At 37.8% G+C, this 63,111-nt stretch overlaps 5 protein-coding genes across 6 annotated transcripts; 2 read left to right on the top strand and 3 right to left on the bottom strand.

Annotated features, from left to right (window-relative positions):
* The first annotated feature begins 5,203 nt into the window (after positions 1-5,203).
* Positions 5,204-8,909, top strand: LOC126803595 (uncharacterized). Its single transcript, XM_050531378.1, has 5 exons — positions 5,204-5,372; positions 5,691-6,192; positions 6,333-7,131; positions 7,265-7,637; positions 7,756-8,909. The coding sequence occupies exons 1-5, from the start codon at positions 5,204-5,206 to the stop codon at positions 8,907-8,909; spliced, it is 2,997 nt and encodes a 998-aa protein (XP_050387335.1).
* Positions 8,910-16,848: 7,939 nt separating this feature from the next.
* LOC126801542 (methylsterol monooxygenase 1-1-like) lies at positions 16,849-18,485 on the top strand. The gene is made up of 5 exons (XM_050528925.1): positions 16,849-17,178; positions 17,293-17,615; positions 18,012-18,159; positions 18,268-18,300; positions 18,402-18,485. Exons 1-5 carry the CDS (start codon positions 16,849-16,851, stop codon positions 18,483-18,485), a joined length of 918 nt encoding a protein of 305 aa, XP_050384882.1.
* A 364-nt stretch (positions 18,486-18,849) lies between these two features.
* On the bottom strand, positions 18,850-24,098 carry LOC126801540 (uncharacterized). Its single transcript, XM_050528924.1, has 10 exons — positions 23,824-24,098; positions 23,546-23,651; positions 23,163-23,223; positions 22,774-23,072; positions 22,468-22,607; positions 21,785-21,859; positions 21,156-21,246; positions 20,377-20,571; positions 19,850-19,894; positions 18,850-19,384 (listed from the first exon to the last, which is right to left on the bottom strand). Exons 1-10 carry the CDS (start codon positions 24,013-24,015, stop codon positions 19,299-19,301), a joined length of 1,290 nt encoding a protein of 429 aa, XP_050384881.1. The 5' UTR covers positions 24,016-24,098; the 3' UTR covers positions 18,850-19,298.
* Positions 24,099-25,745: 1,647 nt separating this feature from the next.
* Positions 25,746-31,868, bottom strand: LOC126802187 (protein transport Sec1a-like). 2 transcript variants are annotated; one of them, XM_050529767.1, is made up of 21 exons: positions 31,790-31,868; positions 31,291-31,346; positions 31,047-31,128; positions 30,426-30,504; positions 30,284-30,334; positions 30,081-30,177; positions 29,961-29,993; positions 29,728-29,853; positions 29,309-29,500; positions 29,137-29,220; positions 28,936-29,034; positions 28,777-28,853; positions 28,503-28,599; positions 27,948-28,073; positions 27,758-27,853; positions 27,428-27,544; positions 27,236-27,316; positions 26,672-26,880; positions 26,278-26,368; positions 26,092-26,181; positions 25,746-25,799 (listed from the first exon to the last, which is right to left on the bottom strand). In XM_050529767.1, exons 1-21 carry the CDS (start codon positions 31,866-31,868, stop codon positions 25,746-25,748), a joined length of 2,016 nt encoding a protein of 671 aa, XP_050385724.1. The 2 variants fall into 2 exon arrangements, with proteins under 2 accessions (XP_050385724.1, XP_050385725.1); XM_050529768.1 differs by having other exon boundaries at positions 26,278-26,363; positions 26,706-26,880.
* Positions 31,869-37,974: 6,106 nt separating this feature from the next.
* Positions 37,975-60,624, bottom strand: LOC126802706 (vestitone reductase-like). The gene is given in 8 exon segments (XM_050530377.1): positions 37,975-38,116; positions 38,219-38,297; positions 39,441-39,566; positions 39,805-39,879; positions 39,882-40,092; positions 55,428-55,596; positions 55,598-55,661; positions 60,372-60,624. Coding segments are annotated over 8 exon segments (993 nt in total). The 5' UTR covers positions 60,499-60,624.
* Between the last annotated feature and the right edge of the window lie 2,487 nt (positions 60,625-63,111).

Here is a 63,111-nt window from a genome sequence, read left to right as displayed (position 1 = left end):
CAGTCCTTTGATGTATAATCTCATTCTGAGCACAAGTCTCAGCAAATGGCGATTTATACTCACCCTCTCGGTCACTTCTTAGTGCCTTAATTTTCTTGTTGAGTTGGTTCTCAACCTTATTTTTATAGAGAATGAACTTCTCTACGGCCTCACTTTTGCATTTTAGCAAATACACATAGCAATATTTCGTGCTATCATCTATGAAGGTAATAAAGTATTTATTATTCCCTCTAGATACCGTTGATTTTAAATCACACACATCTGTATGAATCAGATCAAGGGGTTCATTGTTTCTTTCAACACTTTGGAAGATGATCTACTCAGTTTTGTCTCTACACAAGTTCACACTTGTGCATGTTAATTGACATATATTATATTCTTCACTACCATAAATTAGGAAGACTCATATAGGTGTAATAACTAGTTTTTGACAATAAACAATCCACCATCCATGGCTCTATGTCAATTTCAGACAAAACACATTTGTCAACACTGAGTTTTATACTCATAAAACCCTTAAGAACATACATCAATTTATTCGATAATTTCAGTTCTGTTCTACAGATCAATCCAAAAACTTGGCTTGGTCATACCATAGCTCTAAGTCATTTAGTCCCCAGTCATAATCACTGACTTTTTCCATGCTATCATCTGATATCATACAACAGAGGTTCATGTCTGCAACCTCCTGAGTGACGGCTTCAATCAGGTTTGCCTCTCTCTTTTTGTTCCTCTTTGGTTTGTTGCAGTCCACAGACTTGTGACCAGTCTTGTCACAGTTGTAGCACTTGCCTTCAAACCTTGGCTTCTTGGAGATGCCTCCTTTCGGCCCCAGTTTGGACCCATGATACTTGCCTTTCTTGTTTTTGGAACCTTGACCATGTTCCATCATGTTTGTCTTGGAAGAGACATCATTGATCCATGCTTTCTTTTCGGATCCTCGGTTGTCTTCCTCAATGCGAAGTCTAACCTCTAGATCCTCCATGGTCATTTCCTTTCGCTTGTGCTTCAAATAATTCTTGAAGTCTTTCCAAGCAGGTGGTAACTTTTCAATAGCACATGCCACTTGAAAACTTTCACCTAGTTGCATTCCTTCAGCGTGAATCTCATGCAGGATTAGCTGAATCTCAGAGAATTGACTCATTACAGTTTTGGAATCCACCATTTTATAATCAAGGAAGTGGCCCACGATAAACTTCTTGGCGCCGGCATCCTCAGTTTTATATTTTTTCTCCAAGGATTCCCATAGCTCCTTTGCCGTTCCCATGCTAATGTACACATTGTACAATGAGTCGGCTAGGCCATTCATGATATAATTCCTACATAAGTAGTCAGAATTATTCCATGCATTCACAGCAGCAATCTCTGCTTGATCGCCATGGTCATCTTCCTTTAACTCATGAGCATTCTCCGTCAAAAATCTTGCAAGATTCAGAGTGGTCAGATAAAACATCATCTTTTGTTGCCACCTCTTGAAATGCAAACCGTTGAACTTCTCAGGTTTTTCCCCATGGGATACTGAGACAGGTACAACGGGAGCAGTAGGCACAGTTGGCACCAAAGGTCCCTTGCCATTTCCAGAATTTTCTCCGTTAGTCATTTTTAGAAACTGAAACACACACACAAGGTGTAAGTTTGCTTGAAAAAATTCAGATAAATATCGAATACAAATTATATAAGCAATATCAAAAGATAAACGTCTTAAGATTGTTGTAATAATCAATGATATATTGCATATATAATTTAATAAGCTGAATTATAAATAAATATAAATCAGAAATGAAGAGCACGAAAATAAATTCAACAAAAATACCGAACGATTTGTGATGGAAGAACAAGTCGAGACGTGTGTGATATCACACTATCCTTAAGACGTTTACGCCTCCTCTACCGGTGTAAGGATGCTTGGCGCTTGTCTCCCAGGATATAACGACTAAACAATTCTAGAAAGTTGCACTACTAACTAGAACCCTCAACGAACTCGAAAGGTACCTCTATCTATCACCAGAGAAGAACTAAGAACTTTGAGAGTGGGAGAGAAATGTGTTTTCGAATGGGATGGATCTACAATGAAAGGATGGTGGCTATTTATACTGTGAGGATTTGCAATCAGCAATAAATAAGATGGCGGTTATAGAAATCAAAAGATCATAACATATATGAGTTACATATGTTACAAACATTGATTTCAATTCTGTTATAATTCTCCATAACACACAATAACTCAGTTGTTACAAAAGAAGAATTTGAACAGTCATGAGAATTTGAAAAGTCAAAACCGAATTTTCGGAAATGCAAAAAGAATCTGCGTTCCGACCCTCAATTCGGTGTTGCATTCGTGTCCGCAGGTCGCACGGGCATACACGAATTTCCCTTGCGACCTAGGATTTGCACCCCCCCTGCGCGTGCGCGAGAGGGTATAATGGGGATTACACACTTTACAATCCATACACAATGGATTCTATATAAAGGCTTTTCAACACTTCTCTTTTCCAATGTGGGACAATTACATTTCCCTCATTCTAAGTAGCCATCTTTGAGTGACAATTTCTTATTCACCCACAAACCAAATTACACAAACAAACATATGATCTTGTAGCCCTCATTATGGAGAACTCAAATCTATGTTCATCTTTGATTAATTATAAGTTTAACTTAATTTAATTAATCAATTAAAATTTGGTTTTAAATGGTTTTTCCAACAATTTTCCAACATTTTTATCTCTAGTTGTTATAATGATTCTACTCCCACCACCAAATGAAGGATTCTCACCGATCAAGGTATCAATTTGGTCTATTTTGTCCACATGATCAAGAACAAGAAGAATTTTTTTGTCTCACCTAGTCTTTCCCGCATCATATTCAGGCCCCCATCCAATGTGCGTCAATCGGTTATTCGGTTACCTTCAGAATTCCACATAGAAGGTCTTCAAGCATTTGTACTCCCACCACTTTTTGCAAGGAAGCCCTCCTTTACATTATCAAGAAAGCACTTGTGTTCAAATTGTGGACTGATTTTGCTGTAAACAGCTATAGCGATGGTTGACTTGCCAATGCCGCCCGCCCGCCCATACCCCATATTGGATGCAATGCGAAAATCATCCACTCTCAGTTGCAATAGCGAATCCATTTCATTCTGAAAGTACATATATTGGCTTCCATATAGTTGATGAAGATCCAAAGGTGTGGAGAACAAGTTATGAAGAGTAGATATGCAAAAGGAAAATTGAAGTTGTTTCCTAATTGGACTAGGAAAAGATTATGGTTTGTTTTTCCTACCATAGAAATCTGTTCCGATTGTTTCTTCAAGGGTAGTTCAATATATATTTGGCAATATGTCTTCAAATATATTTAGTTAAATGGTGATTATAAATTGTTATAGACAAGGGATTTATATTAAAAGGTGCATTCCATATTCATATGGATTTTTTCTTACCTAGCTAGGGTTGTATTAGGAAGGGAATTTGGGTTTAATTCATATTGGTACTAGGGTTAAGGAGAGGTTTTTCCGTGAGGTATAAGAGCATATATAGGCAGTAGATTGGCTATGGAAGGAGACACGGATAGAGAGTGCATATGTGAAACAAAAGAGAAGAATTTCACGAAAAAGAAGAGTTTAGTGCTAGGAGATCTTAGTGACTCCAGTGAAGACCTTAGTGGCAGTATCGACAAGCTTAGTGAAGTCGACGTACATGTGATTACAACGATCTTAGTGAGCTTGTATCAACATTTAAAGCAACGATCTTAGTGAGATTGTTTCATACTTGATTGTGACTATCAAGTAAGAAATATTTTACTTTTAAAAATAGTATTATTATTTATTAATGTGTAATTATTGTAATATCGTTTATTCAATAAAAAAATAAAAATTATCTACATATTCCGCTGCTATTACTCGATATTGTTCTATTTTGTATTTTCACATCTCAGACTCCATTCCAATCAAGCCATTCGTTTTACTTGGTGTGATGCGGATCAACTTCTTTAAGATGTCTTCTACAATGCTTTTTATAAGCTTTTAACGGTAGGAAATTGGGGTGTATGATCGGTTCAGTTCTTGAAGTGGAAGACCCAGAGGTTATTAGGAACAAAGGGTATCTCCGACTGAGAGTGGATTTTGATTCCTCCAGACCACTTTCCATGTTTATACAATGGCCATGTGGTGATAATATCAAAAAGAAAGTTCATCTTCGTTACGAGAAATTGAAGCGTTTTTGTTTTCAGTGTGGAAGGTTGGGACACCAAGTGACTGGATGCCAATTCCGGGTGAATCCTATTCTCACACAACTTAGAATTACCTATACTAAGGAACTGATTGCTGAGCTTCCACATAAAGTATTTCATACTCAACAACATCACAAATCTTTTCCATTGGTGTTTCCTTATTATCCTACTTCCGGCATTTTCGCCGGAAAGTAGATAATCAGAGGGAGCCAATTTCAAATCGCAAGATTTGGAGAAGTGTGTCGGGCAATGAATCCGAGAGGGCACACGTCTCAACATTTAATGTGGACATGTCTTTTGGACCTAGCCAATGTAAGATGACAACCGTTGTGGTGCCTAGACCAAAGCCCCATATTGGTGGTCCGGACCGTTTCAACCCTGAGGCTCATGGGGCCATCTACAAAAATGGTAGTCTAAGGCAGACTTTTGGGGGTATGAAGATACAAGAATTGAATTGGGCTGACCCGGAAGTCATACCTCCATGGGCTTTTGACTACATAACCGAATATTTCCGAAAAAAAACCCATTTTCCCCAAATCCCACCTAACTTGAAGATAGCTCTCCTTCTCCTCCTCATAAAGTATATATTGAGGAAATTAGACATTCCTCCCCTCTCAGCCCTCCATGTGAAGATGTTATGGAGGATACACTGGTGCCTAGGGACTCATGCTCCGACGACAATAAAGAGGAAGAGAAAGCAAAAGGTTGTCTTTGAGGGTGAATATCACAACAAGAAACAAAAGAACTTGGGTACTAGTCTACCTCTCTCTTCCTCTCGGGGCAGATGACGTGGAAGAGGCCGTGGTGGTAGAGGTAGGAAGATTATTATGAATGCAATATCTAGAGTACAAGAGGTAGTGGGTGACAAATCTTGCGAGTTTGCAAGAGAGGGGGATCTATCCCACCCCCATGGCGGTGGCGGCTGGCCTATTACAACCGCAAGGAAGATATGAGTTTTCTCTCATGGAACTACCAAGGTATGGGGAAGGACTTGGCAGTTCGCACTCTGCGAGAGATCACCATTTCACTTAATCCTGATGTTATCTTCCTATCTGAAATCCATCAGCAAAGAGATTATATAGAGGATCTTAGAACTAACATGGGCTATCACCATTCTTTCTATGTGGATCCGATTTATACTGCTGGAGGTTTTTACTTATGGTGGAAATCTGATTTTCATATTGATTTTATTACTCATTCTAAGTTTCATATTGATTATATTCTATATGGTCCTAATTTTGAGCAGGGAGTTAGTATTTCTTGGATTTATGATCCTCCATATTTTGAGGATAAGTTGGAGTTCTGGGAGAAATAGGCGGATTATGCTACACATAAAACTGGTTGTTGGCTACTCATTAGGGATCTTAACGAGGTTCAGTTTCTTCACGAACGAGAGGGTTGTAATTACTGGTCTTCCTCTCATCATAATCACCTTTAAACACTTGTTGAGGCTGGTCAACTGATAGATGTGGGTTTCAAGGGCCAAGCGTACACTTGGGCTCGAAAGGAAAATGGAGTTATCATGCTACACGGGAGACTTAATCGATCTCTGGTTAATGAAGATTGGCTGGTTCTATGGCCAAACTCATCTCTCACCCATTTGACTCGTATTGGGTCAGATCATAACCCTTTACTTTTCAGCACAAAGCCTACTATTCGGAAGGGGAAGCCCACTTTCCGTTTTGAGTCCACATGGGCTGAGGAGATGGATGCTGAGCTCATTGTTAAAGATTGCTGGACTGATAATCCAGCCCTTTCAAACATGGAAAATTTGGTATCTAATCTGAAGAAGTGTAAATCTTATTTCTCTAGTTTGAGAAAAAAGAAATATCCCAAGTGTAATAGGGAACTCATCAAAGAATGCCTATTGGAATTGGATGCGATCCAAACTTGCAATCATATTATTAGCTCTGATCGACAACTGGAGCTTGAGTCATCTATTAATACTCTATGGATTAGGGAGGAGAAGTATTGGCAACAAAGATCTAGAATTCTATAGTTGCAATCTAGAGACTCCAACTCTAGATTTTTTTTCATCTTTCTACTATTCAGAGACGTCAGAGAAATAAGATTCTGAATATTCAAACTGATCTGGGTATTTGGATCAGTGGTGAGGATGGAATTCGGTGTGAGTTTGAGAGCCAGTTCCAGAATATTTTTACTACTGCTTGTTCTAGATCATGGGGTCATGCCCTAACTGGGATTTCTAGTTTTGTCACTCCGAGAATGAATTCTGATCTATTAGCTAGTATTTCTCTTGATGAAATTAGTGCTGCTACTCATCAACTTGGTGCTCTAAAGGCCCCTGGCCCAGACGGTTTTCTAGGACTTTTCTATCATAAGTACTGGAATATTGTACAAAAGGTGGTTTGGCAGACATCTCATGATTTCATCAATGGCAATGCTTGCTTAAAGGAGTTAAATAGAACACATATTGTTCTCATCCCCAAGGTTCCCTCCCCGAAAATGACTGGTCATTTTCGACCAATTAGTCTATGTAATAACTCCTACAAGATCGTATCCAAGGTGTTGGCTAACCGCTTGAAGTTGATTCTCCCCTCTCTCATCTATGAAAACCGTAATGCCTTTGTGCCTGGCCGGCTTATTCAAGATAACATCCTACTTGCACATGAGGCTTATTATTATCTAAAGCTAAAAAGGGAAGGTCGTAACCACGAGTTCGGTCTTAAACTTGATATGAACAAGGCCTACGACAAAATTGAGCGAGATTTTTTGGAGGCTACACTTTTTCATTTTGGCTTTGATGTTCGATGGATTATGTTGGTTATGTCTTGTGTAAGGACTGTCTCTTTTTCTATTGTATTGAATGGCAAGCCGAGATCTTTCTTTAAGTCTACAAGGGGATTGAGGCAGGGGGATCCTCTCTCCCCTTACATTTTTCTATTAGTAAGTGAAGTCCTTTCTTGTAAAATCTCAAAAAGTGGTCAGTGAGAAATCTATGTTGGGAGTCAACTTATGTAGAGGGTGTCCTATCCTATCTCATTTGTTCTTTGAAGATGATGCTCTTTTTTTCATGAAGGGTACTCTTAAAAATTGTAAAAGTCTAGCACAGATTCTCAATGAATATTGTACAACCTCTGGACAGATGATTAATAGGGAGAAGTCTAGCATCTATTTTTCCCCAAACACCCCAAGACAGATGGCTTTCCTAATGGGTGAACTTCTTAGCTTTAAGAAGGTTTACAATCCGGGAATTTATTTGGGAATGCCTTCCTTATGGGGTAGATCAAAACGTGTGGCTCTTTCTTTTATTAAAGAGAGAATACACGAGAAAATAGATGGATGGAAGCAAACAAATCTTACTTTGGCTGGGAAAGAGATACTTATCAAATCAGTGGCATTTTTCGTTCCTTCATTCCCCATGAGTTGCTTTAAACTTCCAGTAGGGACCTGTAATGAGATTAATTCCATCATTAGAAATTTTTGGTGGAGGGAGAGTGCTACTGGAAACAAGATACACTGGAAAAATTGGGAATTTATGTGTCTTCCTAAAGGTAATGATGGAATGAGTTTCAGAGATGGGACAATTTAATCTTGCTCTTATTGCTAAACAATGTTGGCGGATCATACAAGAGCCAGATTCTATGTGGGTTCGTGTTTTGAAGGGCCGTTATTTTGCTCTTTTTTGGAGGCTAAGAAGGGCTACAGAGCTTCATGGGGCTGGTCCAGCCTTTTGGAAGCAAGGGATGTGTGTTATGAAGGAAGGGTTTTCGCAAGTCAACATTGGCAAATCTATTAACATTTGGAAGGATCCATGGCTCCCTCCTCCCAATATATCCATGATCAGTACTACTGTCCCTATTCTTGATCACTCCCCTACATCTGTTAGCTCACTGATTGATTGGAATACTAGATCATGGGATCTAAGGAAAATTGAGCATTTTGTCCACCCACTTGATCTTGCTCGTATCTCATCTATGCCTATTGGTGTCCAGGGAGGTGATGGCAGGTTTCTTTGGTCAAAAAACAAGAATGGTCACTTCTCAGTTGCTTCTGCCTACCATTGGCTTCATGAACTTAACTCTTCCTATTCATTGACTCGTACTAGCACTTCTCATGTTATTGACAGTAAGATATGGAAAGCAGTATGGAAAATTAATACCTTGCCTAAGATTTGCATGTTCATGTGGAGAATTTTTGTGGGCACTGCCCCATCAATGCAACACCTACACTCCAGAATGATTTTATCTAGCCATGTGTGTCCTTTGTGTGTTACTGCTGACGAATCTCTTGAACATATCCTTCTACTGTGCCCATGGGTGGACGGAGTATGGTTTGCATCTCTACTAGGTTTCATCATTGACAAGCAAAGAGTAACTACTTTTGATCGGTGGTTATTCGCCATCATACAATCTAGCAACATGAAGGATATTCCTTACCTTCTCACCATGATCAGCTCTTTGTGTTGGATGATTTGGAAGGACCGTTGTCTTTTTGTGTACCAAAAGAAAACACCTGACCCTATTTTCACAATGAGATCTGTTATCTCGTTGATTAGTGAGTTTACTGCTGCTTCTCTGTACTCTGGGAAGAGATTGAGCATCCCTCCCATTTGGACACCTCCATGTCCTGGAAGTTTTAAAATCAATGTCAATGCGTCATCGGTGTTATTATCAGTGATTCAACTTGTGCTGTTGTTGAGGAGATTAGCTTTAAGATGTTAGCGGATCAATCACGGAAGCTGAAGCAATGACTATTCTTGCCGGTGTGGACCTGGCCGAATCTCTTCATCTTCAGAATTTTGTGGTGGAATCTGAATCGAGTGAGGTGGTTGATGAATTGATTCATAATCGACAGAAAGTGGATTGGCGAACTCATCTGGTCATACTATAGATCAGATCAAAGTACTCTAATAATGACAATATTAAATGGGAATGGATTCCGTGAGAATCTAATCAGGTTGCTCATCTAGCAGCTGCGAATGGGAATGGATATGTGGATCCTTTGCGATGGGCTTCACAGCCACCACCGTCCCTGGTTATGGTTCTTCAAAGTGACGGCCTCCCCTTGCCCTCGAGTTGTTGTAATTTGATTATGGCGATTTGGTCGGAATCTATTTTTTTTGCTGCATGTAGCAGAACTGTGCCTATCCTGGATGTAGCTTAGCTGTTCTGCTCGTGCTAGTCTTTTTCTTTTTGGGCTTTTCTCGGGCTGGTCTCCTTAATGAAGTATTCATTACCAAAAAAAAAAAACTTGTTATCATCCCTGTGAGTTTACTATTCGATCTTAAGATTAGGGAGGATAGGCGATCGACCTGAGCTCAACTAATGCCGCAGTGATCGAGAAAATCACACAAGTTCCATAAATTATGAACACATCATTAGGACTTAATTCATAATGGAAAAATATTTTTTTTTATAAACATATAAAGTACGTAGACACTAGAGTAATGAAGTTCTATGCGTATATGAGCAGGAATCAAATAGCTAGAGACTAATTAAGTAAAAGTGTGAAAAACATTACTGATAATTTCTGGTCGTAGCCGGATAAATTAATGGCTTTGGTTACACTAGACTTCCAGCTCTCCAACTCTCCAACTCTTCGTTGTTGATATTGGAAATTTGGAATCGCTTTTATGTTTTGCAAAAGCTTATGCAAAACTTTCCTTGCGCTTGCGAACATGGGAAGGATCCACTTCATAGAAGGTAGACTTTCATTCATGAAACTCAAACCATACAACAACACCACATAAACCCACAGAAGGGCTGAAGTACATAGAAAGTAAAGACAGAACAATGTAGAAGAGGCGTAGTCTTTAGAGAAAACCACAATCGAAAGCCTCGAGTGTTGAATGGCTTTGAGAAGCTCGGAGAGGTCGTTACCTTTCTGAAGCTCTTGGGAATCTATGAAGGTGTCGAGTGCTTTCTGTTTCAAAGCATCTTAAAGACGGCAAACGAAACACCTACGGGTGTCTTCGCCTCAACTTTTCCTTTTTTATCTCTTGTAATTTTTATCTTTCCTTCTTTTTTTTACTTTTTTTACCCTCCCGTATATTATTACTTCAGGTTATATTTTCTCTTACATGAGTATTTCTAACAAATTCATATTTTGGTGAAGTTATCACCAAAGGAGGGCTTCGAGTTATAATAGTGGAGATTAGCAAGTTTTGCATTTGGTCCAAAAAGAAGCAAACATGCAGTGAAGATCCAAAAAAAAAAAGCAACATATCTACATATGTGCATCCAACGATGAGATTCCTTTTGATAAAAAAAAAACAATGAGATTCCTAATTTTTTCGATTAAGAACAAAGCAATCAATTACAGTTGGGAGACTGCAGTTGGTTTCCATATTTTTCCATGATAGCGCTTCGAACTCTTACTTAGGTTTGACTCACCCAGCAGGGCCGGCCACGGGGAGTGTAGCTGGTGCAGTCACACAAGGCCCCCTCACATGAAGAAGGTTCCGAAGTCAGATTTTACTAAAATCTAAAACTCCAATAAATATTGATTAAAACGATCTTATGCATATTATGCATTTATGTCATGTTGGCAAGAGAGCTTACATTTTTTAGCTTAGTTTACAAACGTCTAGGGTTGAAGACTCAACACTCACACTTTTTTTTTTAATTTTTTTTCTAAATAAGCATATATTATAATTTTTAATCGATAATTTAATACCTTAATTTAACATTTGCGTAAAAACACCAGAAACCCCCCACAATCATATTTTTGTTAATTATCTCTAGAATTCTCAATGTCTCGCTCCCACTAGAAAATATCTACTAAACTCATAAAAAAATAGAAGAAATAGTGAACCAATTCATATCTTAAATGTGCTCTTGATAATTTTTTATTTAAGAACCACAAATTTTAGCCAATAAAAATGCTAATTTAGAGCCAAATTTCAATGAAAAATCAAATACTAATTTCTGTTAATAATTAATTTTATGTAAGTCTCATTTTAAATTTTGCACTAGGCCTTCAAATGCTGGCCTGTCACACAGTCACTGAATCCCTCTGAATGATGTTATTGCAATTCGGGTTGATTTGGATCTTAATTGTGTTTGGTTTTTCTTGTTAATTTCGAATTGTCATGGCCTTCGTACGAGTACAAGCCTGTGACCTTGTGAAGGGAGAGCAGTTTAGTCCAGGTGAATTTAAGGATGTGTTGTGCTTTAAATCAAAGTCCAACAAAATAATGTCTTTCGTTTAATTTAGCATATTATGCTACTATTTGGTGAAGCCTCTAACAAAGCTGCTTATTAATTGTTTCATGAATTGCTAAGTGCATCATTATTTTTATCCTTGGGTTGCAGACTTTGAGGGTCTGAATCCGCTGCGTTATGTACCTGAGTTGATGACACGGTGATATCAGACTCTAACATTGTGTTAGTTGGTATTGATGGGTGAAAAGCTGAATTGTATCATTTGTATGTGAGAAATATTAACAAATTAACATTCCATATTTTATACGAAATTGTCAAGGTATTGATGTGTAAATAGGGAGATTTCAGGATGTTAACTAGTAACAAAATAACAATTTTCTCAAACGCTTCTCTCAAAAAAAAAAAGTAACAAAATAGATGAGCAAAATCAACCTCTAACCACAAATATTTCCGTGAACCAAACCCACATCAATGACTTTATTAATTTAGGGTTTCTTGCCTTGCATCAAGCACCCAACTCTGCTTAACACCTTCGATCGATCAGTCAGTTTCAGAAAAGAGCCTTCTACTAGTCAACTTGTCATGCAAAAAGGCCAACTACAGTAACTTGCTATTTTAGCTAGAATGATCGTCCCAGCTGTTCCTGTGGCGATGTCGGTAATGTGTCATATACAGTTGATAGATTATCTTCGATCCATTGAATGTCCAAACTCAAATGTGTGGCTGGGAATGGCTATACATCGTCTTGTTGAATGGGAATACAAGATCAGATCCCCTCTCTGAGGCTCTGAGCATGTAGGCTATCAAAGATAGAAGATAATGATGTGTAGATACCTAATGCATGTAGGCTCTTCAGCTAATTAAAACGTACGGTATATATGTAAATAAACCATGATGGGTCAGGGACCATTGATATTACTCGGCACTCGGAGCCGGGACACCGGAACACTTACTGTCCGACGGTAGGTCCTATCAGATGCGGCTAACAACCAGCCACCACCACCATCCCTGACACAAGTATTGACAAATGGCAGTTTCCACTGCCCACACTGTTGGAACTTTGTTTGATTTTTTTTATTGAGGTTAGCCGTTAATTAAGTTACGCAACACACACCCATGTAGGATATCCCACCAAAGTCAGATTAATTCTTGCAAGCCGCGGAGAACACACCACAATTCAGGCACATACCTGGCATGGGCCTCCACTAGCTGGTCACCCAGGCCTTTAGGGAGTTTCGAACTCCATACCTTGTGGCTTGCAAAGATAGAGTTTTCCACCCCACCATATCCCAGGTGGTTGGAACTTTGTTTGATTTGGTGGCGGCAATTTTTTGTTTTTGCTATATGGTTTAATTTTCTTTGTCTATTTCCTATTATTTTTATTTATCTAAGTGACGTTTTGGTGGGTATCAATAGAAACTATGAGCAGAATATCTTTATTAATTGAGACAATTTACATGCCTAATTAGAAAATATAAGAATTACCTTTTTTTGTTACAAAACGTTTAGACGAGAGCTTGATTACGCTAACCACCATCGCTAGGGCAAACTCACGTACAAAGGCGGACGCACGTAGGCGCCTACTACCTCCCGTGCACCAATAGATTATTTATATATTCTTTTACATTCAGTACAAATGATGGTTTAGTATGATGGGTTGGTGCCTTTATCCATTCTTCTAGACTAGTAGGTCATTATCTCGAATCTTATATAATCAAGTTTGTAACATTTTATATCCAAATTGTTTCAAAGAAAAAAAACTTTTGTTTAAAGGGCTTCTTATAAAATAGTCGCATTTGAAGTCTTTTTGTAAATTGTTAGCTTTCAAGTCTTTTCATATTCATCTTCATTATTTTTTAAAGAGGTTGAGATTAAGAAGACCTCAAAATTTGAGTATTATTAAGCATAATATTGAAACCAAACAAAGGGCAAAGCACCTAAACCTTGCTGGCCCAAAGCGTTACATGAATCTTAATCTTGAAAAATAATGTCCTGTAAGAACACATGAGCACTAAACAAAGGAGGGTCAACAACATGACCACTACTAGCGAAGTGCGCTAATCTATTAGGCATTCTCAAACCCAAAGGGTATTTGTAGTCTTTTGGATACATTGTGGTACATTAAATCAACATTATTCATTAATTTGACATAAACCGTCTCTAACCCAAGTGTGTTACAATATACCCTTTAATATTTTTTAAATGTTTTTTGTATCTTTTAATTTTTATACTATCATTTAATTACAATTTTACTCTAATAAAGTATAAATTTAATAAATGTATTATGAAAATTTAAAATTTAGAAACTTTATTTCATTAAAATTAAAATTAAAATTACATGACAACTTATCTACTTACAAATTCATAAATTATATTTAATGGTTAAACATACTAATATCATGATTATTTAGTGATTCAGTTGATAAATCTGAATAATAGTCATTTGCATGTATTTTAATTATACATAAGAAAACTTGGAAATTATTCATTCTATTTTAAATTATTATTATTTGTCGCTTTTATTTGTAATTTAGTTATTAGTTTTAATAAGTGCCTTTTGTTAGTTCATTAAAAATTATTAGTTTTATATGTGTTGTATATTTAAGGAGTTATTACATATAAAAAATACAAATTTAATTCGAGTTTAGTGTTGTAGTATATTATTTTAACAAAAAAAAAATATAGTTATTTTTCAACTACTGAAATATATATTTACTAAACAATGTTGATATGTATTTATGAACTTATTCACCAAAACAACAATAACAAATAGTTTTAAGGGGGACCCACATGTGCTAGTATGCTAGAAGTAGCCCGAAAAGGCTATTTCTAGCCATTTTAGGCTACTTCTCGCACACTAGCACAGTAACCCATGAGTTGAAGACGGAGTGTGCGACAATGTGGAAATTATGGCACAATAGCACATGGGTTGGAAAATGTCTCAGCTGCACAATTAGCTTCACGGTGCACATGCCAAATCATACATGTTAACACCTCCCCCTGAACGGGGTAATTCCCGGTCAAATCTCCTATGATTTTGGTCACTGGACCGGTGACCGGCAACCTGGTGACGCCAGGTGCCATGACAGCTAGCAAAGTAGCTACATCTCCAACCTAAACCTTGCCATTAAGGCCGCCTAAGGCGGTTCGCCGAAACAGTAAATACATCTTGTGCCGGTTCACATTCTCACATTGAAGGGAGAGCCCAACACTTCTCCCAATGTGTCTATTAAAAGCTCACGTAGATCACTTAAAAAGATAACGTATTCCTAAGTCCTTAATCCCTGAGTTTGAGTTATCTCCTGAATTACTAACTTAAGCTTCGGAGAATCAAAAACTGGCGCACCGCTGACTTTTTGACTTAACACATGTTGTGTGCAGGTCCCACTGAGCTGACACATCGAAATACAAAGCTATGAGAAGTTAGATCCTCCAAATTTAGTACTCGTAACAATATAATAATCAAAATCTAACATAAGAGACACAATCCTCAATGATTCGACAAATCTCAAGTGGCACCATACCTCTATTATTGATTGCAACAACCACCTAAGCAGAATCACACTCAATCTCCATCTTCATTATTATTTTATATGTAAAATTTGTGCACCATAAACTTAAATTTCTAGCTCCGCCACTGTCCACTTAGAATGCATGGAATCGGGTGCGAGTACGTGGAAGCGAAGCGTTTGAAAACGCGGAAGCGTTTGAAAACGCGGAAGCGTTTTTTTTGAAAAATTAAAGAAAATGGTGCGTTTTAGAAGCGTCGGAATAATAAATATATATTATATACTATTTTTATCTTTTATTTTTAATTATTTTATCAAGAATTAAAATAACTGGATAACTATTAATAACTTTTTTTCTAAACCATAATTATCTTTTGTTATAGTAATATTACAGATTCCTTTTAAAATTTAAATAAAAGAAGGTTCGGTATGGTGTGAAGGTGTTGGGCACATGGAAGTCAGAGACATCACTGGATGAAATTGAATAAAAAAAATGTTCGTCTTCTCTCTGTCTCTCTGTCTCATCTTGATTTTCTTCATATCTCTTCCCAGCTCTTCCTCTTCTCTCTGACACATTAAATCGATTGATGCTATTCATTTTTAATCGCTTAAAGAAATTGAAAGAAGATGAGACGACAAGAAGAGACTCAAGACATTGATTAATAAAATAGAGGTAGGGAAGGAATCGCACTTCCAATTTGGAAGCCAACGTTTCCGCCACGCTTCTAGTTCGGAAGCCAACACTTCCACCGCTCCCAAACCCTCTTTTTCCAGAATCGCGCTTCCGTCGCGCTTCCGCTTCCGAAGCGGAAATCGGTCGTCAAGCCAAGCTTTCGTGCTACGTAGCTGTCCACAACCTTAATTATGAAGGACTTGCGATAGATATGTACTTGTCGCACAACCCTCATGTATGGATTTCCGTAGAAGAATTTACAGATCACAAACCAACGAGGCTTGGCAGCGGGGATTGAACCTACCATATAATGTTGTCAGTAACTTCCTGGATTCTATCAACATAAAAAAAATTGATCAACCACAACTCTATAAGAATGTCATCTATAACCAAGAAGGACTCCTTATTTACAACTCTATAACTATAAAATAAAATAGATAATGTTAAATAGAACATGGACGGATACATAACATTAGACATGTTTTCCTTACGTCTAGTCAACCACATGATGTTGTCATTAAAACAACGTGCATGGACCGATCGGAAAAAAGAGACAACACTGAGGAAAATTGATCTTTAACTTTACGTTTAAATTTGTCACAGATATGAAGCGATGGATGTTAGATGTAGTCCGTTTAACTTGCACGAATATTCACATGATGGCTCATAACATACTAAGCCTATTACACATCTATATATTAATTTTCATGTAAGTTAAAGGGAATCAAGATTTGCATCCTAATTTTACAGTTCACACTTCGCATTACTATTATTTAGTTAAATTTTATACGTTGAGACAAAACACATGTTACTAAAAACCAAAACTTAACTTATGAAAAGATAAGATAAAGTGTGTGGATTGTGAAATGGGGAGTGCAAATTTCAATTCCTAAATTTTTACTGTACTTAACACGTTAGTTACTAGATATACATGCTAACGAGAAATCGGGGTGAGCATGGGAACTTCATCTCCAACGGGTACGGGTACGGGTAGAGGGAGCGTGCTAGGGTAGAAAATGACTTTGGGGATGGAATTTTTATTTAATCCTCAACCTCTGATCTGCCCTCCTCATGCCACCATCCCTAAATAAGCTTGATCATTGTATGAAATCTATGAAGGGTATCTAAAAACACTCGACCTAATATTTTTAGCGGGTCAAAATAGTAGTTTGTTAGCTTCTTGCTGACTACTCAGCTTCAATTGTGGTTCTTTCCACAGCACACGAGCTAAGCATTGTTGCGAATATCATGCATTTTTGGTTTAAGGATTCAAGCTTCAACAACTATTGACACTTGTACATCCAACACCAACACAATGCTGCCTTACCAAACCCTTCAAGAAGCAGAAGAAGCCCTCGGCAGAACTCTCAGTGTTGCAGAGAAGCTATGGTTCCGGTACTCGGCTCACAAACCAGACTACATCCTTCACTACCACAACTTCATCTTCCTCATGTTGTTCTACACTCTGGCTCCTCTGCCGTACGTGTTCATCGGCCTCGGCTGGGTCAAGAACATGGACAGGTACAAGATTCAGCCGAAGGTGAAGGAGTCCTTCTCTACCATGTTCAAGTGCTATAAGAATGTCATGGGAAGCTTTCTTCTTGTTGTTGGTCCTCTGCAAGTGATTTCTTACCCTACCATCCAGGTAATGATTTGTTAACATATTCATAATAGCTTAAGCTTTTGATGCGTAATTACGTGAGTTCATTCTTGCGAAATAGAGATTTGATTCATCATATTGATTTTCTGTTTACTATAGTGGATAGGGATTCGGACGAGTTTGCCATTACCATCCTTGGGGGAAGTGTTTTTGCAAATAATGGTGTATTTTATTATAGAGGATTTTGGAAATTATTGGATCCATCGGCTACTCCACTCGAAATGGGGCTACCAGAAGATCCACCGGATCCACCATGAATACGCTTCTCCGATTGGCCTTGCAGCACCTTATGCGCATTGGGCCGAGATTTTGATCCTCGGAATACCTGCATTTCTGGCACCGGCACTGGTTCCCGGCCACATTGTCACATACTGGTTATGGTTCATTTTGCGACAAATGGAGGCCATTGAAACTCATAGCGGGTAAGGGTTTGGAACTCATTTGAAATTGTTTTGTACAATAATTTTTTGTTTAAATGTGCTTTTATTAGTAGCATATGAAGATACTTTCAGTTTAGGATAGCTTATGAAAAGTTTTTGCTACTTCAATTATAAACTCATGAAAGATGGCCTTTGCTATTTGAAAATTAAGTTAAGCAGAAGAGAAATGTATCCTCATTCAGACCAACATAATAACACCTTCTCGTCTTTCTGTAGCAATTATACCACAATCTACTAGCCATCATAGTATTTCTGTAGGTAAACTCGACCTCTCCGACTAGCGACTACCATCACATACCTAGTTCGGCTACAATAAAAATTTCTTGGAAGATTGCAACAAAAAAAAACTATTAGTGTTTACAAAGTTATAATTTTCAGGTACAACTTTCCTTGGAGTCCCTCAAAATACATCCCATTTTATGGAGGTGCAGAGTACCATGACTACCATCATTATGTTGGAGAACAAAGCCAGAGCAACTTCGCATCAGTGTTCACCTACTGCGATTACATCTATGGAACTGATAAGGTTACTTCTTTAGCTCACTCTAGTCTAATCACTCGTATTTTGTTACACTGCCAATTAAGAATACATGTTGAAACATAGCACTAATGCACCAATTGCATACATGTTCAGGGGTATAGGTACCGAAAACAAGCTCTTGAGAATGTAAGTACCTTGTGATAAAACTTACATGTATTCACCAAGTTTATGAAACCATTGTGCGTTTAAGTTATTAACTCAAATATAACCATTTGTTCTCTAACTAGCTGGCAAAGTTGAGACACGAGGATGATGGCAGACGAGAAGAGGAGCCATATCACATTCCTGCCGAGGATCGGAAATCTCAGTGATGTACTTGGGGAACTCCATCGTCGATTACTACCATATCAGTGATATGTTTGTGGATCCAAATAGCAGGAGCTAGTTTAAAGATTAGAGGATGAATCAGATCAGCTTCCATTAAAAGACATTTTAGTGTACTCACTATTTGAAAATAAACACGGAACATGATCAAGGAAAACACCTTTAAGAGTGTTTCTACCGTTTGACAGCACCAAAGCTTTTACCGTGGGTTTCTACTGTTAGAGTACTAAATCATTAACCGTAGTGTCGACTTTCATAACCTTATGTTTTACTTTGGCACATAGTTCAGGCATATGCAATGGAAATCAGAAGTCCACTGGAATTAGTTAGTTTTGCTCAAAACTTTGCCAATGATAAACAGAAGCATACATATGTATGTAACATGTAGTTTTTTGTTCAGATGGCGTCAGCATTAGATCTCTCAAGTTACAGGAGAGCTGGAAAAAGTAAAGCAACCAGAGCCTAATGAAAGTGCAGTTGATACAAAAACATGACAACTGAACCAAACAGTTTGGGTACAATTCCCTGTGCAACATATATGTTTACCAAAACCACCTGAAATCTGTAGAAACCCTAAGTGCTCAAGTATCTTGGGAAATCTATCAAGTTCCAGTTTCAGGTCTACCCTCATCAACTGTGGGTGTAAACGCCTTCATGAAGTTGCTAGAACTATATGGCCTGGGCCTATAGACCTTGTGAAGCATCTCTAGTGTACATTGATATCTCTGTGCCCCGCATAAGTAGTGCACATTGATATCTCTGTGCCCTGCATAAGCTGAATATCCACCTACGAGGTTCCTCTATGAAGCATTGAGGGATGGAGCAACCCAAAGTTTGACCTTTTTATCTACACTCGCTGTTGCCAATATTAGTACTTTCTTATCACCTACAAAAGAAGGAAAAAACATCTTTAACTAACAGTGAAAAGCAACAATGAACTGCAGACACGTGGCACAAAGACGTGGAGAAGATAGCTCCTGATTAAAGGTTAACAAGGGGCCACTTCAAGGCAATAGCACTTTTAGCGAAATAGTTCTGATTTGTCACAATCCTAATTACTGTCCAGGGACAGATGACATTTCTCAAATACAATCCATTGGCCAATTGGCCATCAACTTGTGCTCAATGCTATAAAGAGATGAACTATATAGGCTGCTCAGATGCACTTAGGTTTCATTCTGGAAAAGTGTTCAGGTTGGCCAGACTACACAGTACACACCTAAGCGTCTCTAAGTAGGCATTCAGCGATAGGGTTGTAAAAAGCATCTTTGTATATGGAGTCTGTCCAATAAAAATGAAAAATATTCTCAATAAGAAAGCAATTTTCAAAATACTCAAGGTAGCTTATTACCCATTGGAATAGCCTGTGGTCTCCATGTGATGGATGTGATAAAATCTGCATGACAAGATAAGCATTAAAGACAATTCCCAGGGAGACTATTGAGGTTAACAATTCAAAGCAGCACAAATTGTGAAGTATAAAATAAAAGAGATCAATTCCCCTCATATAACATGTCTTTCTCACCCAAGACAGATCAACTTAAAAGCTTCAACATATAACATATGTCTAGCCCACCCAAGCATGTCTTGCTAAAATAGAGATGTCAGTCATACAGTTAATTAGGTCTCTTGCATTCAATCATTACACTTAAATGATCAGATCATTCTTAATCGAGATTTAACTTCATACATATGATATATCTACACAGTAAGTATGACAATGACATAATAACACCGCAGAAACTATCAATCTATCATATAGATGTAAAGAAGAGAACTTAAGGCAACTTTTAATTGTGAATTATCTAATAAAGTAACAAAAAAAAAAGGATGGCAGAAAGGATATGAGGAATAAGATTATCTGACCCTCAATCATACCTTCGTGGGCTTTGTCAGCCGTGTCCAAAACCTTTCCAGTTTCAACGCATAACCACTGCAATGTTGAACCATGGGTTGCCGCCAAGATTTTTCCATCAGGAGATAAACTCAGACGATCATAGTGGGGACTACTGCCACCAAGTGGAATAGAAAACACCTTGAGAGTTTTTGGATCCTCATCCATATGATATCGAACTTTGAAAGAACAGAGAATAAGGTTAGTGCAGGAAATTCAATTTACCCAACACCAGGAAAAAAAAATATAAAACCTGATCACTATGAAATGATCCATGCAGATGATACAACAGGATATTGTTGTCATCCAAAACTCAAAGAGACAACCAGCACCAACGCTAGGATTTATTGTTGATTTGTTTCACATGAGAAGCATACTATTTATTGAATGGCAGCTTTGAATATCTTTTATAATAGAGGCAACTAAAACTTGTTTTTCTCTGAAGGGCAAGTTTGATTTAGTTTTGAATTACAACCAAACAAACAGAAAAAGTGGATTATCGCCCATTATGAAACAGTCTTTTGAGGGATTGGAAGAAAACTGTTTTTGAGTATTCACAAATCAACTCTATGATCATACTTACTGAAGAAATTAGACTTGTGCAAAAAGAATTACTATTTGTTTCATTTGACTACTGTTACTCTCTAATTTTCTATAACACCATGAGTCAGTAAGTATTCCGTGCCAAACACACGTTACATAGGTGCATGTTCCTGACAAAGGATGGAAGTACATACGGTAATTTTAATTTGTTGATACATACCATTGATATTCCAAACTCTAATTGAACCATCTTTCGATGCTGTGATAATTTGTTCCGAGTCCGGAGTAAAGCATAGCCATGTTACTGCACTCTGAAAAGCAACCAGATGAATTTATGATAATTAGAATTTAAGAAAAATATACAACTTTTCACAGCAAAACAAAAAATCAATTGTATACAGATTGAAAAACATGCAATTGGTAATTGAAACCAAAATTTAGCTTCTTGCACTCCCTTGGGTGTGGTGCAGGATTACATGTACAGTAAACATATGGTCATGTGCTCATGCTAGCCTGCAACTGGCTTTGTAATTATAACGCAATCCTAAACAAATAACATATGAATATAATAGAATCACTTCACTAAAGAACTAGCAAAATAAAATATAAAAAAAAAGTTAAAACATTAAAGGACAATATTTGGCTAGTGCTAAACATTATGTTAGCACCGTTAATTGAGATCAACATCTGCTATTCTATAGCAAATTCAAAATTATCAAGCTTCCTCTTTTTTTATAGAAGAACAAGCTTCTAGATATGAAGCAGGGAATTTTGCACCAGTAATAGAATTACAAAGATAATTTGTGAAGGCAAGCATGAAATGATGTAGTTTACATAATAATATATAACCTTATGTCCTTTAAGTTGCATGGCTTTTGAAACCTCCTTGACTGATCCATCCTTTGAATATACGATCTCCCACACCTGCAGTTTTAACAAGCATATTAGAATACATAAGGTTCAACATTTTGTGTTTTTTTTTTATGCTAATAGAATCCAGGAAGTTACTGACAAAAAAGTGAGCAGCTTATAGTTGCATGAAGAACTAAGCTACTAATTAAAGTAATTGGGGAAATGTGAACTATCTCATCTCGATTAGATAATCATACATTTGATGCCATAACATCTTAAATTTCTGTGTTTACTAAGTCAGTTGCACATGCTCAACATATACGACAGCAAAATGCATGTATTTTAAACACCTCTAATTGCACTGGTATAGGATGACATGGAACTTGTGAGACAATGTTGCAGTTAGCAAGCATCTATCATTTCTCTCATGATAAAGAATCTTTTTTACCTTTTTTTTGTTTTTGTTTTGTTTTGTTTTGTTTTTATACTACAGATTAAATCATATTATGAGCTGCATCTATAATCAGTGAAAGGATGTTTGTTCATCATCCTTAAGAAGAACTAAAATTAAATTCTTAAAACAGGGAACTTTTTGTTTGGCACTTCTAAATACCCCATATTAGTGGACTTTGATAAAGCCAGTAAAAACTGATATTAGTGGACACATTAGAGACATATACCTTCACATCAGCAGTAAAAGCTGCCGCAGCAATGAAACGTCCATTTGGTGATAAAGCAGCCATGTTATTTTTCAACTGATTTGTGTCAACATGCCCCAAGTTCTTGCCAGTTTTACCATGCCAAATTATGATGTCAGTACCTAACGTGCAATAAAAATAATTAGAACCACAATAGAGGTCATAAAATGACTGATAACCACATTACTTAACCCAAATTTCTATGCTTTCCATTAGCATACTTAAATCTTGTCAAGTAACCTTCAGTTTGAATTGTGAAGGATACAAAGTTAAGATTTAAGACTGTACCTTCAGAACAAGAAGCAATAATTGCACTCCCATCAGCAGTGCCATAACTTGCTTTGGTCCCAGATAAGGTGAGAATACCTAATTTCTCATGAATCTTGTGCTGCTCCCACTTGATTTCTGGGAGAGGAACCTTGGATGGTGGATCGGATTCATTAGAAACTTTCGGTTTTTCCACCCCACCATACATGTACAAAGAAGCACCAGTCAGATTTTGAGAAGCAACAACTAAGGACGATGCATCATCAGAAAATGAAACTGCTACAGGAGGGCCACCGACAGGCGTATTTATTTTCAGAAATCTGTGGAGAAAGTCACATAATTTGATTAACGGAAAGAACAAATAAGCATGAGCCTATGTGGTAATGCATCAAGATAATTGACATTCATACTTGAAACTTTTACTCGAAGCATCGTCCAACTTGAATACCCTGATAATTCCATCCGCACAAGCTGCAGTAAATCATGATAAGTATGATATGAAGTAAATCTTATAACACGTTCTCAATGACAGGTAACTCCATTTTCTAACAATCAGAATAACATAATGGATCAACTGTCAATGAATGACTTCTCATACCAGACAAACATTACACAAAAATCACACTAGTCTACCTGTATCTTCTATCATCAAGACAATTTTTCTCTACAACATTGCTACTACGCGAATGCGCAGAATCACAAACCTCATCTCAAAACCATCCGAAAGCACCAACAACATCCTATACTTAAATCGAACAACATTTTATCGGCAGTGAGCTCATTCAGTGATTACCTGTGGCCAAACTCCGTCCATCAGGAGAAAAACACAGTCCATCAACGGAATCTCCATGACCTTTCAATGTATTCACATCCAAAGGATGGTGCTTCTTGTTGTGATCCTACATTTCGACATCGAAAACATCAACACCACACTAAAACACATCCAATTCGAAACCGAAAACATCGATTATCAACACCTACAGACGCAGAAACACTCAAAATCAACATGCAACTCAATCAAGCCTCGTAATTTAATTCTGAGACCTTGATCGACGCCGTTGGGGGCTTTACCTTGTCGGAGGCGTGAGACTTCTTATGCTGCGAGGGCTTGGGAGGTTGCTTCTTCTGATCGGCCTGGAGCTCCGGTTTGGAAATGGACTGGACTTCGGAGCTCCGTTTGCGGAAGTAGGTGCTGAAGAAGACGAGGGCAATGACGGCGCCGATGAGGACGGAGAGCGCCGCGATTGGAAGAACTGGATCCATTGGCGGACGGTGAGGATTGGATTGAGGTGTTTAGGTTTTGATTGGAGTGAGTTTTGGGGAAATTGGGAGGAGGTCTGGATAGTTTTGGCAAGAAAATTAAAAATGAAACTCTGGGTTTATAATTATTTTTCTTTTCTATATGTAATTTGTTTTTTTTTTACGGAAAATTCTATTTGCACATCTAAATTTACTATTTGAACCTCCAATAATTTTTGTAAAATTTTAATTTCTTTTTTATATTCTTCTAACTTAAAAATCTAGAGAACTCTTCTCCTCTTCCTTTTTACCGTGTCATATTATATGAAATTTAACATGAGTGATCTATACATTATGTTCTAAAATACATACGGTAAATATGTGAAATTTTGACCGAAAAATAAGTCAAATAACGAAATTTACTCTGTAATTTTAAAATTAACTTTCTTTCTGAATCGGCGATATTATTAATTTTTAGACATTGGCGAGGGTGATGGCGCAGTGTCAAAGGTGAATCGCAAACAGAGAGAGAGAGAGAGCTCGCCCTGTTTGTAAAAAGACCCAACGAAGATTGAATTTGAAATGAGAGAGAGTTTCTTTGTTTTTTTTTTGGTGGAAGAAAAATAAGATGTGGGTAGTTATGGGAAAATTAGCTACCAGTTTTTAAATTTTATTTACCATTATAATCTTTACATATTAAAAGTTGTTTTGAACTATTTTATGGTCTAAGGTTATTTATGTGATTTCACACGTATTTTGATTAACAAAGTGAGTTCTGATTATTAGAGTATAGATTAAGTTGTCCATTTATCGGAGAAAGTGGTGAAAAATGTCTTTTGGTGCGACATATCCACATGGTTCAACTCTTCATATGAGAGGAAGAGCTAATCGCATGGATCATAGGGACAAATCAATGCTTTCGGGTTGGCATACCGGGTATAGAAGGCCTGAGGGTAATCTCCTGCATCAATCACAAAGCAGTACATGGATTATTGAAAGAAACTGTGTAATTGAACTGGTAATTTTATTTGGTATTTTTTTTTTCCTGAAAAGAAATGTATATAAATGCTTCAAAAGAAAAAAAAATGACTCTACCCTCTTATTAATTCATAGCAACAGACCTGAAGCTCAAATTCAAGCCCTCAAAACCCTCAAGAGGTTTGTAACTTCAGATTAAAACATATATCTGATCAGAGATCAATACTTTCATTTGATTTACCATATGATTATGCTAAGAAAAATCAATCAACAGATCAAACACACATCTAAAAAAGCCGGATTCATTACCTATATCGAGTACCATAATCACTAAAGACAGTATGAATCATAATATAACTGATATCACAAATCTGAAACACATCCATATACATGTCGTCATGTGTTACCAAGATCAGAGTGAACACTAATTCAAAATGTATGGATAACATAATAAACTAATTCATTTCCGATGCAGAATCATAATGGCCCCTTCATGTATGGGATACCATCCCGTATTGGACTTTTGGATATGAACAACGATTACCACCAGTATAGAAGTATATATACGCATCACGGAGCTGCTTCCTTTACGTAACTTGTACACAACCATGCTATTTCTGACAAAAGACAAGAGAATTTTGCATTGTTTCCTTCCCGATACCAAAGAGTGAGGGCGATATGTGGTTACACCAAAAAAATGATAATGCAACAAGCTAGATGGCTAACCTTTTTAATTCCTAGAGCAAAGGTCTGGAAGTCCATTGCCACTCGCAAACTTAGAGTTTAAGGCCATCAACTGATAGTTCTTTTTCTGATAGTAGCTTCAGTTTCTGGAACATGTGGAATAATCGTAAAAAGACCCATACACATTTGAGTAGGGATAAATATCTTGTGCAATTTTTTATCTATAAATATATGGAACATTGACTTAATAATAAAATGTGTGGTCCTATCTTAACTGCATGTTGTAATTTATGAGATTGTATAAACGAAGTGGTGAGAATAGTATGTCCATAGATAATGTGGTTGAACACTAAAAAGCAACTCCTATATGAATTGCATGCAGTTTTTGATGCGATTGCGCGCAGAAGAAAATGATGATAATAGTATACGCATACATACCGTGATATATTGTGGGGGTTCTTGGATACTCGTAGTTCCAAGGATTACTTCCCTTCTCAATTTTGTTGTCATCTTGTAGCATGCTCGTAGCTGAAGATTGCATTGATATGAAACATGAAAAAATATCTGTAAAACCACAGTATGTTGATATTGAAACACTACAGAAAAGTTCTTGACAAATCCTACCTCTGATCGAGTTGCACCACCAATCATAAATACAAATACACGCCGTCCCAGCTTCTTGTAATCAGTAGAATCACCTTTCAAAACTGAGTCGCTACAAAAGTTGTAGAAGAGCAACAAATAGTTGATATCTAATTAAAACTTGTGCACCTTAGAGTTTTTATATCAACATCTTTTAAATTGCAAAAGAAAAAAAGCTCAGATTTGTAATCAACAACCAAATACTAAATCAGATATCATCTTGTTACTGAGAAAGAATGTTGGGAGTGCAGGGAATATGGCCATATAGACTAGTATGGTATCAAAAAATTCAATTCAAGAGATGACATTACCACATTTTGACAGTTTGGAAATCTCTGCACATTTAGTTAACTAGATACGGAAACTGTGAGGCTACCTTGAATATCCATCATCAGAATGCCGCGCCCGTCCCCAATTTGCCGTTCTCCTTGATCTTATCGAATGAGGATTGGTGGACGGAGTTGAGCTTTCAGATGTACTTTGAGTACGCCTCTGACTTCCTGGTTCATGAGCTGGACCAGATTCATTCATACATGAATACTCATTCTTTGGTAATAGACCTTTGTTAAGATTTTCAATGAGCTCCTAGAAAAAAAATCATCTAATCAGATACTGCTTTTATATTAAGAAAAAACAATATAATGAATCTCCAATTACAAATCCTGCTTCTGTAAACTAATTTAGCTTCAACTCCATTTGTCATTTGGACAAATTCTTCTCTACCTTTCTTATTTGGAGAGAAGGTTTTTGTTTATATTATACTTTATGAACAACACTTGTTTGTTTAAGTTCTTACTACTAAAGATTGTCATACTATCTATTGATTTGTCAGAAGGTGAGTGTAGAGTGGGGTTGTAATTGAAATTAAGATAGCAACAGTTGATAAATGCTGTGTAGAGAATATATGTGGAGAGCTCGCAAGATGTCTAAGCCGACATACCTCCATCAGTGGAAAAAATCTGAATAGTTGCCACGTTTCCTCCTCTTCACCTTCACGATCCTTTCTTGCTGCTTGTTTTGTCTGATTTTTGAAACAAGAGAATTATGAACTGAAGTCTCTTGCCTTCCCTGCTGCTTGTTTTTTTTTTAATAGAAGATTATATAATAACAGACAAGAGCATTTGATGCTTACCTTCGCATTATTGAACTTGAGTGAAAAGCTACCACTCGTCTTTTTGGATTCTGATGATCCCTTGAGCAATCGCATGTTATTAACGACCTTCATGTCCTCAGGTGATAACTTTGCCAACTAATAAAAAGAAACCAGTCGCCTTAATATTAACTTTTCTTTCTCTTCTAGAGATTAGCCAAACGTACAAGTCATAATATTAAAAAATAACCCGAGATTACAACACTAATAATTGAAAGAAGTCGAGGGTCTTTACTTCTTCAGAGAAAAATATGCAACAACAAACTACGATGATTACCACATGGTAAAAAAGCAATTGAAAGCCATAGTTACCTGCATTAGCTTACTAGCTTTGTCCCCTTCAAACTTCTCAGGATATACAGAGGCATAAATCATTAGCAAACGCAACTTATTTTCAGGACTCGCATCCTGCATAAATCAAAGAAATGAATTAAATACTATTGACTATTGAGTATCAAAGTACCTAATACTCAAGCTCAACTACATATCCGTTGTACATCACCTGATTGGTTCTCAGATAATTGATGACATCCTTGGCTCCTGCATCCCCAAAAACAAGATCCTGCTCCAGTTGCCCAAGGTCTCTTAGCCCCTTATCCCTGATAATTCTGTTTATTTTCCCTGCAATCTAAGACAGAAGAATCCAGAAAAATTTAATCAGCATGAAAGACTACAACAACAAAAAACTAAAGACAGGAGACGGGAGGAGGAAAATATAACAGCAAGTATTAATTATGTACTAAGATAAAAATAATTTTCAAAATCTGAAATGTAATTCTATCTAGTTCCTTTTTTTTTTTCACATCTAGCATCTCACTCCTCCTCTATTTTTAACCATAGAAGATTAGAAGATAGAATATTGCAAGGTACTGAGCTCAAAAAAATCTAGAACTTTAAGAAATAGCTTAATAGTTCTGAGTGTAGCTGGTTCCACAAAAGCATACAAAGAAATTGAATCCCACCTTTGTGATAGGTTAGTGCATCGTGAATGTATTCAAAGTATAAGCATAGAAAATCATTTTAACCACACATAATGCCTGAAATGGATCAAACAGACCTCAACATGGAGAGAAATCTTTTCCATTTGTTCAGTGTACTGTGGTAGAGCTTGAACCATTTTCTGCAGATCCCGTGTAGATAATTCATTTCCATCTCTACACAAATTCATATTATAAATTAGAAGTCTACGGTAACAGTAACATGAGCCTTAAGAACTTATAATAAAAAAATAGTCTAGAACCATAAAAAATAAGCCAATAGAATAAATAATGCCTAAAGACCCTGTTAGAAAACAACTTCCAAAGTTCCTATTAGACATCAGCAGAACTAACCTTGCACTCTGTTGGAGCTGTGCAGCTTTATTCTTTGATTGAAAGGTGCTAAACTTGTCGCTCAATCGTTCACTAGCCTGGTATTTCAGTTAGTGGACTATAGTATTTACACTTGTAATACATTCATGTAACTGAAAAGTTTAAGGTTGAGGAATATACATCTGCTATATGTGTATGGCGAATCTCGAGCCAAACTGGATCATTATCTTCCAAAAGGACCTCCTTTCTCTCAGGATCTCCACCAGTTTTGCTAGGAACCTAATATAAAATATGGCATTCCTATATTTAGAGAAAATAACTGCAAATGTAGACAGGCATTAAAGTAAAAAGGAAAAGGGTTATCCGAGCAGCAAGGCATACCTCATGTACATATTTGTTGCCATCCATATCTAATAGATCATGACACATAGCATCATAGGTCCATTCATGTATGACAGGAGCAATCTATACATGTGAACACCACACACTTAAGAAATCAAAATATAAGAACATCGGAAAAAAAAAAAACTAGCGAATACAGTACAATAATAACCTGATCGACAGATCTATCCAAGATGAGTAAGTCGCATGTTTCTTTCTGTGGAAAGTTCGGAATTGAAGATTTATACTTCAAAATAATGTTCCAAACAGCACCAGCAAGCTTTGTAGGCAATAAATCACGAGGTGATGCTTCTGCAGATTCATCACCTGCCTTGGAAGCACGGTATCGCACAGATGGAAGCTCCTGAGAGAACATAACTTGTTTGTACATTATCAGCCAAAAAGGAAAAGTAGGAAACCGCCAAAAATTGTTTGGATTAAAGCGGCAACTGTGCTGTTACTACAATCATAAAGAAACCAAGCGTGTTGGAAATAAGCCACTAAGCCAGGAGCAGTACTGCAGTACTTAAGGAGCCTCGTCTAAGTTATAGCATCCTAACGGACCAACATTTTATATTTAAAAGACCGTACCTTCATTGAAGCAAATACTGTCGCAATTCGAGTTGCCATTATGCTCAAGCACTTCTCGATTCTCTTAGAATTCTCAACATTACCAAAGAGCTCCTCCAATGCTCCATCTTGATCAGTGACAAAAGCCTGCATTAAAATGATGATCACACTGAAGAAAGTATCTAATACATGCTTTTGTAAGCAGCTCAAGAATGAAGTCATTGCTAAGGAATGCTAAAGGAAATGACAGTTACCTGATTATCTATGGGAAAGTATTCTAGATTCATCTGCATATTTCCAACCAAAATGAACTGTCAAAATAACTGCTAGCTAGATGTAAAAGCAATGAGAAGACACTTTTTAGTTTTCTTTACCTCTCTTAAAGCACCTATACGTGGTAAAACACTTGTATCACTCTTTATGTGATTTATAAGTTCCTTTGGGATAGGTGAACTGAAAAATACAAAGGCCCTGGAACAGGAAAACAAAGATACGCAAGAAAGCAAAAGGAAACCACATTTAGATACTGTTGTTAATTGAACGGATTAATATAAAAAATTTAAACAAAATTTCTTACTTTCTGTATAAAGGCTCCCTCCCAGACATGTCAGACAAGAACATAACAATACTGCATGCTAGCAAAAGATAGGGTTAGAAAGAGTAAACGAAAAGCAAACCACAAACTGAATAAAGAATGTATAGTTTTACAAATTCTTTACTTCTCTTTTGAAGGCTGTATATAATAAATAACATCCATTGAAGGCAACGGTTCCCTCCTCCGGAAAAGGTCTTCAACCACTGAGAAAAACATAATCAAGTTTTAGTAAATTACCAACGAAACAAGAAACATAAAAATATATCTTCGGATGTTTACATGATACTGTAAACAATCACTTGAATAACATAGCCATTGCAGTGCACTCACATTTTAATGATTCATTGTAATCTTGCAAAGCTGGGTAGTGATCACTTCACTGGAATAAACCTTTGAAAAGAAGGTAAACTCTCCGATATTTAGATTCCTTACTAATCTCATTTCTTCCTAAAGTACCATCTAACTCACTCCATATTCCAGCTTATTGTATCCTTTCAATTTTACAGTCTCATTTCTATTTCAACCATGAGTCCATTCCTCAGCCAAATACTTGATATGTATTAACAATTGGAATTACTATGAGCAAAAATTACGAAAAATATAAAGCCCACATAAAAAATTGACACAAAGATTTCCTGCGTCTAACGCAAAACAGCCATTCACATTGTAATAAGACTGGAGATACGCCCGAATTTGGGAAGCAAGGACGCATAAAAATGCACAGGGAAGATTAAGATTTCCTCACATGAAATTTCTTGGTCAGTGATATCTGCCATTTTACATGAATGGGACATAACCTTCACTGTTACTTTATCCATGATGAGCACCTATAGTGGAACAATTGAGGATGATGAGTCACATTTGCTGAAAATAATTTAATATAAGTAAAAGAAACTCTTTTCCCTGCAAGTAATTCATGTTCACCTAACCAAGTACATAATGATGAGTACACAAAAACTTCAAAAGCAAAAACACATATTTGAACAGACCTTCCAAGATTTGGAATTCTCCGTTCTAGTTGAGCCAAGCATTTCGTGCAATAACCCTACAAAACCATCCAAAGAGACTGAATCACAAACACAGTTCATCCATGCATTTAGCAACTCTAGTGAATCCAAGACAACCGTGAAAATAATCAATCCAATCTCTATCTCATCTTCATCTATCAATCCTTTTTCCAAAGATTTTCAGTGAGATTTGAAACTGTCCGTCCTAGGATTTCAAAGGCTTGTCTATGACCTTGAGAACATCATTTAATCTAATGGCATGGTGATGAATTCATAAATAAACAACCGACCCAAAAACTTCATATTTCATCTCCACTCATATTTTTGTGACAAACTAGAAACTGCAGAAGATTATTCAAAATTAATCCAGAATCAATGTGCCATTCTTTGATCCTACATTTGATCAATCATGATCTGGGGTTTCACAGTTTTCTACCTCATGCGTGTTATCGGAATATCAACCGGTAAAGAAAGAACTTACGGTCACGGCTGAACTGACGAAAACACTTGTACTCCGACACTGCGCCATGGGAAGAGGTTTCAGAGTCTGAAAACGACATCGATCGTTGCAGCAGACAAAGCAAATTATTATATACACCAGATTTTCGATTGATAAATTAAAAAGAGAAGCATTCATCGATTGATAGAGAGATAGCGGGAGAAGAAAGAATGAGTTGGAGAGGCGAGAAAGAAGTGGGAAAGAAGAGAAGGTCGTTACAGGAGGCTTGGACGTGTCACATGAAGCATCACCTTCGCCTTCGTTTCATGTTTGTCACAATACATAAAGAAGGAGACTCCTTAAGATTACTTTCGGACATTTTCTTCATGTTTATAGTATTATCGGGTTGACTACGTCCCCAGTGCCAATGGTCGATCGTTTTTGGAGTGACACATATTACATTAGAGCATCTTAAACGTAAAGGAAAAAAAGAATTACATCAAACTGATTGCAACATTAAAGCCACAAGGAAGCTCATGTATGATTCAAAGACATAAACCGAAAGAGCAGTTCTTGAATTTTCGGAGAATTATGAATCTAAAGAATTTGTCATCACATCCCGAAATCATCTTACTACTACATTATTGGTATTCAACGAGAGAAGCTCATTTCCCACCCAAACTGGGAGTGATTATACCTGTTATCGTGAGCTCGAACAACTGTGTTGGAAGAACTGATAAAGCATGTTATTCATGGTGGTGTTAACAACTAGGTTTAATCATTAGGATTAGTGCTAACAGCAGTGCAATATTCTCCAATTTTTCCTATAAATAGATAGCTTAGCTTTGTATCAATTCATCAAAATATCAATACAATTCTCAATATTCAAGTTGGTATCAGAGCATACTTACTTGGTTGGTTGCAAATTTGCTCCACCGTTTTTTCTCCCGTTTGGCGTAGGTGTTTTTTGCCAGACGTCCGGTTTTTTGCTCCACCGTTTTTTCTCCCCTCCGCCGTCGCCTCTGCTCTCCGACGTCATCAGCTCCCGGTCGCCACTGCCTCTTTCGATTGCCAGTTCCGACACCGCTTCCAATCACCCGGATCAGCGTGCCCAGATCGGCGACGCCCTGCTCCGACCGGCACCCTGCTAGCTTGACAACGACGTGCTACTCATGCTCGGTCCAATCTCCGACGTTCCCCGTCGTCGCCTCCTCGCCGACGCAGCAGCAACGACGACGACCCGAGACCTGGTGATCCGACCTCGGCCCTCTCGGTCCACTCTCCGACGTTTCCCGTCGTCGTCTCCTCGCCGACGCAGCAGCAACGGCGACCTGAGACCCGGTGATCCGACCTCGGCCCTCAATCCCACATCGGCCTCCGGTTGTGAGAACCCGAATAACAAAACAAAGAGAATGGTTTTTTTATTAACTTGGAGACCCGACCCGAGACCCGACCCGCGACCCGGCCCTTTTTCTGCTGCATTGTCCGTGCTTTTTCACCGACAATGCTTGTGCACCCGAGGCAGGTTCCTATCAGTTTTTTGGTTTCCGCTGCATTATTGCTGATTTGTGATTTGATTTGATTTACAATGGGTTATGGAGATGAAGAAGAGAGTTCTCAGGTCCATGATGTTCAGAAATTTGAAGTATCTGTCAAGAATTCTGAAATTGGTTCTTTTGGGGGAGCCAAACTCAATGAGGCCAATTTCCGTAAATGGAAGAGAATTATGACCGCCCATCTCCGAGGAATGCACAAGCTAGGGCATGTAACCGGAGTAACTAAGGCTCTCAATGAAGATGTTGTTGTTGCCTACACTAAATGAGACGATGATGATGATCTTGTAATGTCTGTCTTGTTCAAAGCTATGAATGAAAAGATACTTGATCTGGTGGCAGAATGTGATACCGCGCATGCAATATGGAAGACATTGGAAGTGCTATTTACTAATGACTCTGATTTTATACAGGTTCATGAGTTAATGTGCACAGCTTTTGCAATGCACCAGGATGGACAACCGGTGGCGCAATATTTCACCAAGCTGAAGAATATTTGGGCTGAGATTGATGTGAAATGTCCTTGCATGATCAAGAATCAGGAGGATATTGTTTGGTACCAAAAAGAGAAGGAGCTTGAGTGAGTTCACCATTTCCTGAAAGGTCTTGATGCAAAGCATAACAGTGGGAAATAAGAGCTGCTCCGAAATACCGAACCCCCTAGCCTAATCACAGCTTTCACATTTTATCCGTAAGGATGAGTCTCAGCATGAGAGTCTTCATAAGACACAAGTTGAAGTTTCTAGCCTTACTGTTCAGGCTAGATCTCCAGCACCATCCCTTCAGCAAGCAACTTCAGCTCCACTTCCTAAGCAAGGACCATTACCAGGCTTCGGGAATTAGCCCCGCCCTCCTTGCTCTTATTGCTATGATACAAATCATGCTCGTGCAATCTGTTGGAAGTTGTATCCACACCTTAGGCCCCAGAGACCTAATTATCGTCCTAAGGCGAAAGTGGCTATTCAACTAGTCCAAGAACCAGATATCTATGGTGTGGTTGGACATGATCATCGTACATCAGGAGGAGCAACACCCATAGCATCAATAGCTGGTCGTGGTAAGATTGGTGTGGCTTTACATATTTCTCACTTTGTTGGTTTTGATACATGGATTATTGATTTTGGTGCGTCCGATCATATGACTTATGACAAATCTTATTTTACTATATTATCTCCTCCACCAGTACCATATGTTACTAATGTTAATGGTGAGGTCTTCCCCGTATTAGGGAAATGGTTAGTTCGTATTACTCCCACAATAGAGCTTCACAATGTGTTATATGTACATGCTTTATCTCATAATTTGATATATGTCCCACAATTGAACGTTGAAGCTAAGTGCTCTGTGACATTTTTTCCCATGTATATGATATTTCAGGATCTTCTCACCGGGGAGTTAATTGATCGGGGGTATCTAAGGGGCAGGTTGTTTCATCTGGATCAGACATATGCGGGGGAGAAACCAGGGGCACCATCCCGGATCGCTTTACTCTCCACTTCTGATAAGCTAAGTGAAGTTTGATTATGGCATCGTCGCTTGGGGCATCCATCTTTTAGTGTTATGAAAAAATCCATGCCTACTTTTTTTCTTGGTGTTGATGAGTCAGTTTTTCGTTGTGAAACATGTGTTTTGGGCAAGAGTCATCGATCTACTTATTCCCCTAGTACTTCTAATAAAAGTACTAGTCTTTTTGAATTAATTCATTCTGATGTTTGGGGACCCTCCAAAGAGTCTACTGTGTCGGGAATGCAGTATTATGTGTCATTTATTGATGATTGCACACGCTTTTCATGGATTGTTCTTCTTAAAACCAAAGCTGAGGTTTTTTCGGCTTTTCAAGCCTTTTATACCACTGTCCAAACCCAATATAATGCCACAATTAGAGTTCTTCGATCTGATAATGGGGGGGGGGAATATGTGAATCATGCCTTTCAAGCGTTCTTTACCACCCACTGAATTGTTCATCAAACGACATGTCCTTACACACCTGAACAGAATGGAGTTTCCGAACGAAAAATCGTCATTTACTTGATATGGCCCTGTGTATTCTCTTTAGTGCCCATATGCCTAAATACTTTTGGGGTGATATTGTCCTAACTTCTGCTCACCTCATTAATCATCTTCCATCACGTGTCCTTGAAGGCAAAGTTCTATTTGAGGTGCTTACATCCCATTAATCGTTTTCAGTTGTGTTGTTTTTGTCCATCTTCCAAAACATCAGAGGTCTAAGTTGGATGCCCGAGTAATAAAATATGTGTTTGTTGGATACAGTGGACATCAGAAAGGGTACAGGTGCTATCATCCACCTACAGAAAGTATTATGTCACTATGGATGTTACTTTCTTTGAGGACATGAGCTATTTCCCATCTTCTAATACTGCTCTTCAAGGGGAGAATTCATATTTTGAAGAGCTGTATCATGAAGGGGGTAGACAAGTCAGCCAGGAGATATGGTGACAGGTTCGATTGAGATTACTGATGTGTCAACTACACATGCACCACCAGATGATTCTGGTATAGTCACTCCAGAGATTCAGGTACCGGAAGCTGACAGCACAACTGCCCCTCCTGCCTCCCCTACTGTTGTTTATACCCCTGATCAACGTTTCCCTGATACAGAAGATTACTCATTTGAGGTTAGTCGTTCTATTGGAGCTAATACTGGTGAAGCTAATAGTATACAATATGTCTTGCCAAATAGGTCTACTCGGGGTCAGGCAACAAAAAAATATGAACCTGCCTTTCAGGATAAAGCTAAGTATCATGTGGCAAATTTTATGTCTACCAAAAGATTGTCTAAGTCATATGAATCATTTTTGAATCAAATTTATGATGTATCAATACCTAACAAAGTGCAAGATGCATTGGGAGATCCAAAATGGAGGAAAGCGATGGAGGAAGAGATGGAAGCATTATAGAAGAACAATACTTGGGAGCCTGTATCTCCACCACATGGCAAGAAGGCAGTTGGATGTCGTTGGGTGTTTACCGTGAAGCATAATCCAGATGGGTCAGTGAGCCGGTATAAAGCACGCCTAGTAGCAAAAAGGTTCACCCAGACATATGGCATAGACTATGATGAGACATTTGCACATGTTGCAAAGATGAACACTATTCGGGTATTGCTCTCTTTTGCTTCTACCTTAAACTGGCCACTTAGACAGTTTGATGTTAAGAATGCATTCCTTCATGGAGAACTTACAGAGGAAGTGTATATGGATCTTCATCCTGGATATGTGGCAGCTTCTCCTGATAACTTTGTATGCAGATTGAGGAAGTCCTTGTATGGTCTTAAATAGTCTCCTCGTGCTTGGTTTGGAAGATTTTCATAATTCATGAGGAAAATTGGCTACATCCAGAGTAATTCAGACCACACATTATTTCTCAGACACTAACAAGGGAAGGTAACAGCCTTAATTATATATGTTGACGATATGGTAGTTATTGGCAATGATACTATTGAGGTGGATAGATTACAGAAGCAGCTAGCCACAGAGTTTGAGATGAAGGACCTAGGTACACTCAAGTACTTCTTGGGCATTAAGGTAGCCCGGGAAAGTGATGGTATCTATTTGTGTCAGAGGAAGTACATCATTGATCTACTAACAGAGACAAGTATGTTAGATTGCACTCCAATTGATACTCATATTGAGCAGAACCATCGGTTAGCAGAGTACCCAGATCAAGTGCTCATTGACAAAACTCGTTACCAGAGGCTAGTTGGACGCTTGATTTATTTGTCACATACCAGACCAGATGTTGCCTATGCAGTAAGTGTAGTGAGTCAGCTCATGCATAATCCCAGTATGGATCACATGGAGGTTGTTGTGAGGATTTTGAGGTACTTGAAGTCAGCTCGAGGGAGAGGTGTAATGTTTTCTAATCACAACAATATCCTTGAGATTTGTGGCTTCACAGATGCAGACTGGGCTGGAAATATTACGGATCAGATGTCCACATCAGGGTATTTTACCTTTGTTGGATGTAATCTTGTTACGTGGAGGAGTAAGAAACAAAATGTGGTAGCTCGATCTAGTGCTGAAGCAAAATACAGAGGTATGACTCAGGGAGTGTGCGAGTTGTTATGGCTTAGGAATTTGTTACAAGATTTGGGTGTTAAGCCTAAGTGTGTTATACAGTTGTACTGTTACAACAAGGCAGCTATTGATATTTCACAGAATCCTGTGCAGCATGATCGTACAAAACATGTATTGGTTGATCGTCACTTTATAAAAAAGAAGCTAGACGCTAAGAACACTTGTTTTTCGTTTGTTCCTACAGAAGAGCAACTTGCGGATATACTCACAAAAGAAGTGTCTAAGAATGTCTTTTATGACTCACTTAGCAAGTTGGGCATGATTGATATATATGCGCCAACTTGAGGGGAGTGTTAGCATGAGCTGGAACAACTGTGTTGGAAGAACTGGTAAAGCATGAGCATGTTACTCATGGTGGTGTTAACAGCTAGGTTTAATTATTAGGATTAGTGTTAACATCAGTACAATATTCTCCAATCTTTCCTATAAATAGATAATTTAACCGTGTATCAATTCATCAAAATATCAATACAAATCTCAATATTCAAGTATACCTGTAGTCCTTTACTTTATCGAAGTCTTATACATAGAATTATAGAGAATCGTATCTGGAGACCTTATGAAGGCCATATAGGAATTAGAGATAACCCTTCTCTTTGCAGCACTGAATTGCATCTCTGAACATCTTATCAACCCCATACTTAAATTCGAAACCTGAATCCAAGAGCTTCTTTGGTGACATGCCAGGAGATTTAGGACCTTTAACTTCCTTCAATGACCTGCAAAAAGCAATAGACAGATCAAAGGGTAACACATTTAATGATGGAAGCAAAAAGAGAGACTGAACTCACCGAAGTAATATTAGGTAGAATATTTTTAACACTGATGACGGTATCTGAAACTCAGGGAAGTTGGCAGAAAGGAACTCGGCCATTTCTTCAAGAGGAAAATTCACCAACAGTCCCTGAACTCATGTGGTAAGGACAGTTTGATCCCTGACCTTTAAAAAGGATCAAAGAGATCCCTGAACTCTTATTTTGTTATCAATAAGGTACTTCTGTTAAAACCTTTGGAATATTCCGTTAAAATATTACTTTTCTGTTAATTTTGTCATTTTATTAAAATTTTGACGGAGCATGGTGGACCTAATTCTTAAAATTTATTTTTCTAAGCAGTTTACTGATCTTTAAATCTACCCTCTATACTCAAAGGTAAACAATTATTTTATCATTATAGCAATTATCATAGCTTCTAGACTTAGGCTTTTAGCGTTTGTTAAACTGTCTTTAAAAGAACTGCAATAAGAAAAAAAAATATAAAAAAACTAATAAGAAATATAAAGAACCTTCCAAGAAATACCAAAAATTATTGGGATATTATCTACAGAATACATCGTAGAATCTACACATCCCAAGAAAATATCGAAGTTCTTCAAGAAATTTTTGAAGAAGATCAAAAACCTCTTCACATTTTGAGCATCGGTTAGATTCGTCCTATCTGGTATCAGAGCTTGTTTCGCTCAGAATCAAGTGAAGATCAGGCTTATGCCACAAAATTAGCTCCTTTTATCAAATAAAAAAGAAGTCAGACCTAAAAATTACCAGTCTTTTTGTACTGAAAAAGCTACTGATAAGTGGCAAGTGTGCTTTCATTCAAAACATATTCAAGAAAGCCAGTACTCCATAGAATACGTTTGTAGAATATTAAATATCTTATACGACGAACATATTCATCTCCAAAAGGAGATTGGAGTAGCAGATATTGATCCGTTAAGACCTAGCCTGATTGAATTTCTAGATTATTTATATATAGAAAAAAAAACAATAACAAAGTTGCAGAACAACTCGAAAGGTTTAATCTTCGATTAGATCAACTCAAAGAAATAAATTCGCAACTAACAAATAACAAAATGACAAAATTAACAGAAAAAAGAATATTTTAACAGAATATTCCAAAAGTTTTAACAGAAGTACCTTATTGATAACAGAATAAGAGTTCAGGGATCTCTTTGATCATTTTTAAAGGTCAGAGATCAAACTGTCCTTACCACATGAGTTCAGAGACTGTTGGTGAATTTTCCTCTCTCTTCAATTGTGATGACATTTGATGAGCAATTGTACCTCCCTTTTGCCTCGGGATGCTCGAAAAGGAAAATGTGTGCTCTGGTGACATCATCAACATGTACCACTGACATATTATTAAGTATAGGAAATTCATCCTTGCTGTTACCTGCATTAAGCATAAATGTCAAAATAATTTTCAGTGTGTAATTTGGAGCTTTGGAATCATAATCATCATATATAATTCTAAAATATTTATCTCGATTTAGAATAAACTGCTGAACAAATTCTCTTGTTTTGGTTGCTTGATTCAAAACAACCTAATACACATTGGAATAAAGGTTTGCTTATTCTAAAAACTTGAATGATATTATGATTAGTCAGTTATACATTTATACTAAACATACCTACAACCAGCGCCAATGAGGTTTTAACAGAGCCGGGGAACTTGGAACAAATGAAAGGGCCAACAACAAAGAGAGAATTACTGTCACAACATCCAATCCAGATCTCCCCGAAAATTCAAGAACTGCTCTTTCAGTTAATGTCTTCGAAATCATGTACGAACCACCAAACGGATTCAAAGCTTTAATGTAATCTGTGTCACTCCAAAAACTTTCATCCATGTCTTCCACATCATTGTTGTTAAATGCAACAACAGATGCACTAGAAGTGTACACAACTCGTTTCACCGTCTTAGCATGTAAGCACGCATTGAGGATACTAAGGGCATTGAGTATTAGTCTTTATAATCAAATGTCTGATCCATTTCTGAATTACCTTCCCTTGATCTGGTCGAGGCATGTACCACTGCGTAGGCAATATGGCAAACACTAGAGGGTTTATATACTAATGATTTGGATACCCTCGACCAATGAACTCTCTGGTTTCTCCTCCGCATATGTCTGATCCAGATGAAACAACCTGCCCCTCAGATACCCTCGACCAATGAACTCTCTGGTTAGAAGATCCTGAAATATCACATACATAGGAAAAAATGTTACAGAACACTTAGCGTCAGTGTTCAATTGTGAGACATAGAGCAAATGATGAGATAAAGCATGTACATATAGCACATTGTGAAGCTCTATTATGGGAGTAATACAAACTGATCTTGTCCCTAACACAGGGAATGCCTCAGCATTAGCATTAGTAACATAAGGGACTGGTGGAGGGGACAATATGGTAAAATAAGATTTGTCATAAGTCATATGATCAGACGCACCAGAATCAATAATCCATGTATCAAAACCAACAAAGTTAGAAATGTGTAAAGCCATACCAATTTTACCACGACCAGCTATGGATGCGGTAGGTGTTGCTCCTCCTGCTGTATGATGATCATGTCTAACTACACCATAGATATCTAGTTCCTGGATGAATTGAATAGCTGCTTTCGCCTTGGGACGATAATTAGACTTTTTAGGCCTAAGGTGTGGATACAACTTCCAACAGGTCGCACGAGCATGGTTAGTATCATGACAATAAGAGCAAGGAGGGCGGAGTTGATTCCCGAAGTCTGGTGGTGGGCCTTGTTGATGAAGTGGAGCTGAAGTGGCTAGCGGAAGGGATGGTGCTGGAGATCTAGCATGAACAGTAAGGCTAGAAACTACAACTTGTGCTTGATGAAGACTCTCCTGCTGAGACTCATCCTTACGGATATATGTGAAAGCGGTGATTAGGTTAGGGGGTTCGATCTTTCTGAGCAATTCTCCTTTCGCACTATTATGCTTGGCATCAAGACCTCTCAGGAAATGGTGAACTCGCTCAAGCTCCTTCTCTTTTTGGTACCAAACAATATCCTCCTGATGCTTGATCATGCAAGGACGTTTCATATCAATCTCAGCCCAAATATTTTTCAATTTGGTGAAATATTGCGCCACTGGTTGCCCATCATGTTGCATCGCCAAAGCTGTTCACATTAACTCATAAACCTGTATGAAATCCGAATCATTAGTATATAAACCCTCTAGTGTTTGCCATATTGCCTACGCAGTGGTACATGCCTCGACCAGATCAACGATCTCATCATTCATAGCTTTCCACAAGACTGACATGACAAGACCATCATCATCGTCCCATTTATTGTAGGTAACAATATCATCTTTACTAGGAGCCAGAGTTACTCCGGTTACATGACCCATCTTGTGCATGCCTCGAAGATGAGCGGCCATCATTCTCTTCCATTTACGGAAATTGGTTCCGTTGAGTTTGGCACCCCCAAAAGAACCACTTTCAGAATTCTTGAGAGATACTTCAAATTGTGGAACGTTATTGATCTGAGAACTTTATATGTCGTCTCCAGAACCCATTGAAAAAACGAAAAAATCAGAATTGATGCAGCGGAAACACAAAAAAGGTTTGAACTTGTCTCGGGTGCACCTGCACTGTCGGTGCACCTACACTGACAACAAAGATCTCAGAATGCGGGTCGGATCGCGGGCCGCATCGGATCGAAGGCCGGGTCAAGTCGGATCGAGGGCCGGGCCGGGTTGAAAGCGAGCCGGGTCGGAGGCTGAAATTCGCCGAATTATCTTGGATGTGAGGATTGGTCGTTGCGCCTCCGGAGGTGGAGCGCGACCGGGCCGGATTGATAGCTGCGTCTCCGTGCCTGCGTCGAAGATTGGGTCGTCGTCGGAGCGAGGAGGAGAGGGCAGCGGGGAGGGTAACCACCGGAGCAGCGGGTGAGAGGACAACAGGGAGATAACCACCGGAGCAGCGGTGGGCTTGGAGGAGAGGGCAGCGGAGATGGGGAGGAGACAGCGGTGACCACCGGAGCAGCAGACAACCACCACAGGATGTCGTCCTCGGCGAGACCGAAATGCACGGCCAAGACAAAATCCCAGAAAAAAACAGAGACTCAGCTCTGATACTAAATCAAATGGTATATCCTTCTCTCTTAATTACAAACTGATTACACATAACAACTATATATATAGCCTAAGCAATCAAATAAGACAAATCGTATCAACTACGGACGTGATTTGCTCCCCGTGTTTTCTTCCGCAAATCATGCCACTTCCGCAAATCACGCCACTTCCACAAGTCATGCCAACATTTATAATTTGCTTTCTGAAGCACATACTAAGTTGCTACTTGCTAGCTAACATTAAATTGCGCCAAACTTCAATTTGTACCAACAGTAACCGTTTCTTTTAGCTTTCTTTTATGTGCAAGGCAGAACAATCAACAACTAAGAAAACTTGTAGAATGGCCTTTATCCAAAAATATTAACAAGTTCCAGAAGGCGAAAGGTTTAACCATTCATATAGACAAGGTTAAATATCTTTACAGGCTTACAAAGTACAATAAGTGGAATAGGTACGTAAGTCCATATTTCTGATGATCAAAGGTTCAAAACAAATAAATGAAATAATTCACACGCACTCGGGAAAAACCAGCTCAATCAAAATCAAAACCCCTAATTCTGTAATCAAGGAATCAACAGAGTCATGCTCAAGAAGCCTCAAAATCAACCAGGACCCTATGAACCCTGAACCTCCAGTTACACATATTCTACCTGTAATAACCCTAACTTTTAAACAACATTTGAGTGGATTTGAATTCTATAAAATTGTGAAATTTAAATTAGAATGGAGGTGATTGGTTACGACATTATGAAACGAGTAACGGATACGTTATCGGAACGTTTAATTCGAAAAACGTTACGTTTCCGCAACTTATATATCGACTTTTATTCCGTCGATCGGTTGCGAAAACTTTCTTCACGAAAGTTGTAGAGCTCGTCGATACGAGTTCGAGAGTATGTGACGTGTTCTAATCGGACGACGTACGTAAAAGTTATTAACGTCGGAAGTTAGTTTCCGATTTTTGAAACGAGTATAAATAGACATTTTCAGATTAGGGTTTCCATTATTGGAAACCCTTCTCTCTCTCTTTGTTTCGCCGCCTCCCCTCTTCTCTTTCTTCTCTCTCGGCTTCTCTCTCTCTCCCACCCCGAAACCTCACTCTCTCTTTCCCTCAATCTCACCTCTCCCTCTCGACCCCGAGTTCCTCCCTTCCCTCTTCTCTTCTCTCTCTCTCGAGGTCCTCTCTCTTCCTCTCGAACCCGAGTTCCTCCCTCTCGCCTCTTCCCCGATCCCGCGCGACAGATTGAAGCTTGGGGACCTCATCGCCGTGCTTCCCCATCGTCGACGAGCTCGGGCAAGCTCGCCACCTCCCCATCTCACCCTCGCACCCGCGCCAATGGGTTGAGCCTCTAGTTGCCGTCTACCTCCACTGCTGCTCGATCTCCTCCACTTTCATCGTCGATTCAAGAACTCTACTGTGAGATTCAAGGTAAGGATTGATGATATTGATGTTGTGTGTGGATTTTGGATGATTTTGGGTTGGATGTGTGGAGATCGGAGGGGGGTTGGAGGAGGTTGGAAGGAGAGGTTACCGCCGCCTAGAGGCGGCGCGTGTGAGTGCGTGGAGTAGCCTAGGGGCGGCGTGAGGCCGTGGGAAGGGCGGAGGAAGGAAGGGGAGAGTTTTGGTGCGGCGGTGGTGCGACACGCGCTGTTGAGAGTGTCGGCGCGTGGGCCCCACGCGCGGCCCGCCGGAGGTGGCGCGTGTGTCACACGCGCCGCCACGTGCGGCGGTGGGACAGTTTTGACAGAAGGGTATTTTGGTAAATTACTGTGTACGGTAAATGTAAATGTAATTTTTATTTACTACGGTAAATGTAATTAAATTTTACCTTCGGTAAATGTAAATATAAATTACTTTCAGTAAATGTAAAAAAGTAATTTGTAAAAGGTAATTAGTAAATTTTATTTACTGAGATTGTATTTACCTTTAAACAGAAAATACGTATATAATATTTATATATACAGAAATACGTATATAATATTTATACGTACAGAAATACGTATATAATATTTATACGTACAGAAATATGTATATAGTACTTATACGTACAAAAATACGTATTAATTGAGTATTGTACAGTAACCGTGAATAGTGAACAGTGAACAGTAACTTCGTATAAACCAAAATTGCTGAACAGTAACCGTTTATTACTGTTTTGGCATTTAAAGGTTTAACGAAACGATTCTAAATTCCTTTCTTATCTTTTCAAGGTGATCTATAAGCGAGGGAAGGAAATTATCTTCGGAAATTGTGGGATTCTCGCTCAAGTCAATAAGGTGAGTAAAATCTCACTGAATTACGAATCTACCCTCGTGGTGATTCAACATTTTTGCAAGTGTGATTATCAAATGAATTACATGTATATAATTTAGTGGACTACATATATACGGTATAATGGTAATAAGTACATATATATATATAGTTCATTAAATTACGTACTGTTATTAATTCATTAAAAATAGTCATTTTGATGACGGAAGTTTGTGAATTGAGCATGTGTGGTGAAATATGATATATATAAGATATAGTGGACTATATATATATTGTATAAATGGTAAATAAGTACGAATATATATAGTTTGCTATATAATATACTGTCATGATTTTATTGTGATTATATTGAGCATGTGATTTGAAATTGTACAATATGATGTGAGATTATTGTACGTGATTTTTAACATTGAGATTGTTAAAATGTGAATTGTCTTCGGACCAGATTTTTGGTACAATATGATGTGAGATTATTGTACGTGATTTTTAACATTGAGATTGTTAAAATGTGAATTGTCTTCGGACCAGATTTTTGGTACAATATGATGTGAGATTATTGTACGTGTTTGGCAAGTCGAAACCTAGCCTTTGGCCGGGCGAAAGTTACGATACAGTTAGAGCTCTAGTCTGTCTGCCTTAGTACTGCATGCGAGGTAACGGGTGGTTATCTGCTCATGGGTACTCGGTGTATTTTGGATGTTGGGTAGCGGGTGGCTATCCAATATCAACGGTGTATTACGAGAGGGGTAACAGATGTGTACCAGCGTTCTTGGTACCCGTATTATAAATGCTTTGGGTAACCAGAAGGGTTACTTAATTTCCTCATGAGAGTTTTATTTCATATTTCTTTGAGTCAACCAGATGGGCTGACTATTGACTCATGAGGGCATTTATATTTGTTGTTTTGTGATCTTTCGTATATATTGATATGCGAACTGTATTGTGATTTTACTCATACGAGCTATAAGCTTACCGGGTTTGTGTTTACAATCCCGGTGCACCAATTCAATGGTGTAGGGGATAATTCCGCAGGTACTGATTAGCGGAGATTGAGTGACGACTCCGGAGATTCGAAGTCGTTCGTACCCTGTTGTGGTGAGATTTCTGGCGTGGATTTGTGTGAGAATTTGAGTGAATTTATTTGTAAGCTTTGTGAGAGTTTGTGAGGATTATTACATTTTCCATCATATTGTAATGTCAAATTATAAAGTTGGTTTGTAATAGTTGGTTTGACTGAGTTGTATTTGGAACTCAGAGATGATCCGCTGTTACGCTTTAATGATTTCGATTTATTTGAGATTATTTGGTGTTTAACGACTTTAGAATTTTGAGTTTTTAAGCTCGAAATTTTGGGGTCGTTACACTACCTTTCTCCCCTTCCATCTATCTCTGCCTTCTCTTCACAAATCGGGTTCGTTGCAATCTCTGGTAATATGTATTCATTTCAACCACACAGTCATACACCATCTTAATTTTATGGAAAAATAGACTAAACAGTGTCTGACATTTTCCATATTCTAACTTTCAGTGTCTCAAGTTTTCAAAACTTCAAAATCATATCTCACCTTTTAACTTTGACCTCAGATCGGTATCGACGTCTGTTACCATTTGTATAACATTATTTTTATTGTCAAGTCCAAAAACTAAAAGAAAAACAGAACCCCTTGGCTCTCTCTTCCATTGCTACCCCAGTTGAGCCACTTCTCACTTTCATTGCCAGATCAAGGCCCCAGGTCTTCTAATCACCCAAACTATTTCTTTACAGACCCACAAATTCGTTTTATTACCCTCATCTTCTTCTGCATCAATTTCACCTACATTCAACCTACAAGGCTAACTAGATCATCATTTATATAATTGATCAAGACTTCAATTCAGTGTAGTATTAGATTGAAGAAAGAAACCGGCTGCTTTATGGGCTCGTAAGCAGTATGAATTGGATTTAGATAGTATAATTGAACACAATCTTGTGCCGATTGATCCAAATTGACCTGACGGGGAAAGAAACTAAAGCAGTGACTTTTCTGTAGGCTTGGTGGGATTTCAGGTGTTCATTGCTCAAACCATTGAAGAAAAGAGGTCTGTAAAGCCACTTCACTAGGTTTTTACAGATCGGTGGTGGGAGTGGTTTGGATTATGATTGCAGGTTATAATTTCATCACGATGCTCTCTGATTTTTTTTGTGACTGAATTGATATTTCCTCAATTTAAATGTACTGTTAAGGAGATTCTTATTAATTTGAAGGAAAGCTTGATAACAATTGAAAAGCATGGAATGTAAGAAAGGAACCAGAGCCTCTGTTTTTCAAAGAAAGCTGGAAATTTTTGGTAAAGAGAAAGAGAGTGGGAGAAACACAGAATAAGAAGATTAACTAAAACTATATATATGCTATGCAGCACTCTAAAAACACGGCCAAACCTTCGGAAGATACTTTGCCCAATTGCCAAACATTATCCAGAATCCCTCCTTTTCCATCACGATACCTTTGTTGTGGCTTTTTTTCTTTCATTAGATGAAGAAGAAGAATAAAAGGTTACAAAACAAATGGTGTCACCTCCCCAAAATTTAAATAATAAAAATTTAATTCAAAGTCATAAAAATTTTAAGATAATCTTAAATAAATTAAAATCATCTTAGAAAACGACCCGCATAAAAATACAGGAGAATATTAATTACAGTCAAAACATTGTTCATAAAACATTGTTCACGCACTGCCCTACGCCCTCAAACAGCCGCGCGTGGAGCTCACGCGTCACTCCCAAACAGCCGCGCAGCACGCGTACCACACTCTCCTCCGCCCAAAACTTCATCAAAATACAAAATTTCCAACAGCAAAAACATAGATCACAAGGAGTATGACATTCCATACCTGTAGCTAGCACCTATCCGGCCGGAGACTGCCGGAAACGTTGCCACAAGAAAACCCAGATCTCAGTTGATGATCAGAGGCGAAACAACTTGATTCGTGCCCCTCTGCTGGTGGATTCACGTTTAGAAGGAGGAGGGAAGACCGGCAACAATGGTCTCGTGCCTTAAATCTCACCGGCAGCGAGGGATTCGACGTGCCGATTCCACGAGTTCTTGGACAAGGCAAAAACGCTGCGTGGGGTAGATCGATGCGGCTCAGCCGTACAGTTCCAATGGGATAGGTGGCGATAGAATCGGTGGCCGGAGGTGGGAGATCAACGGAGAAGCAGATCAAAGGCGATTTGGGTGAACAGTCGCACGTGCGGCTTCCGATTTAAATTTCTGATTTTATGAAATTAGGGTTTCCAAAAATGTCATTAAATACCCCTTCTAAAATCGGAAACTAAACTTCTGTTGCTAACAACTCTCACATACGATATCCGATTAAGGCGTGTCGCGTGTCTACGAACTCGTATCGACAAGCTCTACGACTTCCGTAAATGAAGTTTTCAAAGGTGAGCGACAAATTAAAAATCAACTCTTGAGCCACTGAAAATATAACATTTTCAACTTTTAATTTCCTAAATCAGTTTCGTTTCATAATGACAACAAACGATAAGGTGTAGAATGTGAATTTACTTAAATTACCAGGCATAATAATTTTACGAGAAATTATAAGAAATGGAACTCGAAAATTCGGGATATTACAAATGAACAAGGATTAAAGGATAAATTGGTCATTTGATGACTAATATTACTTTGCCGTCAACTTTCTTAGCAGAGGTAACAGACTTAGATACCGACCTTAGGTCAAAATTAAAAGGTGAGATATGGTTCTGAAGTTTTAGAAACTAGAGATACTAAAAATTAGATTGAGAAAAATACATTGTTTGGTCATTTTTCCTAATTTTATGGGTGAGCTATCTTTTCACCTCCATTAACTCGTCACTTTCTGATTAATTTGTTCTAGTTCGCACTAGACTTTTGTCTGTGGTAGTCGGTATTTTGGGCAGCTTCGCTTATAAGAGAAGCCGAGCAAAGTGTTTGGTAACATAGAAAGTGACCAGCTTCGCTTATAATCATATCCGTTTTCATAGGATAAGCAGAAATTGGCTGAACCCTCCTTTTAGAAGCGGCTTCCGCGCTTGTACTGTGCCGATGTGTAATGAAACTTTCAAAATACCAATGGGTACCCTCCTCAACTTCAAGAAATTACATGATCACAATACCCTAATAAGAGCCGCCTCTTTTCTTCTTCGTCAACTTTCATCTTCTTCCTCAACACTCTTCGAGTCTCTGTGATGATCAAATGGGGATGTCTCCTTTGTTTTACCCAGCAGCCACCTCGATTTCAAAGTTTTAAGTCTCAAGGTATTAACAATAAGGAGTTCGTTCAATTTCTCTTTGATAATAATTTGGTGTATTTGTAGTGGTAGTTGCTGGAAATTAAGTTTGGATTTTGATGTTTTTGGTTAGGTTATTAATAATATATCATCTATAATTAAGTTATTGAGGCTTGTATCAAACCTACATGATAACTCATAAGCTTTTGGTTTCCTTCATTTTTGAAGCCATGTATGATGGGAGGTGAACAATTTGGGTTCTTTGTGGATTGCTTCGTTGGTTTCATATCTCTATGTTTGCTATTCTTGAATCGCCAAGTATAAATTAGATGGTCTTTCTTATTCTCCAATTAAGTTTGTTTGCTATTCTCTATCTTTGGTTCAAATTCTATCAATTTGCAGGCATCAAACTGATTTCGGATGGTCTTGCTTCAGTCTTTCATATATATAGTTCTTGACAAGTCTCTCAACAGCTTAAGGTTCATCAAGAACAGGTCTTGGTAATAAGGTAATATGTGTTTCAAATGGTTGTGCCTATAGTTCTTCCAGAGGTATAATATTTTCCTATGTGCCAATCATATATAGTTTATTTAGGGCAATCTCAAAAACAGATGAACTAACCAAAAGAGTGCAGTTTGAGGGGATATGTCATGTTATAGTTGAAGAAAAGTGGTAGTACAGCAATAAGAAATGAGATGATTCTATTTTTTGTACATATATTCAAGCAGATGTATTGAAAATTGTAACCTTGAAGCTTGAATCATCCACCTTATGGTCTGATATATGCACATAAAGCTGAAAGACGATGTAATGACCCGATTTTCAAGATCAATTTATTTAAATTTGTAGAAATTAATCAACTTTGTATGATTAATAAAACGCAATGTTTCGCCTCGCGACATTGTAAATCGGGAAACAGAACTGTCTTCGGAAATCTTATTTAGAAAACGTTACGTTTCCGCGATGTGAGATCGACTATTACACCGTCGCTCGTTTCTGAAAACTTCATTCACGGAAGTTGTAGAGCTTGTCGATACGGGTTCGTGGACGCGTCACGCGTCCTAATCGGATGTTGTACGTGAAAGTTATTAACGACCGGAAAATGTAAAATTAACGCGGCGGCGCGTGAACAGTGATTTTGAACTAGTAAATTTTTTTAAAATTATTTTACGTACAATAAATGTAAAAAGTAAATTATGTACAGTAATTTCGAAAAAGGGTAAATCGGTAATTATTATTTACTGAGATAATATTTACCATTGAATAGTACATGGATGTACATGAATACGTAAATAGTATATACTCGTACAAAAATACGTAAATAGTATGTACTCGTACATGAATACGTAATTAATATGTATTTGTACAGTAATATGTGAATAGTAAGTACGTGAACATTTATTTCGTCAAAACCAGAAATTGCTGAACAGTAAATCATTATTACTGTTTCGGCATTTAGGGTTTTACATAATGCTTCTAAATTCAATTCTTATCTATTCTAGGTGATCGACACAACAAGTAAAGAATTCGAGTTCGGAATCGTGAAAATTACGCTCAGGAATATATGGTGAGTAAAAATCTTACAGTGACGAATATACCCTTGCGGAGATTCATAATTACGCTTAATTAAAAAGAATGAACCATGATATGTATATGATATAGTGGATTGTGTATGTGTATAATTGGTAAAATATGTACATATAGATGGTTTGTTATACTATATACTGTCATAATTCCGTTTGCGAATAAGTTCATTATAGCATTGATAATTATTTATTTGAGTATGTCGCTTTGATTTGTACAATATCATGTGATGATTGTTTGTACGTGGTTTTAATTTGAGTTATGTTAAAACGTTTTTGTGGTCTGTGGATCTGTCTTCGGATGTGTTCGCATGTCGGAACCTAGCCTTGGCCGGGCGACAGTTACGATACAGCTAGAGCTCTAGTCTGTCTACCGGGTACTAACATGAGGGGTAACAGAGGTATACCAATGCTTATGAGTACCCATATTTTGGATATTGGGTAGCAAGTAGTTGCCCAATGTCGAGCGGTGTACCAACATGAGGGGTAACAGGGGTGTACCAGCGCTCATGAGTACCCGTATTATAAATGTATTTGGTTAAACAGAGGGGTTGCCTGATTTCTCATGAGCATTTATATTTTCATATATTCTTGGACAACCAGATGGGTCATTTAATGACTCATGAGTGCATTTATGATTGATGTTTTACGTATTTTCTTATGCATTTATATGCAAGTTATATTGTTGTTTTACTCATACGAGCTGCAAAGCTTACCGGGTTTGTGTTTGCAATCCCAGTGCACCTATTCGATGGTGTAGGGGATAGTTCCGCAGGTGTGGATTAGCAAAAATCGACGGACAACTCTGAAGACTTGAAGTTGTTTTATTATATCTTGTGGTGAGGATTTGAGAGGATTTTTTACATTTCTATTTGATATAATGCTTGAATTATAAATTTAGTTTGTAATAATCAATTTGACTGAGTATACCATGAACTCAGTAATGATCCACTGTGACATTGAAATGATTTCGATTTATTGAGATTGTTTTAGATTTTTTCATGGTGTCGAATTCGAGTTTCATACTCGAAATTTCAGGGTCGTGACAGACGACATGGATGTTACTTTGTTAATGATGGAGATTTGAAGTTATGAACTTGTTTATGGATTGAGATTTGAAGATAATAACCTTAAATCATGTCTGTTGTGGATATGATTAATGCAACTTATGAACTTTTTAAAAACAAAAATTTAAGAACAAGAGCAAGGGAATTACATTATATTATCAAATAGTTGATTATCAAATAATTAAGGCAATGATTATTTCATGTCTAAAAAGGTGATTGGCAAATTAAAAACACAAGTCAATTTATGTTTATCAAACACTTTGTCGCTTCTTGTGGTACTTATAAAAACCAATTTTATCAAACACTCAAGTATTTTGTTTATCAGTCACTTATTTTCATAAATAAGTAAAATCTGTAATAACCCTAAATTTCATTACATTATTTGATGTGATTTGAATTCTATAAAGTTGTGAAATTCAATTAAAACGAATGTGTATGTTTTCGTTGTTACGAAACGAAAAACAGAAACGTTCTCGGAAACGTTTAATTCGAAAAACGTTACGTTTCCGCAACGTATATATCGACTTTTATTCCGTCGATCGTTTGCGAAAACTTTCTTCACAAAAGTTGTAGAGCTCGTCGATACGAATTCGTGAGTATGTGACGCGTTCGAATCGGACGTCGTATGTAAAAGTTATTAACGTCGGAAGTTAGTTTCCGATTTGGAAACTAGTATAAATAGTAAATTTTAGGGATTAGGGTTTCCATTTATGGAAACCCTTCACCCCGCCGCTCTCTCTCTCTCTCTCTCTCTCCCCGAAACTTCTCCCTCTCCCTTCAGAAAATTCTTCGATTCAATCCGGCGAACTCCGGCCTTCGTGTCTCTCACCGCCGGTCCAAGGAGCTCCGCATGGACGTTCGCAGCTACCCTCGAGCTCGCCGCATCGTGTCTCGCCGCCGTTAGCTTTCTCGAGACAACCCGAGGCTGGGAGGGAAGCTCCGTCGTTCCACGTGACGTCGCCGGCAAAACTAGGGTTCAGTGACCTGCTTGTCGTCATCGCGCGCCACCCTAGCACCCCCCTTGCAGAGCAATCGAAGCTCAGGCAAACGTTGGTTGCTCGCCCAACGCGATCCGACTCCGCCGCATCCTACGCTCGTCACCGGTGGTTTCCGAGCTTAAATCGAGGTGAGTATAGCCTAGGTTGGTTGTTGTGAGGTTGTTGTTGAATTATTGTGTGGATTTGTGACGTTTTGGGTGAAGATCAGAGGTTGGGTTGATGGGGAGGTACCGCCGCCTTAGGCGGCGCGTGTGGAAGTGTAGGGTGGCGTAGGGGCGGCCTAGGACCGGAGGGAGGAAGAGGGGAGAAAGGATGATGGTTTTGGGGTGGCGGTGGCGTCACACGCGCCTTGGTTGGTGTCGGCGCGTGGGCCCCACGCGCTGCCACAGGGAGTGGCGCGTGAGCGCCACGCGCGGCCTGCCGGAGGTGGCGCGTGCACCCCACGCGCCGCCACGTGCGGCGGCGCGTGAACAGTGATTCCGAGAAGGGTATTTTGGTAATTTACTAAAGTACGGTAAATGTAAATGTAAATTTTATTTACGTACGGTAAATGTAATTAAATTTTACCTACGGTAAATGTAAATATAAATTACTTTCATTAAATGTAAAAAGTGATTTGTAATAGGGTAATTTAGTAAATTTTATTTACTGAGATTGTATTTACATTTAAACAGTACGTATACGTACATAAATACGTATATAGTATTTATACGTACAGAAATACGTATATAATATTTATACGTACATAAATACATATATAATATTGATACGTACAGAAATACGTATTAATGGTATATTTGTACAGTAGCCGTGAATAGTAACACTGACCAGTAACTTCGTAAAACCGAAAATTGCTGAACAGTATTCGATTATTACTGTTTCGGCATTTAAAGGTTTACGAAACGATTCTAAATTCTTTTCTTATCTTTTCAAGGTGATCGTTAAATCGAGGAAAGGAATTATCTTCGGAAATTGTGGAATTACGCTCAAGTCAATAAGGTGAGTAAAATCTCACATATTTACGAATCTACCCTCGTGGTGATTCAAGATTTTGCAAGAGTATTTAATAATGAATTACAACATGTATACAATTTAGTGGATAATATATATATACTGTATAATGGTAATAAGTGCATATATATATATAGTTCATTATATTATATACTGTTATTAATTCATTAGAAATGATCATGTTGATGACGGAATATTGTGTATTGAGCATGTGTTGTGAAATATGACATGTATAAGATATAGTGGACTATATATATATATTGTATAAATGTTAAATAAGTACGAATATATATAGTTTGCTATATAATATACTGTTATGATTTTATTGTGAATATATTGAGCATGTGTTTTGAATTGTACAATATGATGTGAGATTATTGTACGTGATTTTTAACATTGAGATTGTTAAAATGTTGATTTGTCTTCGGACGTGATTGGTACAATATGATGTGAGATTATTGTACGTGTTTGGCAAGTCGGAACCCAGCCTTTGGCCGGGCGAAAGTTACGATACAGTTAGAGCTCTAGTCTGTCTGCCTTAGTACTGCATGTGAGGTAACGGGTGGTTATCTGCTCATGGGTACTCAGTTTATTTTGCATGTTGGGTAGCGGGTGGCTATCCAATATCAGCGGTGTATTACGAGAGGGGTAACAGATGTGTACCAGCGTTCTTGGTACCCGTATTATAAATGCATTTGGGTAACCAGAAGGGTTACTTAATTTTCTCATGAGCGTTTCATTTCATATTCTTTTGGGACAACCAGATGGGCTGTCGATTGACTCATGAGGGCATTTATATTTGTTGATTTGTGATTTTTCGTATATTTTGATATGCGAATTATATTTTGATTTTACTCATACGAGCTATAAGCTTACCGGGTTTGTGTTTACAATCCCGGTGCACCAACTCGATGGTGTAGGGGATAATTCCGCAGGTGCTGATTAGTGGAGGTTGAGCGACGACCACGGAGGCTCGAAGTCGTTCGTATCCTACTTGTGGTGAGGTTTTAGCGTGGATTTGTGTGTGAGAGTTGGTGTGATTTTAATTGTGAGATTTGTGAGTGATTTGTGAGGATTATTACATTTCCATTTTATGTATGGATTATAAATTTGGGTTTAATAATTAGTTTTCTGAGTTGTATTGATAACTCAGTGATGATCCGCTGTGCACTTAAATGATTTCGATTTCATTGAGATTATTTTGTGTTTAACGACTTTAGAATTTTGAGTTTTTAAGCTCGAAAATTTTGGGGTTGTTACAAAATCCAACTTCTCTTAAAAGCTCAACTGCACTAAATACACCCCATATCTATCGGTAAGGTAAGGCGGGTAGAGTCACAATTTCAAACTCCCGTGATATTAATTATATCCATCAAATGTATACATACGCGCGCACTCTTATTAATTAGATGAGATATACAACCTTTATATTCTTGATGTGAGATTGATATACATGATTACATGAAATGTACACGTACCTATACTGTAACTATATGTTTACAAGTATTTTGTTTACGTGCATGCCCTTCAATTTAATCAATTTTGCCATATTTGCGCAAAACTTTCACGTACTTACCTTTTTTAATTTTTTGTTCATAACCTCGATATTTTGATCTGTTTCTTGATATACTAGTCGTACCATGCATGAATGCATCATTGTGAATTAAACTAGTTTATTATGAAGAATAAATTACCGAAAATTGGAGCCAGTCCCATGTACACGGAAGCAGGAACATTGGGACAAAGGAAGGGTCCAATTACTATAGGCAAAACCACAGTGACAAGATCCAAACCATTCCTCTCTGCAAACTCCAGAGCTGTCCTCTCCACCAGTCTTGGAGACCAAGTAAGAAGAGCTCACAAGCTTGTTACTTCAGCAAACATCAACCTCACTCCATGTGTTTTCATCAGTTTCTTCAAGCCCCTTGCTATTGAACAATGTTGTGGCCAAACTAGACGTGTAAACCACTCGCTTCACAGTCTTGGAATCTAGGCATGCCTTCAAAATTCCCAGCGTTCCTTCCAGGGCTCGTTTGGTTACAGTTTCCTCGGGTTCTTTGCCTTCAAGGTCCATGGGATGAGCGAGGTGGAAGACAATGGTGCAGCCTTGGATGGCGTCATTGAAGGAATCAGGGTTGTTGAGATCCATCAAAGATTTGGAGTTTCTTTTGTGCACCTGGTAGATTCGTCAGGTAGCTGATATCTCTCTTGCCTTCTGCCATAGACAAAAGATACATTACGAGGTTATAAAATATATTGGATCAGTCTGCAGATAATTGGTCAATACTAACCCCTAAGACAACGTACCCTGAGAATTTTGTTTGGACATCAAGGATAAAAAATTAGATTAATACACACGATCGAGTTGTAATGACTAATGAAGTGATAATTGTATGTAAACACTAATATGAGAGACTTGTAGCTAAATTCTCATCAATTGCTTGAGAGTGGCTCATTGAGTTATAGTATGAGGAGTTTAATTAGCACAATATGCCTTTGCAGTATTCCAATTTCCCAAAAATGCATACGTAGATGCCAGTATAATCTACAACATTACACTTTTGATGCTAACTACTTAAAAGGAAAATGTTTTAGCGTTATAATATGGCGCCAGATCCGGCGCCGCAATCTTAAGTGGCATGTCATGTCACATTGTCATCTCAGCAATTATAATAATCACAAAATATCATTTTTAAATAAAAAATAATTCTTATTAATCTAACGGCTCTAGATTATTATAAAAAATTATGGTTATTTTATATATCATTTATTTTTTCAAAATATTTTCAAAATGTATTTAAAATACGATATATACAAAATATGCTTGAAATATATAGATATATATATATATATATATCTGTATGTGCGTGCGCGCGCGGGTGATATATATATAGCCATAAATTAATCGTAAATGTAAATTAATTAAATAAGAAAGTCATGATATAATATCCCAAATTTTCGGGTTTAATTCGTATAATTCTTGTAGATTATTAAGTTTGGTAATTTGAGTAGAATCGCATTTTTACGTCTCCTCGTTGATACCTTGCGAAATGAAACTGATTTCGGAAATCTAAGTTCAAAAACGTTACGTTTTCTGTGGCTCAAGAGTTGACTTTTATTCCGTCACTCATCTCTGAAAACTTCATTCATGAAACTCGTAGAGTTCGTCAATACAAATTCGTGGACAAGCGGCACGCCTAAATTGGAATTCGTATGAAGAAGTTATGAATCAAAAAGGTATTTGGACATTTTTGGAAAATAATATACATAGGGGAATTAAAGAGAAAAAATGGGGAGAAAAATAAGAAATTCAGATCGGGTATTGTTCACCGAAAACCCATATTTTTCCTCTCGAGCAGCCGACTTTGGGCCGCCGAATCTCCACCGTCCGACCACCATAGACCGGTGCACCGGTCCCGTTTGAAAGGTTGTTGCGTCCCCTGTCGATTGGTGGCAACGCCACCCACCATCTCGCCTCCGTTTGGGAGCGGTGAAGCCCGAAAGTTCTCCTGAAAGTGCACAATTCGCCGAACTCCCTCCTTCGACCACTAATCGGTGAGATTATTGTCTCATTTTGAAGGTCTCCTTCTATACTATAAGCCCTCTAAAATATTTAACCCAAATCATTTTGTGATAGGAGAATCGAATAAGAGAAATTCTAGGGTTTAAATTGAGGTTTTTCAGTTTTTGTTAAATTGAAGTGTTTAGGCTCGGATTTTGATTTTGTGATGAACTAGAAAGTTGTTAGGAATGTCATTTAGATTGTGGATGTGAATTTTGGTGATCATCGGTGGTCACCGGAATGGTGGCGGCACATGAACAGTGTTTCATGGACAGTGTTTGTTAACAGTGTTCAGCTGTAATGAATCGTCACCTGAAATTTTACTTATCATTTTCTAAGCACTTTATCATGCTATTAGGTGACCGATGAAATGAGTGAGTGAAGTGCTCTCGGTGTCGTGAAGTTGCACGCAGGAAATAAGGTGAGTAAACCTCGCAATGATCATCATGATCGAAGTAGTGTTATAGTTATTGAATTTAGTTTGAGTTGTTAACATAGTCATTGAATCACTAGCTTATAAATTTTTTTCTAAAAATATGTTTTGGTTTAGATTACGTGAACTTGATCATCTACGGTTCATGGGTAAGTGAAACACTATTTTAATAAATGATTTTAAAAAGTTTTAATGATTATGGACTATGGTGAATGTGAGTAAATCTCACTATGACAAGTCTACCATTGGCGGTGACTCATATTTACGATTTCTTAAAAAAGTAAACTGTGACATCTATATAATATAGTGGGTTGTGTATGTGTACAAAAATGGTAAATACGATACATATATATGTGTTGCTATATTATATATTGTTACGGTCCTTATTTCAAAAATGAGGTTATATTGTCGTGACAATATTTATATTGTTGTACAAGAGTCGCTTGGTTGTAATACATAAATATTGTTGATTGTTATGTTGTACGTGGTTTTAAGATAAAATCTTGTTAAAACGTTTTCTGGTCTTAGGATGTTGTTGGCAGTAATCGGAACCAAGCCTTGGCCGGGTGTCCGTTACGATTCAATTAGAGCTCTAGTCTGTCTGTCGGTGTACTGCATGAGGGGTAACATATGAGTTGCCTAGGTCTCATGAGTACCCATATTTTTTTAGTGACATTGGGTACAGATGGGCTGCCCAGTGTCTGTCGGTGTACTGTATGAGGGATAACAGATGAGTACCTGGGTCTCATGAGTACCCAAGTTTTTAAATGATTTTGGGTAACAGATAGGTTGCCTAGTGTCTCATGATTACACATATTTTCAAATGATATTTGGTAACAGATTAGTTGCGCAGTGTCACATGAGTACGTTTGTCTTTAAATGTCATATGTCATATTTCCTTTGTATGCGATGTATGTTATACTGTTGATTTACTCATACGGGCTGAAAAGTTTACCGGGTTTGTGTTTACAATCCGGTGCATCAATTCGATTGTGTAAGGGATAGTTCTGCAGGTGGGGATTAGCAGATTGAGAGGGCTTCATTTGAAGATTTCTTCTTCTATTTGTGGTGAGGATTGAGTGAATTTTACATTTTCATGATTATAATACTGAGGTATAAACTAGTTATGTATTATTCAAGTCGACTGAGTCGTGATGTGGACTCGGTTTCGATACACTATTATTATAAGATGATTTCAATATATTTAAGATTGTTTTAGAGTTTTCATTGCTTCGAATTCGAATTTTTATCATTCGAAATTTCGGGGTTGTAACACATGAATCTTAACATATTTGTCACTAGAAAGATTATCATCGACATAATTGTATTAAATATGGTATTAATTAAGATATGTATAATCTATGCTAAAAAACATTTGTTACCTTACATATCTCTTTAAATTGATTATATTCTAACAAAAGAATATTCCATTTTTAGAAAAAACCAAAAGAATCTTACCAAAAATTTTCATCTAAATATAAATATTGTAGTTCAATTAAATTTTTTGAAATTTACAAATAATTATATTTTATGCATATATATATATATATATTTCATGAGTGCACACATATATTTCAAGCATATTTTCGTAAATTTTAATTTTTTAAATTATATTTTAGAAATATTATTGTGATGAAAAAGAAGAAATTATAAAAAGAAAAAAAATATTTTTATAATAATTTAGAACCGTTAGATTTACAAGGATATGATTGTCCTTTCATTTAAAATGACATTTTATATAATTTTAATTGTTGGTTTGGCAATGTGACGTGACATACCACGTAGGATTGCGGCACCGAATTTGGCGCCATAATCTCCTCCTAATTAAATACTATAAATGAACTTCTATTCATACTCTCTTAAAAACAGCAATTAGACCTGCATCTTTTTCATTTTAAAATTGACTTTGTCAACTTTTATGAAATTACCAAAAAGACAAATATAATAATAAACAAAAAAAACTAATACCATACATTCGATTTCTCAATCTTTTTGTTATTGTAATAATTTCAAACTGATTACTCTCTCATCTAGTTGAATTATGATGTGATCTTTTTAACAATTCACATGCATTCTAAAAAAAATATTCTTCTCATTTTTTAGATGTTTATTGTTTAATTTTTAACTTCTTCTTCCTGTATATTGTGTTTTGCATGTTTGAAAGTAGTTTTTTAATAATGAATTGCATATAAATTTCATCTGTTAAGTATATTGTGATCGATTCTGATTTAACACACCTGAGAGACTCGATATAGCTATCATTCAAACCGGTTGAATAAACTTTTGAAGTAAGAAATGTAGTTATATTGATTTTATTCAACTAGGTGCATTTTGGGAAAATTAAGGATGTGTAAATAGTATTTTAGCTACATATAAAAAGAAATTTGAGATCCAAGTGTCGATTTAAGAGGTATGAGTAGAAGCTCTGATACTACTATCATTATACAAAAGCTCTGATAAATTATTATGTCGTACTAATTTGTGGAAATAGTTCAAGCTACCACAACTAGTGATCATCAACCTCATAAAAAGAGCTTAAAAGCGAGTCTATTTAACTTTCTGGAACTAGCTTGAACTAATTAAGATTTAATATAATAATAAAACTATCATACAACCGATTCAGTACAACTCATTTTACAATTTTGCTCGATCTGATCGATGAATTAGCACAAGCTGCACAACGTACTATATTGCCAAAGCGCGCTACTGTTCACCATCAACTAGATCTGAAGGACTTAAAAGTTGGTATTATTTCAGAGAAACTGCAAAACTTGCTTGAACTACTAATTAATTAAGTTCTTTAACAAAAAATTATCATACATATCTCTGAATAATATGGTTTACTAATCTTTACCATCACAATAATATATTAAAACCAACTCGATCTTATATATACACGATCTGATTATTCTGATCGTATTACTTACCAGCACTGTTGGATCTGATGGTGGCTCGAACCGAGTATCCATGCTGAAGCAGTCTCAGAATCAGCCATGAGGCTATATATCCTGTTCCTCCAGTCACACAAATTGTGCCTCCTCTGACATCTTCCATCGACCGATCTCTCTCGATAACTAACAGGTGATTGTCCGACCTAGCTAGTTAATTAGCTAATTAAGGTGATAGAGAATTGAAGGCAATTAAGGTTTCATATAGAGCTTAATCATGTAACCATTTGCGCTAATTTACGGTCAATTGATTGCAACCCTATCATTACAGCTAGTTCTGCATATTCTTTGCGTTTCTTTTGGAGCTACGAACCAATATTAATTAGCCAAATTGATAGATATGACAATTTTGTTACGTAATTAAGTTTTTAATATGTTCTATTTTTAATTAGCCCTCTAGTCCACGATTAAAACGACATGCAGTAAACACATACCCCCGCTATTACTCTATAGCGGGGTATGTAAATCTAATGATAAGAACTAAGTAGATAAAGAGCATGTTTGAAACTTCTAAGTACTTCTATAGTCTTCTAGATGGATAATACGCATTTTAATATATTGCGTTTACCGGATGAAAGACCTTACCAATAAATACGGTACAGTATACGCACAAATCAAAGAGTGAAAACACTATATCGAGCATTTTGTCTGCTTACAAAATCTTTCATGCTCCATATATATGTAGCTAGCTAACTGCAGATCCAATATCTAGCCGTTCGTATTAGTTACTAATTTGTATAATTTATTAGTATATATAGGGTTAGAAATGAAAAATGTATATTGTTGGCACCTATACTGCATAGAGCTAGTATGACATGTCACCGAGCATAAACATGACTCTCTAGGCGAATTTACAAGTCACTATGTGACTCAACCATGATATTCATAGCGTACCTTGTCATACAAGCTTTCCAATAATAGTCGGAACTCACCAAAACACCACCGGAAAATCACATTTTCGGCCTCATCAAGATGACTCCATAGTAAGCCTAGAAGGGCACTTATCCCACATTGAACAATATGTAAATGAGAGGGGTTCCCTCACCTATAAAAGAGACCCCTCATCCCACTTAGAGGGGGGCGAATAACTACTTGTATAACTTAAGGCTATTTGCATATACAAGTGGATTCAAGTGGACATAACTTACCCCAAGAGAGGGAGATGAACCACTATACTTCTCGTGTCAAGCTAACCCTCATTAATAAGCTAACTAAGTGTATTAGCCTCCATGATAATTACAACGTTAACATTAGCGCCGTCTGTGAGAATCGAACAATTAGCTTTGTCACTATCCTAAAGCTAAGCTAGCTAAAAACAAAATGTTAGCGTAGCAGGCCAATCCGCCAAGGCCTTAGCGTATCAGTCCAATCCGCCGAAGCCGTATCAGCGCCATCAAAGAGGTCCAAGGGTCTCCACAATCAAAGCTTTTATATCCTTTTCATGCATGAAGGCCATTAGGGCAAGACAATGTACACCACCATTTAAGAAAATGAAAGTTCAAAGCATCACCACAAAACTTCAGTTGCAGCGCCAGAAACCCAGCGCAACTAGCTATCAATTATGCTTGTTACACCAGGGCATCACCAACACTCAGAAAGAAACAAAGAAGCAGCGCGACAAATCTAACCGGAGAAACAACAGCACCCCCGTATCAGCCAAACGCGGCGTCAAGCAGAACCTCCATATTGAGGTTAGGAAAAAGTAGCAATGCCGCAACTGGTCACCACTGCCAGAGTGCACTGATAACGCCGATCCGCCATGGACGTACACCACGAGTTCTAGGGAAACTTGAGAAAATATTTTCCATCACCAAGGTACTCCAACCCGCAACCACAAGTGCCATCTCAACGACAAGTGCGGGGACTCCAACCCAATATGTCCAAGAGGGCTCAAGCCGTTCTACGCGTAAAGTACACTACACTCAGAGGACGCACTACGCCCAAGAGGGCTCAAGACGTCCTACGCGTAATGTTTATCTACGCTACGATGGATGTAATACGCCTAAGAGGGCTCAAGACGTCCTACGCGTAATGTTTATCTACGCTACGATGGATGCAATACGCCCAAGAGGGCTCAAGCCGTCCTACGCACAAAGTACACTGCACTCAGAGGACGCACTACTCCCAAGAGGGCTCAAGCCGTCATACGCGTAAAGCTCACTACGCTACGATGGACGCATTACGCTCAATGTCAGCGTCCAAAAGACGTCCTACGCGTAGCCTACTACGGTATGACGGACGCACCACGCTCTAATTCAACGCCCAAAAGACGTCATACGCGTAGCCTACTACGCTATGACGGACGCACCAAAAGATGTCATACGTGTAGCCTACTATGCTATGATGGACTCACCACGCTCTAAATTAACGTCCAAAAGACGTCCTACACGTAGGTCACTACGCTAAGATGGATGCACTACGCTCTATGTCAGCGCTCAAAGACGTCCTACGCGCAAAACTCATTGCGCTAAGATGGACACACTACGCCCACAGTGGCTCAACGTTGTCCTACGCATACTGCGATATGGGACGCACCAGCCTTTAGAGTCCCCACTAGCCTTCAAAGGCCATATTGGCATATAGAAGCTACACTCGCCCATAGTGGCCATATAGTCCAAAGTGCCATCGCGCAAGACTACTTCGCCTAAGCACACCGCGCACATAAATCATATCACTCAAAACCGCCTCGCTGATTAGGGGTTTCGGGGACTTACGCACA

This window comes from Argentina anserina, chromosome 7, assembly GCF_933775445.1.
Source record: "Argentina anserina chromosome 7, drPotAnse1.1, whole genome shotgun sequence".
Lineage (NCBI taxonomy): Eukaryota > Viridiplantae > Streptophyta > Magnoliopsida > Rosales > Rosaceae > Argentina > Argentina anserina.
This window is presented reverse-complemented; position numbering and strand designations above follow the sequence as displayed.

Excerpts from the sequence above, each read along its gene's own strand:
- LOC126802187 (XM_050529767.1), bottom strand. The coding sequence starts at position 31,868 with ATGTCGTTTTCAGACTCTGAAACCTCTTCCCATGGCGCAGTGTCGGAG. Across the intron at positions 30,335-30,425 it reads ATACAGCCTTCAAAAGAGAA|TATTGTTATGTTCTTGTCTG; the intron begins GTAAAGAATTTG and ends GCTAGCATGCAG. Across the intron at positions 27,545-27,757 it reads AAGCTAGTAAGCTAATGCAG|TTGGCAAAGTTATCACCTGA; the intron begins GTAACTATGGCT and ends TCTTTTTATTAG.
- LOC126801540 (XM_050528924.1), bottom strand. The coding sequence starts at position 24,015 with ATGGATCCAGTTCTTCCAATCGCGGCGCTCTCCGTCCTCATCGGCGCC. Across the intron at positions 23,652-23,823 it reads AGTCTCACGCCTCCGACAAG|GATCACAACAAGAAGCACCA; the intron begins GTAAAGCCCCCA and ends GTCGAAATGTAG. Across the intron at positions 22,608-22,773 it reads TATTGCTTCTTGTTCTGAAG|GTACTGACATCATAATTTGG; the intron begins GTACAGTCTTAA and ends ATTGCACGTTAG.
- LOC126803595 (XM_050531378.1), top strand. The coding sequence starts at position 5,204 with ATGGGGAAGGACTTGGCAGTTCGCACTCTGCGAGAGATCACCATTTCA. Across the intron at positions 7,132-7,264 it reads CCCCTTACATTTTTCTATTA|GGTACTCTTAAAAATTGTAA; the intron begins GTAAGTGAAGTC and ends TTTTTCATGAAG. Across the intron at positions 7,638-7,755 it reads TAAACTTCCAGTAGGGACCT|TTTCAGAGATGGGACAATTT; the intron begins GTAATGAGATTA and ends TGATGGAATGAG.
- LOC126801542 (XM_050528925.1), top strand. The coding sequence starts at position 16,849 with ATGCTGCCTTACCAAACCCTTCAAGAAGCAGAAGAAGCCCTCGGCAGA. Across the intron at positions 17,616-18,011 it reads GCCATTGAAACTCATAGCGG|GTACAACTTTCCTTGGAGTC; the intron begins GTAAGGGTTTGG and ends TATAATTTTCAG. Across the intron at positions 18,160-18,267 it reads ACATCTATGGAACTGATAAG|GGGTATAGGTACCGAAAACA; the intron begins GTTACTTCTTTA and ends ATACATGTTCAG.